Source organism: Emys orbicularis, chromosome 8 (assembly GCF_028017835.1).
Source record: "Emys orbicularis isolate rEmyOrb1 chromosome 8, rEmyOrb1.hap1, whole genome shotgun sequence".
NCBI lineage: Eukaryota > Metazoa > Chordata > Testudines > Emydidae > Emys > Emys orbicularis.
Window position 1 is genome coordinate 5,910,819 of NC_088690.1, and position 72,089 is coordinate 5,982,907.

Genomic DNA, 72,089 nt, shown 5'->3' on the forward strand with positions numbered 1-72,089 from the left:
CAATTTTTAAATCAATATAAATAATTATCTTTAATGGGCCACTCTCAAGTCAAATATCACAGGCTAGATTTTAAGCTGGCATAAAATCAGCATCATTTCATTGCCTTCAGTGGAGCCCTGCTGATTTACAGGAGCCGAGGATGCATCCTCAAATATTTTAACAGACAAATGCGTTTTGTTATATTGCAAGCCACACCTTAGAGAATGTTGCACCTTAAAGAAGCTGTGAAAATTAAATTAGTTTTTTCATGGTTAGTTTCTTTTTGTTTGAGTTATTCTCACTGCCCTGTGCCTCAGTTTCCCCACCTGTAAAATGGCGATAATGATGCTGAGCTCCTTTGTAACGTGGTCTGAGATCTGCAGCTAAGTAAGAGCTAGGTATTAATTTGGTTTATAGCCAGCTTCTAGAGGGATTCACTTTCAAATTCTCATGCCCTAGAAATCCTGTTGAATTTCACTGTACAGAAGTTTTAACGGGCACTTGGGGGGGGGGGCGGGGGGGTCTGTGCTTGGAAGCAAAAGGAAGGTGGGTTTGCTGCAAACCTCAATGTGTCTGTCTGTTCCTCTGCCACACAAAGTGTTGTGGGTGTACAACATGACAACACTAACAAATAAACACAACTCCTTGATTTAGTGGGGTTTGAGAGTATTCAGCACCCGGAAGACTCTGACCCTGAAACTCAGAGGCCTTGCTTCTGCATCGCTTTGCCCCCTGTGTAGTCCAGCACGAAGTGAGTCTAACATCACCTCTCCCATTCAGCTGGGGTTTTCCCCAACTGCTTTGCACAGGTGTAACTAACTACACAACATGCAAGTCAATGGAGAATGAGGCATTCCGGTGGCTGACAGTAAGACAGGACTAGACTGACCCTGGTCCCCAGATCTCATAGAATCATAGAATATCAGGGCTGGAAGGGACCTAAGGAGGTCATCTAGTCCAACCCCCTGCTCAAAGCAGGACCAATCCCCAGACAGATTTTTGCCCCAGATTCCCTAAATGGCTCCCTCAAGGATTGAACTCACAACCCTGGGTTTAGCAGGCCAACGCTCAAACCACTGAGCTATCCCTACCCCATAATTTCTGCACAGGTCCACGTGAAAGCATGAGGCATGGCTGCTGTATCACAGTCTCCAGGAGTGTGTACTCAAAAATGGGGTGCATCTGGTTGCTTGCCAGCATTAAAATGAGGAGGTGAAATCTGGGCAACATGACCCTAGAGCCGTGGAGGTAAACAGACAGGTCAATCCAGGAGAGAAGCAATGCGGCATGGGATAACACTGGGAGGACTGCCAGAGGTGGAAAAGATGATCCAAAATACAGATGCATCCACATGAACCTCTCTCTGGACTAACTCATCCTAAAATAGCCTTAATCCACTTAATCAAAGGAGATTATCCAATTTGCAAGAAGTAGTGAAATAATAACCAAAAAATTGTCTTACATGGGTGCATTCAATCCAAAGAAAACAAAAGTTAATACAAAAAACCCTCCCCCTCTATAGACACTCTCTTTTTCATGCTCACATAGCTAGAGAGAGCTGGAAATAGAAATATCCAGTTTTATATTCCTGTGCTCTAAACCAGTGTGGCCCTCTGTCTTTGGAGAGCCAGCGTTCTTCCTTTCAAACATTACGTCGTTTGCAACAGAGAAAGCTCTTGGGCAAAGCTGTCAAGATGCATCTCTTGCAAGCGCCTCTTTTCACACACATTTTACTCATGAACATTAGGTCAGGTTTTTCGCTCCATTTACTTTCTTCTTCCCCACTTAAGTTAAGAAAACAACATTTTGTTTAGTACCTCCAAAGTTATTCCATGTTGGTTTGCAATCAAATGACTGGAAAGCTGAAAGTTGGCCAATAACTTCCCTCATTATAAATCACAGGTCTCAAGAATTTGAACTACAGTGGATAGGATCAATAATTCATTGGCAGGAAAGGCGAAAGAAAAGAAAACCTCCCTGAAGTAGGTGGTGGTGGGGACTTTGATGCCACTAGAAAAGTCCGGCATCATTCCTTGAAGATACACCATGGAGTTAAATTCACAAAACAAACACATACAAGGCTAAGTGGCTGTGTGTGAACAGACAGAGCCTGCTGTTAATAATTCAGTGCTGGTAGCACTGCGGTCTTTAGATCTGACATTAATGGGCAGAAAACGCCGGGAGGCCAAATCATTCTTAATTCTTGCAACCAAGCCAAGGCTACAGTGAAGTTCTTTGTATTTTCATTGGTTTAAATACATTAACCGGCAGATCCTTTGGGTAATTTAGAATAAGACTTAAAATGTAAGCAATGTTTAAAAAGGATGCAAAAACGTATGGCTGACGCAATATATTGACAGACAGATTGACACAATATATTGACAAACGTATGGCTGACGCAATATATTGACTTTTATGCCAGGGAGTGGGCCTTTACGAAAAATGAAAATGAGGCTGCTCCCACACTGGCTGCACTCAGTGAGAAGCACGTGGGAGAGAGCTGCTCCCTGGCTCTGAGTGTCTCCTGTGTTGTGTACTCACATAGGTCCCGAGCTAGAAAAGCTCTGAACTTAAAAGATGCCCTTAAGGACTTCACTAGATCCGGACTCTGTAGCTGTGCCAAGTGGCTGCAGGACACTAACGGAAAGAATGTGAATTCTGCACCAATGGTGACATTTTATGTCAGCTGTGCACAGGGGTATCCAATTACACAAGGTGCAAGGCGGAGTCAATGCCCTTGTCTCCAAGATGTGCCGATCTGGGCTCTGGTGATAGGCTCTGTTGCACAAGGCGACATCTCTGAGCCTATAACACAGACTCCTGGGAGAGAATGCCTCTAAGATGCAGAGGTGAATGCCTGTCATCGGAGAGCCAACATCTAGTACGCATGGATAACAGGCATTTGCACGGAAAGGCCATGTGCTTTCATACAACTCCCTGGTATCCGTTCTCCATTTGAGGTACTTATGTGGTCCCCATTCCTATTATCTCTGAGCACCTGACCATCTTTAATTCTCACAACCCTCCTGTAAAGATGGGCAGCGCTGTTACCCTATTTTACAGATGGGCAGCTGAGGGACAGAGAGATGAAGTAAATGCCTTGCTGAAGGTCACACAGGAAGGGTTTGGCAGAGCAGGGGATTGAACCTTGGTTTTACCAAGTCCCATGCTAATACCCTAACCACTGGACCCTCCTCCTCCTTTGTAGATAATATAGTCTGACAAAGATTAACTAACCAGGACGTAATTGGACGCTCCTGCTAAGCTATTCTTTTTCCTTGCTTAGAATTCCATGGGGTACCGATGGCGAGGAAAGTTTTGCCTTATTTATATGCAACGGAGGTTTCGTGTTATAAAGGTTATCAAGTGGTTGGTACAGAGTGTGATGGAAACATGGGTAGCTTATAGTCATCTCATCCAATGGCCAGGAAAATGTAAAAGCACAAATCATTGTGCAAATCATTCACTTCATCTAGAAGCAGAAATGAGCCTTAAAAAATAATAATTAAATGAGAGAAAATATCTAGCGAGATCCAAACGGAAAAAAAAAGTCAGTAAGTGATAAACCAACTGCCAAAGAAACTGCAAGAGGAAAAATATGAACAATTAACAATACATTGAGAGTGCCCTACCTTGATACTTGGTTGTAGGGAGCTTTCAGATGACCCCGGAATCCTTCTTCCTTTCTCGCATTCATGTCCTCTCCTTGGGCATTGTTCCTTTGCTATGCTGCTTATTTTTTCCCAAGTTGCATGCTGTCATTATATGAATAATTAAATTGTTCACTGCATAATAACCTGCCAGCCCTGAAATTCTGAGACACATAACCATGGGAATTTGCCTGCGTTTTCCCGACAAGGCTACTCTTCCACTTTTCATTGCTTTTGGCACGGATTTCCTCAGCCTCCAATTGTGGGGAGAATCAGAACCTTTGACAGAATGCAGCTTCCTCTGTATTCTTGCCCGAACCATTAGCAGACTCTGAAGTAACTGCCCCACGTTAGTAGGGGTGATTGATTGAAATTTAAAAAAAATCTAATTAGATTTTCAAAAAACAAATGGGAAAATGTTGGCAGAAAATATTCCCTTTGTTCAGAACATTTGTAGATCTGGTTAAAGTGTTCGGAGTTTCAAAATTTCAACAAAATTTTGAAATTTGGGCGGAGAAAGGAAAAAAATACAAATTTTCCTTCTACCTCAAATATTCTATTTGCTAAATTGTGATTAGTATTTAACGTGTATTGCTGGAACCTGAGTCATGGATAGGGGATCCGTTGTGCTAAATGTTGGGCAAAGACAGTCTCTACCCCTCAAGAACTTAGGTCTGATTGATTAGATAATCAATTGGTATATTTTTATTTCTCTCTCTTCTTTAGCAAAATCCAATTAGAGGTTTGTGTAGCTACTGCATGGTTTCTCCAATGCAGCATTGTCCTTTTAAAGTACATTGGTGAAAGAGCAGGTTTTTTTAGATAGCTTTGCATTAAATGGTGGTATTTTGTTCTTGAAACTTTCCTTTGCTGTGATAGCTACCAAAAAATGGACACCTCTTCAGCTGCTGCTGCTGCACCGAAAAGACTGCCAATCATGCTGACCAATAGTGTTGCATTGTTTCCTTGTATTCCCTCAGCTGTTCGTCTATATCCATCTGTGTGTTGACTTATATTGTAAGCTAGTTGGGGCATGCACCATCTCTTTGTTCTGTGTTTGTACAGCCCCTAGAGCAATGAAGTCCTGATCTGTGACTGGGACTATGGTAAGGAATGGTGTCCCTAGCCTCTGGGTGGCGATGGATGGCAGGAGAGAGATCACTTGATCATTACCTGTTAAGTTCACTCCCTCTGGGGCACCTGGCATTGGCCACTGTCAGTAGACAGGCTACTGGGCTGGATGGATCTGTGGTCTGACCCAGTACGGCCGTTCTTATGTTATGCTCTAATACAAATAAATAATGTTGCAAGACTCCTCATGCTCTTTATAGATATGCTATTTCAGAGGAAAGATGGGCCTGAAAGAGGAACTTCAGCTCCAAACAACTGAATTTGGGGAGTCTTTGGACCCAGGATGCCACATCTATCTTCTGGGCTTCTGTAGCCCTGAAAAAAATCAGTTATCTGCTTCTGAGCTTCAGCAGTGGAAGATACATCACTCTCCCTCCCCTCCCCCACTACCCTCACTCACCATTGGGCTCTTATGGGATGGGGCTTCCATACGCCTTGACCCCCTCTGACTGTTCAGGTGAATGCTGGCTGCTCCCCTTCCGCTACTTCTGGGGGAGTGAGGGGGAGCTTTTCTGATCCAACCCTGGCCCTAATCCACTGGGAGTCTTCCACGGATAGTAGATGATCTGATACACACAAAGGGCAGTAGTCCCTGGTACTTTCTGCTCCCGGTACCGCCCACTACAGCTACAAATCCCAGAATCCCTTGCATGTTTGGCTAGAAGTCTGAACCCTGAGACCTTGAGCATCACTGCTCAGTCTGCTTTTATGTTAAAAAAAAAAAGGGGGGGGGGGGAAATGAGAAGCCTTTTTGCTTACTAAGACTTGAGGCCAGGCACGTGTACCAGAGGGAATTCCTTGAGAGCCCTGACTGAATCATAAAGGGGACGTTAATAATTATTCCAGCTTACATTTTTATAGCACTTTTCATTACCAAGGGCTCCAGCGTGCACAGGAAGGAAAGTACTTACTGAGTGAGCAGCTGTTTAAGTTTCTTTTAATCTATTCGGTATTTCTTTTTGGCCTCATCATTCAATGTGCGGCTCATGCATTAGCCACGGCCCATCATCCTGCACTCAATAGAGAATTATTGATTTCCTTAGAAGTTTTTCGATGATGCTCTTATTGTAGTCTCTCAGTACCTTAAAAACACTAATGAATTTATGTTCACAACACCTACGGGAGGTGAGGTGATATCTTTAGCCTCGTTTTGCGAACGGGGAACTGAGGCACAGAGATTAAAGCCCAAAGGGTCAAAAGTGTCCACTCATTTGAGACATCTAGTTTGAGACACTTAAGCTTTATTTTTCAGAGTGCTTAGATTTTCTATGGTATTTTGTATGTTCAGAGCAGAGCTCCCCTTCACCACAGTCGGTCATGGGGAAAAAAGTCAACCTCTAGAATCATGCTTACCCTTCCCCCCGACATGGGTCATCAGCAAGGCTGAGATCTCTGGTGCCACACACAGTCCTCAGCCACTCGTGCTAGCTAGCTAACTGGTAGCAGTAGAAAGCTTTTATTTTATATGTGGCTCTACCACTAGAGGAGGATGGAAACACTTTACCGGTGGGTTTCACAGCTACCTGCTGACAATGATCTGGATGATGGGATGGATTGCACCCTCAGCAAGTTCACAGATGACACTAAACAGGGGGGAGAGGTAGCTACATTGGAGGGTAGGGATAGGGTCCAGAGTGACCTAGACAAATTGGAGGATTGGGCCAAAAGAAATCTAATGAGGTTCAACAAGGCCAAGTGCAGAGTCCTGCACTTAGGATGGAAGAATCCCATGCACTGCTACAGGCTGGGGACCGACCGGCTAAGTGGCAGTTCTGCAGAGGACCTGGGGATTACAATGGACGAGAAGCTGGATATGAGTCAGCAGTGTGCCCTTGTTGCCAAGAAGGCTAACGGCATATTGGGCTGCATTAGTAGGAGCACTGCCAGCAGATCGAGGGAAGTGATTATTCCCCTCTATTCGGCACTGGTGAGGCCACATCTGGAGTATTGGGTCCAGTTTTGGGCCCCCCACTACAGAAGGGATGTGGACAAATTGGAGAGTCCAGCGGAGGGCAACGAAAATGAGCAGGGGGGTGGGGCACATGACTTACGAGGAGAGGCTGAGGGAACTGGGCTTGTTTAATCTGCAGAAGAGAATATAGTAGAGGACACCCCTGGCTTCAAGGGCTATCACAACACAAATAAATAATGGAGATATGAGTTGACAAAGGGGAATAGGAGACAAACATTTTCCCCAGCAAGCAGCCTGTAGTTGGGAGTCTGAGACTTCACCAAGGACTTTGCTTTTGCTATTTGAGCTGGCTGATAAATTTTCAATGAAAGACTTTTCTGTCAAAACGTTTTGCCAGCTCAAAATTTTAGGTCAAAAATGAGAGAGACAGCCACTCACCAGAACAGCCAAAAGCCTGGTGGTGAAGGCACTCACCTGGGCTGTGGAAGACCCAAATCCAGATTCAGAACAGAGTTGGACATTGGGTCTCCCACATCCCAATTGAGTACCCCAACCACCAGGCTATGCTCGGGTGTGTTTTCATAACAAGTTTCCAAGGTCTTGTTTTCATTCCATATAAATAAATAATATATAAATATATGGAGATATACTTATCTCAGAACTGGAAGGGACCCTGAAAGGTCATTGAATCCAGCCCCCTGCCTTTACTAGCAGGACCAAGTACTGATTTTGCCTCAGATCCCTAAGAGGCCCACCTCAAGGATTGAACTCACAACCCTGGGTTTAGCAGGCCAATGCTCAAACCACTGAGCTATCCCTCCCCCCAGAATTTAATTAAATGCTGTCTATGGGGATGCCTTGCTTATGACTAAATATCAGAAGGGAGCAAAAATTTTGAAGTCTTGAATGGCTTTTTTTCTAAATAGAATGCGTTTTCCAGCCCACACTGCTATTGATCTTATGTGGAAGTTATTCAGATATTACGGTATAAAATTCAGATACATAAGCCAGAAGGGACCAGTCATAGTGCTGGTATTCTGTGCTTCTCTGCTGTGTCTACACCAGGGGTCGGCAACCTTTCAGAAGTGGTGTGCCAAGTCTTCATTTATTCACTCTGATTTAAGGTTTCGCGTGCCAGTAATACATTTTAAGAAAATGTCGCTCTATAAGTCTATATTATGTAACTAAACTATTGTTGTATGTAAAGTAAATAAGGTTTTTAAAATGTTTAAGAAACTTCATTTAAAATTAAATTAAAATGCAGAGCCCCCTGGCCAGGACCCGGGCAGTGAGAGTGCCACTGAAAATCAGCTCGCGTGCCATAGGTTGCCTACTCCTGGTCTACACTTACAAGTGGTGGGTGACATACACACACTGCACATATATCCAGCACGGTCTGAAGAGCAGTGTAAACGGTGAGGCACTGATTAGCTGAATAGAGTAAAAACATGCCAGAACCTTAGGGTACATAGTCTACATATCCAAGCAGTGATTCCCCCGAGTACATTGCTATTTTTAGCAGGGTCGCGTCCCACTGCCAGAGCCTTTCACTGCCGCACGTAGCTATACACTGCATTGTGGATGCAGCCTGCAGCTACGCATACTCTCCCCATCACCGCCAGTGTACACAAGCCCTTAGATGACAAACCAGCTCTTACTCTCAGAGCTCATTACCACCAATTTACAGCAATTTGCACAAAATGTGATTAATAAAGCAGCCCATTATTACTACTCCCATTAAGCCCACTGGCAAATAGTATAGATGAAGAGTTCACTTTATGAAGTAGTCTCCTCCTATTGTCAGAAGAGAGATGTGCTTACTGAGAACATCTCCCTCTAAACTTGCAATAGTTTTGCACAAAACCAAAACAGAATACTGCTGCTTTCAAAACTATTTCTTCCAAGGAAAGTGCACTTCTCTACTGCCCCCATAACTGCAGTTTAAGCAAGTCAACAAACATATTTTGTGGCGAATGAAATCAAGCGGCAAGGGAAACTGGAGCCATGAGTATGTCTTGGTACAATTATATATTTCCTCAGCATTGTCAGGTCTTTTGGTTGCCATGGCAGTGTGTTTCCATGGAAGTCAAACTTAAAGCCTGTTTCTGCCACTGGAACCGTCCAAAGAAAATTATCAGCCTTGGAAATTAACCAAGCTGCTCTTACGTTGAAAACCAGCCCTCCCACAGCTCCTGACATAGGAGTAAGGGGGAAAAACATACACCTAGGAACATTAGCACCCTTTTGTGCAACGCACAATATGGAAAGTAAACCCTTCTAAAAAGCTTTGCCAAGATTGAGCATGAATAAGGTAGTAAGGTCACTTGAATATATATCATGCGCACAGACTGCAAAATCTTGCAAAATGTTCTGTTCTGCAAGATTTAAAAGAATGTAATTCGGTACTTTGAGATTAATGCGGGTTGATTACTGTTCTTTTAACATCAGTAAGGGGTTAATTAAATGCTGTCTATCGGGATGCCTTGCTTATGACTAAATATCAGTTTACTAAAGGAAACAGTAGGTTAGTGAGTGTCCCTAGCCTCTGTTTGCCCGAAACCAGGAGTGGATGATATCACTTGAGGATGGCCTGTTCTCTTCATTCCCTCTGAAGCACCTGGCATTGGCCACTGTCGGAAGACAGGATAGTGGGCTAGATGGACCACGAGCCTGACCTGGTGTGGCTGATCTTAGGCTCTACTTAGATCTTTGATGCTTGCCAACAGCCTCACTGCTTATCCTGACAGTCAGATTTCACCTGCCAAGGCCCACATGTGGGAAACAACATACGACAGAAACCCAAAATGAGGGACCAAATTAATGCAGGAAAGTTTAAATGATATCCGATTCCTCCTTGTAGAGAAATGACTTTCTATAATCTCACCTTCATAATCATGTGAGGTGAAGGGACACCAAGATGTGTGCAGAATGTGTGACTAAAGTGAGACATTCCTTGAAAGAAGGGACAATTGTGTTACAAGAAAAATGGTTATGCTGCTCACCGGCTCAGATAAAAGTCATGGGGATGATTCATCAGGTCCTGAAGGTGAGTGGGGCCTGTGTCACTCTTACCAATCTGTAGAAACACTAATCCTCTTTAGATGGCACCTTGATGTGTTGCAACAGGTCAAGGGAGTTCTCTCAACTGCTAACCTGAGCGATTCCGTGGTGATTCACCCTCTTTTATATTGTCCCACTGGCTCTGATGTGATTCAGCAAAGAAATGGAGACACTTTCCAGTAGGCCACCTTAAAGGCATGGCTTGTGAAGACCAGGGCAAAACCATTGATACTCCAAGGACGCAGCTCAGTCAGTACCTAATCTTTCATTCTCCATCTTCAGGAAGCAAGAAAAGTGAAGAATTTAAGCTGCTGGCAAAGGGGTGAATTTTCCACTTGTATAGAAAAAATGGCAGACACGTACCAAACATACCAAACTCCTTAGAAAACACTAGGACGTAACATATTTGAAATCATTAATTCTAATATGAAGACACAGGAGGTAGGAGGGGGTAAAAGCATTTAGTGGTAACAGAGCTAAAAAGCACTATTACCCCCTGTATGGATATTGTACTATTTGGAGCATAGCTCCTATCTTATTTATCAAGACAAAAAAAAGTGAACCTCCCTCTCCCTTTTGCTGTATTTCCTGCAAGAGAATGTTAAAACAGATGCATCTAATGCACATTTTAATAAAGTACCTGGAACAGGATATGACCAGAGGGCTGACTTTAAAATGAAGGTGATCACCAAGGAGGGACTCAACAAGGCTGATGAATCAGAGATGCTGGCTGTTTGGCTTTGAATTCCGGCCATGTTCAGAGCTCCTTGAGAAGATTTACTGAACACTACAGGATCTTTCATCTGCTTCTTCCAGTTTTTTTAAGATCGAACACTACACCCCTCAGTGTTGCAAGCTGTACTCTGCCTAGTGAATTGCTGTTCTTTTAAAGACAAGACGGCAAATTTGTGAGCATCTATCCCTGTAGGATCTGAACTTGGTTTGTTCATTCATTTTTAAAAACACATTCAAGATGAAGATTTTGGGACAACATTCAAAACCTTAAAGTTCTTAATGGAGTAAAGAAGTTTGCTTAAAGGTTAGTCAAGTTCAGGAGGTTCACTTAGTTTCTAACTTTGTATGGGGGGAATCTACAACCAGTTTCACAAGGTAATTTTTTTCCTCTGAACGCCTAAAAAATAAGAATCAGCTGAAGTTAGGAGGGATGCAGTCATCTGAGCTCTTAAAATTCATCGTCTCCAAATCTTAATATGTTCCAACTAGAACTTGAGACCACAGGACATCAGGTGACGTTCACAATCTTTTCATAAGCTTTGCTTTGACACCAAATATATATTGTTCACCTGCATTTAAGGGCATGGTCTCAAATTTAAAGGGACGGTTGAGAAAGGTCTTCTGGATTCAATGTACCCGAAGGCTAAAATTCTCTTCTATATGCATAGTAGTCTTTACCCATTTACGGTGTACAAATAGCTGTAATGGGCTGCATCGATTGTAAGGGTGCAAATCTTTCCATCAAACAATGTGACATTTTAAAATCAAAATGACAGTATGACCTACATTGACAAGAGCCGGATGCTACGCTAAGAGATACTGAAGCATCTCTCCTCCATCCCTCCCAGCAGGACCTACAGGCAGCAGCAGCTCTATGATTTTCAAACGGGCAATTCCTCATTGTATGGTTCTGTGTAAATACACCTCTACCCTGATATAACGCGACCCGATATAACACGAATTCGGATAGAACGCGGTGAAGCAGTGCTCCGGGGGGGCGGGGCTGCGCAGTCCGGCGGATCAAATCAAGTTCGATATAACACGGTTTCACCTATAACGCAGCCAGATTTTTGGGCTCCCAAGGCCAGCGTTCTATCGAGGTAGAGGTGTATGTGCATGGTATGCTTCATTTCCTACTGTTCCCTACAGAATGAGCAGGGAGAACTGGAACGGGTACAGAGAAGGGCCACTAGGATGATCCGAGGAATGGAAAACCTTTCCTATGAAAGGAGACCGAGGAGCTCGGTTTGTTTAGCCTAACCAAAAGAAGGCTGAGGGGGGATATGATTGCTATCTTTAAATATATCAAAGGGATTAATACCAAGGAGGGAGAGGAATTATTTCAGCTCAGTAGTAATGTGGACACGAGAACGAATGGATATAAACTGGCCGTGGGGAAGTTTAGGCTTGAAATTAGAAGAAGGTTTCTAACCGTCAGAGGGGTGAAATTTTGGAACAGCCTTCCGAGGGAAACGGTGGAGGCGAAAGACCTTTCTGACTTCAAGATTAGGCTTGATAAGTTTATGGAGGGAATGGTTTGAAGGGATAACGTGATTTTAGTCAATTAGGCATTAACGTGCCATCGCGGGTAAAATGAGGATCCGGCTGTAGAATCTTGCCTGTATGCTCGGGGTACTGCTGATCGCCATATTTGGGGTCGGGAAGGAATTTTCCTCCAGGGTAGATTGGCAGAGGCCCTGGAGGTTTTTCGCCTTCCTCCGCAGCATAGGGCAGGGCTCGCAGGCTGGAATATTCTGTTGTGGGTGGGGCAGCTTTTGTGGCCTGCATCATGCGGGAGGTCAGACTAGATGACCATATTGGTCCCTTCTGACCTTAAAGTCTATGAGTCTATGAGAATGGGCCAGTAAGCCAGCAGATCTTCCAAGATCCATGGAGGTGCAATGACCTCTGCCCAACTGGCCTTCCCTCACCTTGACAATGCAGCTTCTTCTACCTCCACTGGACAGTAGCATCTGCAGAGGTACTGGGCTTGACGCAGGAGATCACTAGGTGAGATTTATGACCTGAGTTACTCAGGAGGTCAGACTCGATGATCATAATGGTTCCTTCTGGCCTTAAAAAATCTAGAGATTAGTTTTACCATGAAAGAGATTATTACAACACCAGAGATGGATAAAGAAATAAGACAATATAGAAGGTAAATTCAGTTTAATTTTCAGTACATAAGTTAACAAGAGTGTCACAGAGAGGGGTAAGCAAATTGCTTCCTGAGTTTTCAGTCTCCAAAATCAGACCAAAAATACATAGTCAAGTATGGAATGTATTAAATCTATAACTTAACATATTTTAAAAAACAAGGTTAAGTACAATTCATAATCTTTACCACTGGCACAATATATAAAATAGTTTAAATAAAGTATAACATTTTCTTATTAGTCACCAATACAGCATGTTGTATAAAAATATTTATATATAAAAATACACACACACTTACTTCTCAAAAGGCAAATGTGAAACTCTGACAGACTGGGTGATGAAATCTGCTATAGTTCAGATTTCTCCATTTCCACTGGTTTGCTGGATTGGTTTCCAGTGTTCATTCTCTAGCTGTTTGGGATGATTAATTCAGAAATTTGAAGGCATATTTTTCACCTGCCACGACACATTAGTGTAAATTTTCAAAAATGACTAGCACTTTTGGGTGCCCAGCCTGAGACAACTTAAAGCGGCCAACTTTCGCAGTGTGGGTGCTGAGCGCTTTCTGAAAATTAAGTGCGGTTAAGGTACCTCAAGTTGAATACTTGAAATTGCTAGTGACTTTTGAAAATTTGGGCCAATGCACTTCCATGATAGCTCTTGAACTACCTTGGCTCAGTATGCATAATGTAACAAAACCATTCTGATTTAAACTTCACCCACCTGGTTTGACTGCTGCTAGTGCCTGACCATGCCCCCTCCCCCATCACACACTGTATCTTCCCACTAGCTGGAAAAGCTCAGATTTCTCACCAAAATAATACTTGATTGGAACCTGTGCATTCACCCTCCTACATCAAGAAATACAGTCAGGATAACACAGGAAAAAGTAATTAGGGACATGCTCCTCATGAGGTATAGATTCCCTACATCATTATCCTTAGTGTAACATACATTTGTTTAAAGTTTCTCTGCGAAGACTACTGTATCAGATTCAGATTTAAGAATGTAACTGGCAAGAAATAAAACAATGTTCTGGGTCCACATGCTTGCCTACACCCCCTCCTCAAAAGATGAAAATCTACTCCCCGGCATTTGTGTTCATTTCCAAGGCCCTGAGCCGGTGACATGCTGGAGCATCCTCAGCATCTTGCAGGATGCGCTTAACTCCAACTGAAGCCAATGGGAGTGGAGAGTGCTCATCAAATTGCAGGGTCCAGCCTTAAGCATCCTCTGCACTTCCTGAGTCAGTAGGTGCGAAGGACAAGGGGCACTCACGGCCTTTTGGTGGGTTAAAAGAAAGGTACGGAGTAGGTCATTAGCAGCAGCTCCAGCTGATGAAAGGAGCAGCACCATGGTTTCCTACCCAAGGGTGGTTGAGTTGCGGTTAGAAAGCCTTTGTGCTCGGACATGCAAAGCAAGAGAAGAACTTTTCCAAATGTCCTCAAGTCTACATTTTAAAGTGTGCTCTTTTAAGAGAAAACAAGGAAAGCTTACTGGTTTATCATCTCTGGTAACAAAGCAGCAACCTTGCTTTCTTTAGTTTAAAAAGAATTTCAATTAAATTGCCTTAATCAACCAAATCAGTCAAGCAAAAACATTCCTACAAAATGCATCCATTTAAAGGTACAAGTCCCTTATAAATGAGCTTCCTACTAAGTCATTAAACCTTGATGTCTATTAGACTTTAAAATACATGAAGTAAAGCTGACCAATCCCATTAGAACCTACAGCAGGGTCCGCATGTCAAAGGGCTGCATGAGCGACTGGTTGGAAGTCACCATTTTTGGTGGCTTGGGTCATCGCTCTGCGTTTGGCTAAGCGGGATTTGGATGGGGGAGAAAGCTTCATGGAACAAATGGCCTGAGCAATGTTCTCTTGCTCTTCATCCAGCTCATTCTCATGCTGCGACAGCTGACGGTTAAGGGCAATGGCCTCTGCTGCAAAAAGCGTCAGGTCTTTCGTGCTGCTGTTCCTTCTGCAGGAAAAGGAAAATCAGGTTATACAACGTGTGCACAGAAACCACTGGACCCAACTATGCACCTGCCAAGTCTTCTTAAGGAAACATTTGTTTAGCAAGTAAGACACTTTCAGGTTTTGTTTTCACACTTGTACTTGTTAGTACGACTAGTGATTCACGTTATAATGTGGATCTGGTCCCATGGTTCGGGCACAAGTCTGGGGCTCCAGAAACCTGGGTTCAAGTCCCTTTTCTCTCACTGACTTTGTGATACCTTGGGCGAGTCACATAGTCTCTCTGTACCTCGTTTCTCTTCTGTAAAACGTGGATAATAGTTTCCCCTCTGACAGGGGTATTGTGCAGAGGAATACATTAGAAGATTGTGAAGCGTACTGATACTACAATAATGGGGGTCACAGAAGACAGACTTAGAAAGCACTTCAGAAATAAGTTAACCCTGCTGCTATTATGTATTACGGTAACATCTAGAGACCCCAGCCTCTCTATAACTAGACACTGTACATAAACCTCAGTGAGGTAAGTACAATGCTCTTGTTACAGAGGGGAATGAGCCCCAAGAAGTAAAGTGACTCACCCAAAGAGAGACAGTGATCCAGTGGCAGAGCTAGGAATAGGACCTGGGTGTTCAGACTTGCAAAACCCTTCTGTCACAGGGCCCGTCGCTCAGAATTTTTCACCAAAACTCTGTCTCTGAGGCCTGACCTTACTCCCTCTTGAATTAATGGCACAATTCCCACTGACTTCAATGGGAGAAGGCTCAGACCGTGTGTGTGCAGCAATCATTCACCCATCATTGAAACACAGCTTCCTTAGACAAGGTGCGCCTACACATCTTTCCTCCTGTGCCCCACACCTCCCATCTCGCCCTTCAAATCCCTCCAAGCATCTTAACACAGAGGAATGCCCTTTATTGCCTCTCCCACAACTAATCAAGATTAGATTCATTAGCACAACAAAAAAATTATAGCAACCATATGTGCAAAATAATTGTGCTTTCCTTAAAGGAGCGCTCCCAAGTTGTTACCCTATCGCTCTCCCCCATAATCCAGGTGGTGAGATGACTTTAGTCAGTAAGTGTCATCTCAACTAAATCTCTCTTGCTCTCATGCCTTTTTATTCCATGTGGAACATAGGGCCTCCACCACTGCCTTCCATCTTTGGTGGTCTCCTGCTGCACTCTGGGCTTCTTCCCATGGCATTTGGACAGCTTTCAGTTCTGCTTCTACTGTGCAGGTCCATGTTAGCTTTGTTCTACTTTGTTGCCTCTTGCCCTGAGGGTTCCAGTCCAATGCCTGTCTTATGTTATTCTCAACTAAAGCAACAGATTCTTAACAAGGATGGTTACCTTTGAAGAACTTGTGGCGTGGGTAATCCCCTTTCAGGAGCCTGCTATAAAATTTTAAATTACAAAGTTAGGTAAATTTCCTTACTGTACTTGCATTTGTGCTGCCCAAGATTTTCCAACTGAAATCTAGTCTCTGCCCACCCCCCCCACCCCCATCGTTACAACCAAAACACTTCATACTTAATGACAGATTTTCTATTTTCCAAAGACATTAATAGGACTCAACACATTGCTCAACTTCCCTGTCTTTAAAAGAGATCCCATAGGGATTCAATAATTGCGCAGCTTTAAGGCAGTTTAATAACTGGGAAGCTCTAAATATAGTATGACTACAACAGCAGAACAAGCTATATTTGTATCTAGTACAAACGTGATGTACATGCTCTCCTGAACTGGAAACTAACATACAAGATCATGCAAAATATTAAGGGTCCTCAAAGCCCTCACACCTAGAATTTACCAGGATTCTTAATCACTGTATTAGAGATCATATGTCCCCAAAATAATTTCTCCAGTCCAGTGCCTGGCAGGCACAGGGAAAGCTATTTAAATGCACAGGCCAGTAATGCTGGGGAGCAAAAGGAGTGCCTTACATTAGCACCTAGATAGATTCCTATTAATATCACATATCCATGGTGCATACAGCAACTTGAGGAATAAAACCATTGGATTTTATTTACTTGATTAAACAAGGCACACACTAATACAGATATGGGCAGTGGCCATGTCTGAAGATGGCGGCTTGCTGTCTGACTCAGGAGAAGCCAATCTGCAATGCTTTAAAAGGATACCTACCCCTTGCAGCCATACATGCTGGAGAACCTGAGCAGCACCAAGTCTTGCTTTGGCATCACGAACTAGCAACTTTGAGATGAGATCTTTGGCATCATTGGATATATGAGACCAGTCCTTGTCCGGAAACTCATACTTGCCTTCCTGGATACTCTCAAAGAGCTTATTCTGCCAAAAGAATATTCATTTACACTAAATATTAACTACAAGAGAAAAGGTTTTGTTCCTGCCCTTTACAAAAACACTATACCCTTCGAAACAGCAGGTCCCAACTTCTCACTCTTAGCTGGAGGGCTTTGGTAGTTTATGTTAAACCCAGCTAGTGACAACGTAACCAGAGGCCCAAACTCCGAGATGCAAGTCTCCTAGCCCACGAGAGGAAGAGGGGTTGCCAAGTCTCAGACTTCAAATTTAAGAGGGGCACTCAGTATATTAGCATCCATAACTCACATTTCTACCTCACCCTCCCCACTTATCAGTTAAAGTTTATTCTCTGAGAGGATCACCAGTTGGGTTCTAGGAAAAACCCAGAACGGCTTGCTTTGCAGCCCAATCTCATGTGCCAGCCAGCCCTGTAAAGTTCACACGGTTATATAAAACTCTCCCAAACATCCCAGATTATGCAGTCACCTGACAGACTCTGCAGACTTCTCCCCTGTCCCAGCCGCAGTCTGTGCCACAGTTCCCCACAAAAGGGGGATAGCCACTGAGCATGATATACAAAATCACACCCAGACTCCACAGATCACAGCGCTTGTCGTAGAATGTGGCCTCCTCTGTGAAGACTTCGACCACCTCTGGTGCCATGTATTCCGCGGAACCACACTAGTAAACAGAATTCAAATTCGTTTTCAACGGGAGTGGTGAGGAATGATCAATGCAACCAATACAACATGCAAAAAGGGGACCATGAAACTGGATAAGATTGTCATCTTTGATGAACTACTTAGAGTAATGCCAGGTGATTGTAAGAAGTGGTCTAAAGATGGGACTGGGAGTCAAGGTGTACTGAATTTTAATCATGGCTCCGACCGGGGCATCGTAGCTTTGTTAAGTCAGAACTATTCGGCTTTTGCATCCCTCAAGAATAAAATGGGGCTGCGGAGAGGCTTAATGTTTAGAAAGTTCTCCGACCATGCAAAATGCTACGTGAGATATCCAGCTCTAGCTTTCCTTGGTGTGCAGGGGTAAGAGGAGCACAGAGCACTTGAAAATTTTTGAAAAAAAGCTTGTTTAATGCTTATGGTTTTTCAAAATGCAATGCATATCTAACTAATTGCCTTTATGACAAAAAAAATCTAGCAATACAAGTGGACTGTCTTCTATAAATTTTTTTAAAAATTAACTCCTGCTCCACTGTTAGATTATCCTTTCATTGCACTGCCAAAAATAAACTGTCTGGGTTTATGTAGCAATGTGTGTTACAACTACACAGACAGCGGAAAAGCAGTAATGTAGCTTGAAATTCAGTCTTCTGCACATAATTTAATTGCTCAGTCCTCCGAGGCTCAGCTACCAATTCCAAATATTGGGAAACATACTGACTAATATTGTATAAATACGTACTGAAAATGTGTTTTAAACCCAATCTATACCCATAACATTAAAAGCTACGCAAAAGCCTCCTCATTCCAAAAACAAACGAGGAAGGGGAATTTTAGTAATGACAGATTTCACACCGCTTAGAAGTGACCAACAAAAAAGCAGACAAATAGCTAAATAATCAGCTACTGTACCAGTTGCTAGGCAACAGTCAGAACTACCAGAGAAACAAATACACAACATTTTAAAAGTTCTCAGAGACCGATCTCGGTCAAGATAGAGTGTTAAATACACATACAACAAATATTTTAGAATATACAAGGCAAAAAAAAAAGCTGGTTGGCTTAAGAGGATCACTAGCTTTTAGTTAGATGTTTTGGAGAATCCCCAAAATTATGATTCAAGTTGTCTTCCTGGCTGTGAATCACAAAGTCTCAGACTGTACACAAGCACCAACTAATGCACACAGTATGTTACTGCTATCATTTGCTAACTACACCACTGGCTTTTGGATGGCGCAGCAAGATTCGTGATGGCATTTGAGAAGGATAAATCATGTGAAAAAGCTGCTTGCAGAAACATGTGCAATCAAACAGAATCAAAAGCTGAAACAATTCCTTCACAGTCAGTAGCAGATGGACCACCAGGGCACTTTTTCCATCCTTTTATTTTTGTACTGCATCCCCTCAGGACTGAGGAAACAAACCTTTTACAGACCGAAAACCACCTAAGCTGTTTTTGCAGCTGCCCAAGAAATATCCTTTGCATATGCTAACTATATTTCATCTGTTAAACAATGAAAGACACAGAATGTTCATAGCAGGTTCATCCAGGATGGGTAAGGAATGGTGTCCCTAGCCTCTGTTTGTCAGAGGGTGGAGATGGATGGCAGGAGAGAGATCAATTGATCGTTACCTGTCAGGTTCACTCCCTCTGGGGCACCTGGCATTGGCTACTGTCGGTGGACAGGCTACTGGGCTGGATGGACCTTTGGTCTGACCCAGTATGGCCGTTCTCATGTAATGGGTGTGACTATTGTCCTTTCCCTCCTCAGATGGAAAATCTGAGGTAGTGGATTAGAGATGGACAGTCCTAGCTACTAGACCCGTGCTCAAAGGGTGCATCTTCTACTGTGATGTGTTTCTTTATTCCTTTACTATTTACAGAATGATTATTTTTAAAAGAGAAGCAACAGAGCTAAGTTACGGTGATTTGATTTCCTCCCCAAACAGAACTTCTCTCCAGTTGGAAGTTCATTATAACTGGAATTGCAATGGGCACATTTTAGTGCTTTGAAACACTTTGTGATTTTTGTTCTGCTTTCCTATTTATAATTTGTATTGAGACAGTGCTCAGAGATGTCAGTCAAAATCAGGCATCCGTCATGCAAACTGCTGTACAAACACAAACATGGCTCCTCACCCCCAAAAGTTTACAATTTAATTTCAGACAAGACAACTTGCAAATATAACAAATATCTCTCGTTTGCAAAAGGCTAGCTGTGTGCATAACTGGATGGTTCTCAATCATTTACATAGGAGTTCCCTCCCCTATCCCTTAAATAGAGAAAGCCTGCAATCCACAGTCTCTGCGCCTCTAGACAAGGAATAGGTTTTGTATGATCTCTCCATATTTAGAGTAGTTCCAGTAAGCCTTTTATAACCTTTCCTTTAGCGGTCTCAGTGGTTGCTTTACAGTATAAGTAATGGAGCAGAAAATAGTGGTTTACATACTGGAGTAGTTAATTCAGGAGTAGTTATTGGAGTACATGCACTGTTCAGTTTCACTCCACTACCAAGGTCAAAATCACATATTTTCACTGGTGACACCTGAAAATGGGGGGGGAAAAAAAAAAAAAAAAAGAGTTAAGAGGTTATGGAACCCAGAAACTAACAAAATAATTACATAGGTGTCAGTCCCCGTGGCATGAAAATTTTCACTTTAAAAAGGTATTAAGAAAATAAAAGAGCACCTTTTCTGGAGATTCACACAATATGTTTTCAGGCTTCAGATCCCTATGTGCAATACCTAAAACATATGAGAAGACACTGATAAAATGTGTGTTAGATTCCCTCAAATTTTTATCTCATTCTACCTTTCTTCACTGCAAGGCAGCCTCATAGGGCTATTCTGAGTCTAGGTCTGATATAAAAAGCTATCTAGCCTAAGGTTCTTTAATGACAATAAATAGATGACGAGCAGTGTATATTTGGATGGCACTGTACACGTCCCGCTGTATTTATTTTATGCAATTACATATTTATGAAAGTCAGTAAAGGAAAAAGATCATTTGAAACACTTTGGAATTACTCAGTGCACACCAAAATAATGCACTAAGTGGCTTATTAAAACCAATGAGCTGTAAGAAATATTTACACATACATGCATGGATGACAGTTTAGTGGCCAATCAGAGGGGCTGATGGAATGACCAATCGGGGGCCAGAAGGGCCCTATATAAGACTAGCAGCAGAGCAGAGAAGTTCAGTTGCTGGGTGGAGCTCGAGAAGTGACGATTGGGTGGTGACTGGCTGGCTGAAAGGGCAGCAGCAGTACCGCGGACAGCTCACTGCAGACAGGACTGAAGCCCAGGGAAGGCTGCTGAAGCCCAGGGTGCCTGGCTGGCAGGAAGAGCAGCAGGACCAGCGGAAGTGAGGGCAAGCTGAAGCCCGGGGGACTGAGCACAAAGCCTGGCCAGGCCAGCGAGGTACCCAGATGGGCCCCGCTGGTCTGGTTGAAGACTGAGCCCAGGGAGGCCTGCTGAACCACCACCAGCTGCGGGTACTGAGATGGGCCCCGACTGGGTGGCTGAAGAACGCAGTGCCTCTGGGAAGAAGCCTAAGAGCTACGGCCCCATACCAGGGCCGAAATAAGAACTTGGACTGTATACCTCGGCAGGGGGGATAGTGTATGCAGCTTGGCCGGAGGGCTAAGTCGCTGAAGACCTGCCAAGAGAAACATCAGCCGGGGGAGTGCTTGCGAGAGGCAGGCGCTGCCTGATGCAAGACCAAAGAAGAAAAGCAGGCTCACACCTAATTGAGAGAAAAGGGGCCATCCACGAGAGGTGGGCATCTCCCCTCCCCCCGTGAAAAGAACTGTGTTTGCAGGCACTATCCGCCAGAGAAAAGGGGGCGCCCACGAGAGGTAGGTGCTGACCCCGTAATACCAAAACACAGATAATCGGAGGCATCCAGAAACCCAGAAAAGGGAATAATTTGGAGGTTTGTTTATTTGATTGTTAACTGATCTCTGGAGGGCATCACAGAACAAGTGAGTCTTAAGAAGTCACCTGAAACACCCATCCATACAAACAACATATGAAGGTGGATTTACAGCACTGAAGCATTTCTTCATGCACCTTAAACTTAAGAAGGGCAGTTATAGCAAATGAACCACCAGAAGTAAATCACTGAACAGCACAACTAACTTGTTTGCAGTTTAATGACTGTCTCAGCAACACAATTTTTCAAAAGTTGCTAAGCTTTGGCACACATGCTATTTACTATTTTGGAGTATGAGAAAGTAAGGGTGCTTTATAAATAACCAGGTAGGAGAAGAGTCAAAGCCTATTAGTTTAGGACATTAAGCGATTTCCTGCAGTTTAACTACAAAAATAGTTAAATTTCTAACCAAAAGGATTCCTCAAAGTGTTAATACTGGTGCAACCCACCTTTTTGTGTGGAAGAGTGTTGTGATCAAGATTGTCTTAAGACAACACGTCTGGGATTTCTAGCTAGTCTCCCAATATTTGTTGCTTTATTTGTCCCCAGCTCCTACAATGTATTTCACTGCTGTGTGTTAAGGTTTTGTGGGTTGCAGATTCTCATTTGCATTTTTGGGTCCATTATGTAACAAATTCACTTTGTAATTACTCCACAGTGCCTTGGAAGGAAAGCAGCCGCCTTTTAAATATTCATGCAATGATTTGTTAGCTAGCCATGGGGTTTCTTCCCAAGTGTGCCATGTGAGTCTTCAGGGAAACGATCATTCCCTTAAGTTTTAGAATATCACTAACTGGAAGATTAGTTGTCTTGTTGATAAGGAACATTTGAGTTAAGAAGTCACTAGCAGCATTTGCACCATGACAAAATGATGTGTGATAACACTGCTTTAATTTCCTGTTTACTTTAATGTTGTGTGAGCCACTTACTAATTATTTTAATGCCACACAGTAGAACCATAAAGTAAATGGGAAATCAAAGGAGATATTACTGCAGGTGATTCTGCAGCGATGTTCATGCTGTACTGCTCTTCACCAAATGACAAAATCCAAACCAGGACAAACAAAAAGTTGAGTCACTGTTTATGAAGCCATTTTGCAAAAGCTTCCCTTGTCTTCCCTTTCCAAAGGAAAGCTAATGATTGACAGTAATTACCAGAGCAAGAAATGAGCTGAGTGGGGAACTAAGCCATCTTGGATTTTACTAGTGACATTTCCCAACACTAAGTGCCTCAATATTAAATGCAAACCATTTTTTTTTTTTTTTTTTTTAAATAAATTCATCTACTTTTGCTAGACACGCTCACCTCTCCACGTCTGGGCAAATGTGAAGAAAGCTCAACATGCTGACATCTGTGGTATGTCTTGAACAGGCAACACCACAGACAAGACAGTAACCTATATATAGGTTAACGTATGCTTTTACTATAACCTTAATTTCTGTACTTTCCCTAGATACTCTGCCTGAACTTCCTGTGGCTCAATTTACCCATCACTCTAAGCCATAACTCTCAAACCACGCCACACAAGGGGCAGATCCTCAGCTGCTGTAAACTGTCATCACTCCATTAGAGTCTCTTCCGCAGCATTTACACCTGTAGATCGTTGCCTCACCTTAGTCATCATATAGCCAAGCTATTAAGATTAGCAATACATCTTTCTCCATAAATCAGTTCCATCAGCTGGTTAGCTAGCTTAAGATCTTCTCTGTATTCCACCCCCCAATTTGACTTCTGTATTAAAGTGCATAGAGATATACAATATTCTATATACCTTAAGTCTGCCATTTTATTTGTTCCTCAATTGCTTAACATTACATTAGTAGCCGAAAGCCCACGCTGTTGTACAGGTACAATTTGTAAAGTCACATGTGTATAAACAGCTAAAAATGGCTAAGAACTTATTAACTGGACATCAGACCACAAATCCCACTGATGATTGAACATGATGATATTCTGAACAAAAACTTTCAACCATGCTTGTAGCTGCTTCAAACCCTTCACGCGGACTCAGACATTTTAGGCTTCAGAGTTACAATCTTGGAATTTTATTATATAGATTCTTTACCTTTTATGGGCTTAATCCAGCAAGGTGCTGAGCGCTATGGCCCCACTCCAACAAAAGACTTAAGCACATGAGTAGCTCTGGGACTTAAAGATAAGCACATGCTTAAGTGCTTTGCTGAACTGGGGCCAGAGTGCTCTTCTGTCAAGATATTTCGTAAACCTATAGAGCATTTGCAATCCTGATTTGTAGGGTGGAACAAGGGCAAGGAGTAAATACCTTTATACTGTCCATTGTAGACAGAGAGATTTAATGTCTGGTTACATGCAATCTAATTCAGACACATTGATGGTGCAGTGATGAGAGCAGGTGTCAATAAACAAAGTAACTTAATTCAGATAGGACCACCAAACAGCCAAATGGTAATTGTTTTAATTGTGCCCATTGAGTTCTATGTCACTATATTAAAGCTGTGCAAAGCACATACAACATATTTAAATTTAGAGCTTGAGAATCCACCCCAAATTGTAAAAAGGATAGGGAACAAATTCTGCAGTGAGATTATTTTCCACAAAAAGACGTACACATATTTTTGCTCTTGCACAAAGTTCTACTGAAATCAGTTTGTCTTCAAGCAGGCATGAGGATTCGCTTGCTTGCAGCTACTAGCCTGGTTGGAGCCTTTAGGCTGGAGAAAAGATCTTGCTGTAAAAGTAAGCTGCTGTAACTGAATAGAGCTATTCTCAATAAATATTGTGAAAAGAATCCAGGTAAGACTGAAAGGAGACTGTAAAAAGTAAAAGTAGTTCTGTTCCAATAGCCATCACATGCTGGTTTAAGCACTACACAAAAACAGACCTAACTTTCCATATTAATTCTCCCTGCCTGGTGATTTAAAGCTTCCAACAGGAGATACCCACTTAAACACAACTCTTATTAGAAAATGTTTGGGAAGATAAAGGAAATTTGACATGACTGTAAAGGTTAGCAAAGTTAATGCTTAATTCTGAATATTTATGGATTAAACTTTGTAATTTGTTTGGCATGTAGAACCTCAATTAGGAGCACATCGAAAGGTTGTTTTTTTTTTTTTTTTTTTTACCTTTTGTATGCAGAAAATCCAGAGCAGACGCAATGTCTCTTACCACCCTGCTGGCTTCCCGTTCATTAAAGTGCTTTCGCTTTTGTATGTGGGCTAGGATCGAACCTGTGAAAGTGACAGGCAAACAGAAGAAGAGAAGACTATTTGAAGCAGAGCTACGGAATGCAAATACTGCCAGTATCAAACACCAAAGGCCCTGCGTATATTGGGATTGGAGTTGTGTTAGCTTCAACCTCTTTGTAACTAGCACAGGTCTGATCCCAGTGTGAACAGTGCTAAAATTTAGAAGACTATTCATAATTAGATTAGAATAGGATTTCACGCTTGCTCAATTAACATGTTACATGGGTTTTGTTTCATTTGGTATTAGTTTATATTTTTATGGAAAACATGTCAATGTAACTAGGAACAGAAACTTTAGAATCCTTTATGCCTTTGATTATTCTTTGGATTAGCTTGCTAGTAACTAGCACATTTGGACAAAACTCAGAATGACAGAAAAAGGATTGAAGGCATACTTGATACACAGTCAGGGCCGGCTCCAGCGTTTTTGCCGCCCCAAGTGGCAAAAAAAAAAAAAAAAAAAAGCTGCGATCGGCAGCAGCTCTACCGCCACCGTTTCATTCTTTGGCGGCAATTCAGCGGCAGGTCCTTCCCTCCGAGAGAGACTGAGGGACCTGCCGCCGAAAAGCCGGACGTGCCGTCCCTTTCCGTTGGCCGCCCCAAGCACCTGCTTGCTGTGCCTGGAGCCGGCCCTGTACACAGTTTTGCAAGAGTGAAAATCTAGCATGTTATAATGAACTGAAAGTGCACAAAAGATACCCTGATTTGGTAGGAAGTGGGTATTACTGCAGATATGCAAATAGTCTGTATGTGTAAAATAGCACGGGCCTGGTAGTGAATTTCAAAAACGGATCTAACCATGGCCTAGCATGTGGACTGCTGCTGAATGTTTGCTACAGCTCAGTGGGACTAGACCTGCTGTGGTACAGAATGACCTGGGTGTCATCTAATTTTGTGTAACCTATGCTTGACTGGTGAATACATTTTGGCACTTTTGTCCCTCGGTGCCAAAAACAAAACCCCAACCTCTTCTTTTAGATGTGCATTTAAAACTTCCACTAAAGTCAAGGTGAAATGCTTTAGTGGAAGAATGTCCCACTCTGTGCTAGGTCTTGTTCAGGATTCCATTCAGACACAACACTAGTGAACGTAGATCAACTTTCAGACAATATTACTGTCCCTTTAATATAGGATAAAGACTTTTCCCCAAATAGGTTCAGATTTTCCTCCAACATAAAATCTTTCAAGGTTTACAGTTAATGTTGACCCCTAGGCTCCTACCATACTAAATGGCCCTAAATGCCTTTTCTTTTTTTCCCCCCACGCACTCAGCACGATTGTTATATTTACTAGAAAGGTCAGGTAGTGAGGACCAAGGACAAATTCCTGCCTGTTGATATGAAATCCTTGAGGCAGTGCATGTTTATACACTGAGCTACTTCAGTCCTATTACTTTGAATTGGTAGATGCCCAGGAAGGAAACCTCACACACTGTACTATGTGGAGGGTGATGTTCCCCCATATTTATCCATCAGGCAGCTGCTGCCACTTTTGCATAGTGGCAACCCGTACTAGTGCCAAAACCAGACATAAAATAACCTTTCTACTCCTTTGCGAGATTCCCGTTTATTCATCCCAGGATTGCAATAGCTCTTTTGGCCACAGCGTCACACTGGGAATTTGTGCTCAGCTGATTACAATGACCCCTGAAAAAGATTTGGGGGCTGTGGTGGATAGAGTCCCCCATCCTGTAAGTATGGCCTCCATGTTTTGTTCTTAGATGTATACATTTACATTTAGACGTACTAAAATGCACATCTGTTTGCTTGCGCCCAGTTTACCAAGAGATCCAGGTCGTTCCGTATCAGTGACCTGTCCTCTTCATTTTTATAATTTCCCCATTTTTCTATCATCAGCATCATCGCTGATAAAATTTGTTATGTATACTGTATCATTTGTTCAAAAGGGACTTTTGGGAATGGAGAGAGAAGACCTTTAGGATGCTCTGGAATGAATGATATGTACTTTAAAGTCAATCTTGTTCCACATTCAAGTGGGTTAATCATGTAAATTAAGCAAAAAAAAAGCTAGATTGAAACATAAGCAATTTAGACATTTTGTTTAAAAGCTCTGGGGCAAAGAGATTAGTGATAGTTGGAGAGTGTGTTTAACCAATTACCCGGTTATAGTAAGGCATGACTGCAATGGGAACGTGCAAGTTATGCAACCCTCTGGCTAACTGCACAGCCACATAGCTCGGGCAATGGAGTCCCATACAAATATATTTGCAAAGTGATGTGGGAGCTGAATACAACCTTGCACATAAACCAAATTATAGTCAGAGGTGCCAGACACGCTGCTGAGGACAAAACCAGTATCTGATGGAGTATATGTAGTGTTGCATGTCAGGCACAGGAAATTAGAGCTTCACCCCTAACTCACATTATTTCAAGTGCGTTTCAATGGTACTAGTTTCAATACACAGATATAAAGCTTACACATAGACACCGAGTTCAGATCCCAGCCTCAGCTGGGGAGGTGGGCTGAAGGAGAGAGCCCCTCTTATAATTCATAAGTACACCCACCCACACACACACACCCAACTGATACAGGAGCTATACACACAGCCCCTTTATTACACTCTGATAAAATGGGTTACAAGTTATTTGGGAAGAGCATGGAAGGAGGGAGGCAGACAGAAAGGGGCCTCATGCTTTCAAAGCATGAACTTAATGTAAGACTGTTCCCATCTTCTATTTGAGATAAGCCTTATTTAGTTAAACTCATATGGGAAGACTGCAATTCCTGCAAAAGACAATTCAACATCATGGAGTTTTGGGACATTATCATTCAGCATTTTAAAAGGACAAGAGAAGCAGGTTACTTTTTGAAATATGTCATTACTACTGATGTTTCAAGGGAAAATTTGTATCTAGTGTTTTGCTAAAGAAAAAAACGTGGATGAACACCGATACCCCTAGCACTGTCTGACTAGCAATGGCAGAAAGCCCACTCCCTTGTGAGGTGGTTAAGACACCCTCCTTACTAACCCATTAGTTTCCATGTTGCTGAAAACCAGTGCCCAAGCATGCTTAATTGGACAAGCCCTCAAAAGACTCATAAGCAAGCTGTTACAATTCAGTGTCATAAGCCAGAAGCAAAGTATTATTTGCAACAGCTCCCCATAGCTTTCCAGAAAAATAATAAGTCACTGAATAGCTACATCATATTATTAGGAGGTAAAATGCTGCCAAAGAGAGTGCTGTGACAATGTGACAGCCTGACAATGTGACATCCGGAGGTGTCTGTATCTGCTAAGATCATGCAAAACATTTCTGAAATTTCATCCTATTTTCCCCCTTTCCCTATTGAGACTATTTGACTTGATAATTATACTCCAAATCTTCCAGCCTAACAAAGTTGAACATTTCATTATTTAACTATAAAGCAGAAGATTTATAAATGTATGATCAGCTACATCAATATGCACCTTATCATGCATTTAAAATAAATCCTTCATCCTCTGTTTTGAAGAGATCTCTTTAAAACACTGAAGCAATGACAGATCAAGCTAACTCTTAATAAAAATTCACAAATATGATGTACAATACCTCCTCGCAATTTCTCAAAGACAAGGTAATACCTTGTGTCATCTTCAAAAAATTCTATTAACTCCAAAATGTTCCTTAAAGAGAAAATAAAACAAGCAAACAATGGAAAAAGTGTGTTAAATATTTCTTTATATGCTAAAAATATGAAGTGCTAGAAGTAACCAAAAAATGAAAATACTAATTGGGAAATAGGTTATTTTTGTAGCCTGTGGGATTAAAAAAAATTGTATGTTCACCTTACACAGGTCAGATTCCACTACTTAAATTTGACATAACTGAAAAATAAAGCAGTCTTCTATGCAGGCAGGGTTATCAAAAGAGAACAGCTGAATGGTAACAGAGAAAAATGAGCTGTAATAGTTTGCAGTTAATAATTTGGAACAGCATGTCTGTCCTGAAGGCAAGAACAACAATAATTACTCGCCATTCTTCTCCCCTATAAGTCATTGAGTGGAACTTAACACTGTTTGAAGGAGACAGCAACATCTGTCTGGTAGACTTTGGGCTCAGTGTGATAACCAACAGGTCACAACTAAGTGTTGCTTAGCTAGGTTGTGTTCATTGCGGCAGAAAGTATAAACATCCCTTGTTGCCTTAAGAATTACAACGCAAGGTCAGTCTGCATTTAAGTAAATATGAAATTCATACTTTGCACGTTGTCATTAAAGTTTCATTTTTTAATCACTTACGTATTGGATGCACATGAATTGTTAGGTGCATACCAGAAATGGAGATACAATGATACATCCCTCAAAGAATCTAACAAGTTCTACCGGTTGTTTTAGAAATGGCCTTACAAAAGCAGTTGTAACACCAGGCAGTATGAAAATGATGCTTAATGAGGTGGTCATTCTTTCAATTGCCTTTGGTAACAACATTATCTCCATCCCTACAGTATTTCCATGGTTAAATGTGTTTGTCCAGAGCCTGCCACAGTGGAGTGTAATCCTGCTGCAGAACAAGTAAACAATAAGGAACACTGCAAATATTGAGATAATGGTATCTAAGGTCTTTTCAGACAAATATGGGACTTTTAATAAATAAATTATTGGAATGAAAGCCATTTAACATTCAAGCATATTACCTCCATGCTGATCTGGCTCCCAATAAGTTTTAAAATTTCATTTTTCCCTCCCAATATTTTCTTAAACTTTCAAATAAAATGTAGTAGGCATGTGAGTTACACACCCAAAACATTAAGGCTAAATTAAAATGGATATGAAGGAGAAAAATGCACTTCTGTCCCTTCCTACACCACCAGTTCTGAGAGACACCTGCTAAAGACGAAAGTAAGCAATACTTACTTGTTACCCTGACATTGATACAATGTTTCTACTTCACGAAAAACACGACTCCGACTGTGTCCGGTATTTTTCTCAATTATCTGTTAAAAGAATTGGAATCTATATTTAAACATGGCTCTGTGGCCCGCATATACAGTTCTGGCTTTGGGTTCAGGAGGTCCTGGGTTCAAATCCCAGTCATGCCCTGTCACAGGGAAACATCCATGGCTTGTCTAATTTCACATGTGAAGGCATTCGTCACAGCACTTAATGCAGCACGGGAAGGCATTCAGATACTACAGTAATGAGGGCAATCTAAGAACTGGAAAAGAGGAGAAAAAGGGACATTCAAAACCCAATTACCACATTTTAATTTTAAGTGGCCAGAAAAGGAAATCCTTTTGAGTTTTTACAAGAAAGAGTTTTATGGCATGACTCAAATCTCGCAATCAAAAGAGAGGAATTGGTTATTACAGGAATCTAATGACACAGTTTTGACTTCATTGCAAGATGAGAGTTGGTTAATTAATTCAATAACTTTGCCAAGTGTGATGCGTTCACATGTCTGAGAACCAGACCTGTTCATCAATACCAGGAAGCTGCAATACAATTCTGCACTTCAGGCACTGCTCAGGGGGAAAAACAAAAGGGTGAGGACTGGAAAAGCAAGGGTGTTACAAAAAAGTTGCAATTAAATGATAGATGTGTGGGCTGGAAGCTTGTGAAGTAGCTACAGGTTCTATCACTGGCTATATCCAATATTACAGTTTCTCACTTTCACAAGCACAAAATTCACCCATAAAAAAGGAAAGCTCAGAAGCTAATATTACTGGTGAGGTATGTACCTTAATGTAGTTTATTCATAAAATTGTTAATGCTCTAGTCTCAGTTTTTAACCTCAACAATTCAAATGATAAAGACTTTCAGTATCTACAGGGCCAGATTTTTAAAGAGGCTTCAAAACAGCTTCCATTTTTGTCTCTCCAATATTATGTCACAAGTGATATAGTGTTTAGACAATCAGGTAGTGAGATGTCTAGATATTATCACTTACACTTGCAATTAATCGCTGCCTCAAAACTACAAGCACAAAATGTTTCTTTTTAAAAGCTGGTCGCAAATACTCTATAATTCCAAGGTTGGTGCCATTAAAGAGTTTGTTGCATCATAGCATTTATCTTTACCAAGGTATTTCCTACACGTTGAATGGGAAACAGCAGTAAATGTAACTATAGTGGTTAGTGGTGCACTCTGTACACTGAAGAGTCCTGTGGCATCTTATAGACTAACAGATGTATAGGAGCATGAGCTTTCGTGGGTGAATACCCACTTCTTCGGATGCATCCGAAGAAGTGGGTATTCACCCAAGAAAGCTCATGCTCCTATACGTCTGTTAGTCTATAAGGTGCCACAGGACTCTTTGCTGCTTTTACAGATCCAGACTAACACGGCTACCCCTTTGATTCTGTACACTGAGCTGCTCTGTCAAAAGCTCATAGCTATTTAATAGGCCACCTTGGACTACTTGCCAATCAGAAATATAGAAGCAATGTGGCAGATGACAAGCTATTCAAACAAGTTGAAGAAAAATGCTTCCGATGGACCTTTTGCCTCCACTTTTATAAATTAAAACACCAGCTGTTAGAATTCCATTGAAAATAGGATGGAAAGGAAAAGACAGGGAGGTCTAACCATTATAGGGTATATTATTTTGTGTGAACTCTGTCCACTGCTAAAATACTTCAGTTCGTTCCAGAGGGCATGGTACAGAATGTCTATCAATGCTACTTATCACCAGAACTGACCGTTTTGGGTTTTGGTTGTTTTTTTAAATAAAGAGCCCTCCATATTCCTTACTCAATTATTGCAGGTACTCTATCACTGATTCAGTGTGAGGAATAAGATATGCAGACACAAATGAAAACACTCCCTCCTTGAATTTTATACTTACTTTTACTGCATATTCTTGCCCATTTTGCAGACTAACAGCACCTTGAACCTTGGCATATGCTCCCTCACCAAGGAGCTCAGCAGTCAGCTTGTACAAGTCTGCCAGAAAAATCAGCACAAAGCAAACATTAGCAGAAGTATTTTGGTGAATTGTAAAGACAAGCTACTGTTTTGATGAGCAGCCCTAATACGACGGCAACTATGAGAACTCCCTTGGTAATAAACTGGGGAAGTTGCATTTATGCAGCATTTTCACTTAGATGCATCAGCTTTACTTACACTTCAATTTTTATCTGTTCTGATCACCACCCAAACAACACGGGAATGGATTTCCTTGTAAGAGTGAAACAGCAATCCTATTAATATTAGAAAGTGTTTCTAACTCAATGAATGCTGGAATCTCAACTACTTTCCCTATGTTCTCAGTATCTTACCTAATTAGGGATTCAAAGATTGAAAACCGAGGGCTGATTTTCTAAAGAGGAAAATGTTTCATCATTTCTTAATCAGAAAATGCTCTAGGTTTAGAAATCTATAGAATAAATACCTCCTGAAGTTTAAATATTAAAGCTAAAATGATATTTAGGGTAACTACCTCGAGTTTTTGGTTTTCACTCAGTGCTATTTTCCGCAGGTGTTTTTTTAAATTGACCAGTTCAGTTACATTGAGCTGTTCTAAAATGGTTTACATTTGCAGGTACATGTTACTTAACAGAAACAGTTTGTATGCAAATATTCTAAAAAATAAACACTTGTTTAGATGTTCTGCACCTTGCCTATTCTAAAAACAAATTTACAATGGAAATACAAAGGCAAAGAGCTCACTATAAGGAATAAAGGAACTGAAGAAAACAAGTCATGAAGAAATAAAAGATGAAGCAGTGTTAATTTTCACTGCACTGGCGAACAGCAATTATTTTGCTTAGAAAATTGAAAGGGGCCAAGAGGACACAGACATTATAAATCAGAGACACTGCAAATTGACACCAACCTTCAAACTTCCCTGGGAGATGGTCTGTGGCTCTGGTCCTCCTTTTTTTCTTTTTCTTTTTGCCGTTATCTACTATGGTGAGAGGCTGACTGCTGACCATCTCTGTGTGGCAGAACAAAGGCAGCTTAAACAAACCTACCCTAAGTTAGGAGGAAATCAACAGGGGTTGCATGTGTGCTCTTAAACTATCCTAAATGTTCACTGCTTTTCTTCATCATTATAGGCGGACATCTCTCCACCAAAATCAGAAGAAAGCAAAAAAGAATTTGGATGCTAATTAAACATGCACACGAAGTAGTGCTGGTTTGATAAGTAGGACAGAAATACAAGGCAGAAATACAAGCAATTATCATGCATCTACTGTGAAAGTAGCTCCTATTCCTGCTACCACGGTGTATACTAAGTCAGCCCTGCGAGCAGCACTGCTCAGACTGCTGCAAGAGCCACCTGCATGCTACCATCACCTAACAAAGATCCCGGGGGTTAGCAGAATTCAGTGCAAGTACACAGGTGTTGGCAGAGAGCTACAACGTTTTTTATACTTTTTCCAAGTCCTTTTGTTTAAAAAGAAAAGGGGTTCCCATAGCAGCAATTGGGAGAGTCGAGGAACAGGAAGGCACAGAGTCTCAGACTGGTGGGGAAAATGGAGGAACGTAGACTAGACTTGTAAACAAGACCATTAGCATACCAAATCTGACTACTGTTCCATTTCAGCTCATTCCCCAGCTCTGAGTGTGGACATGCTTCACAGACATGTGCAAGCCATAACAAACAATTACACAATAACCTGTCCATAGGGGATGTTTCTTTCTAAACACAGATCAGTGGTTTGCTTATGCCCTGAAACACAAGTGTTCATACCCTTTATATATTTTGTTCTCATGTTATGTAACTGTGGATTTTATCCCTATCAGTGTCTAGTCCTCATTACCTTCTTATTATGCCCTTGTTTGGACTCAATAACCTCACTCACTCTCTGCCATTAATTTGCATTGTGTACAAAAAAACCCCACATCCTCTTGTTCTTGTACTATAGGAATGGGTAACTAGGAGCATCAGATTTCCCTTTTGTATCATGACCCTTTTATTAGTCTCCTCTCTAAACAGGCCTAATCTTTTCAATATCTCTGCATGTGTAAGCTTTTCCACGCCTCTAATCATGACTATCCATGCTGACAGATACCATGCTAGCTAAAATCAGTGTTCAAACAGTTAAGCACTGTTTTGCCATAACCTTGTCAACCATTTTCCAGAATTCTTGTAGGTAGGATTCCTAAAGAATGAAATGCAAATAATTCACTGTTTTACTTTTTTTTTTTTTTTTTTTTTTAAAACATAACATACTGCTGTGTTGTGCCACAGAAAACAGAAATCCCTGTAGCAGGTAACATTCTGAGCATACTGGCAAAAGGAAGCAGAGTAGATGTTAAGGGGATCTTATCAACTTAAATCTTTTTTTTCTTAATTAACCAATTTTTAAAAAGGCTCCAGTTTCTAATGAAGCACCCACTAAATAATACATCTTTTGAATTATTATTGATTTTAAAATAAGGGTTTTTCTGCTCTCCAGTGATGTTTGTAAAGGTCTTTTCAGAATAAGAAGCTATGCAAGTTAAGAGTAAGACAGATTACACAAAGTGCTGTCAAAGGCACAAAATAAGATGGAATACAGAGAAAAGCATTTTTCCTGCCAACACCTTTCAGTGATAGTAATTATGGGAGTCACTTATAACTGCCATATGTTGTGTACAAAATTTTCAGACTAGAGTGATTTGGAAATTGGTGAAAAATCTGTGTCCCTTTAATGTCACTCATTGAAATACTTAATGCATCACTCAAAGCCACAATCATCTTTCAAGCATCAGAGGGGTAGCCGTGTTAGTCTGGATCTGTAAAAAGCGACAGAGTGTCCTGTGGCACCTTATAGACTAACAGAAGTATTGGAGCATAAGCTTTCGTGGGTGAATACCCACTTCGTCAGACGCATGTGGTGGAAATGTCCAGAGGCAGGTATAAATATGCAGGCAAGAATCAGTCTAGAGATAACGAGGTTAGTTCAATCAGGGAGGATGAGGCCCTCTTCTAGCAGTTGAGGTGTGAACACCTAGGGAGGAGAAACTGCTTTTGTAGTTGGCTAGCCATTCAGTCTTTGTTTAATCTTGAGCTGATGGTATCAGATTTGCAGATGAACTGAAGCTCAGCAGTTTCTCTTTGAAGTCTGGTCCTGAAGGTTTTTTTTGCTGCAGGATGGCTACCTTTAAATCTGCTATTGTGTGTCCAGGGAGGTTGAAGTGTTCTCCTACAGGTTTTTGTATATTGCCATTCCTAATATCTGACTTTCATCTTTCAGTCTCATCTTCTGATCAATGTTACTTTAGATACACCGCAATGAGACTAAAACCTAAGCTTCAAAGAGATGGTTCCTCACACCAGAAAGTAAACTAGTCATTTAAATGCAAGTTGAATTAGTGAAAAGTTGACATTTCCAACTTGCGTTCTGTACTAAATTTGTGCACAAACAGGGACGCAAGATTTGTTAATTAGCTTTTTGTTCTGCCTGTGATCTGATCAGGATACCTCTGTATGATGACACCTAGTTTCCTTTTCTGTTGAAACTTTAAGCAAGGAGGAAGCTCATTGCAGTTTTGTTCTCATTAGTCACTCTGTTTTGATAAACCACTTCTATGCTTAGGCCCCAGTAGCAACTTGAATGACATGAGAAAACTCCTTTATCCCAGCAACTTCTTTGGAGTAAGTGTTAACAAGAACAAGCCTTTACACTAGTAAAACTGGATAGTTTAATGGGAACAGTCAACTCTGTCACCCAATTAATGGTAATTTTATATTACGGTTTCAGAGGTTTAACCTTCTCCCACAGACATGACTCCCCCATCTTCCCAGCAGTTGATCCTGGGCCTGGTATTGGAGGTTCTAGAACAGCGGTTCTCAAACAGTGGGTTGCAACCCCATTTTAATGGGGTCGCCAAGGCTGGTGTGGGCCCTGGGCCCTAGCAAATCTGAAGCCCAAGCTCCACTGCCCAGGGCTAAGGTTACATGCCCCCTGTCCAGGGCTTCATCAGCTTTGGCCCCTCCCCCGCCCAGGGCGGTGGGGCTCAGTCTTCGGTGCCCCCTCCTGGGGTAGTGTAGTAATTTTTGTTGTCAGAAGGGGGTCATGGTGCAAGGAAGTTTGAGAACCGCTGGTCTAGAACACGAATGCTAAGTTAATACAGTGAGTGTATTCATTCACTCGTTTTTTTAAACTGTCATTTTTAGCAGAATATTTGACCTCTTGATAGAGTAATGGGTGAGTAAAAATAACCAGCCATTTTCCAGTCAAGTACACAAAAAATTGCCTATTGGGAGTTTGCCTAGATTGTTTATAGACTGGTTAAGAAATGAAAAACAGAAGAAATTAGTTTTCATCACAGCAAGAAGTTAACCTCAGGGTGCCAAAAAAAAGTTCTATACTAGGCCTGGTGTTTACTATATAAATTAATGATTTGGCAACTGTGAATTTTGTCACTTCAGTGCTTCACCACTAACAAAACCCAGACTAGTCAACATCAGATGAATGAGGCACTTCAGAGGGACCTAACCAAGCTAGATGAGAGGACAACATAATGGGAGATGAAATTCACTGTTGATAAATGCAAAGTTATATGCCTTGGAGGGAATAATTTACACTGAGTTAGTAGTTAATTTAGAAAGAACTCTGGGCATCACTGCAGATAGCTCAATAAAGACCCAGTCTGCTTAATGTGCAGCAGTAGTCAAAAAAAAAACAAATAAACCCAAAATGTTAGGATGCAAATGGAATGGGATAGAAAATAATAAGTCAAAGGTATGCCCTCCTCCGCATTACGGTGTTCTCTTCTTGCAGACTCATCTCAAAAAGGATACAGCAGAACTACAGAGAGGGTTCAGAGATTGTTGACAAGAATGATAAGGAGCATGGACAAATGTATATAAAGAGAGATTGAAAAAAGAGTGGGATTGTTTACCTTAGAAAGTAGACAAATAATAAGTATATAAAAAATAGCAGAATAGATAGTGTGAACACAAGTTCCGGATTTACTTTCTCTCATAATATGAGGCGACATTCAGAGAAAAAGTCAAAACTGATAAAAGCAAACACTTTTCCATACAACACACAATTAGCCTGTGGATTTAGCAGGATTAAAAAAGGATTTAGCATTTATGTGGATAAATTTTGTAAGACATACAGACACATGCTTCAGAGCATATGTCAGCCTCTATCAAGGTTAAAAGGAAACTTCTGGGGGCAGGATATCCCACAGCTGCCTACTGGAGGGTTCCAATGAAGTAGCTGGTATTGGCCACAGTCAATGCCAGGATGCTGAACTAGCTGGACCACTGGTATGACATACTGGCCACTCCTACATACAGGTTAGACTTGAAACACCTACACAACACTTAGCCACAAAGGCTAGAATTTATTTAGTTTCAGCAGAAGCTAACAACTTTCAACCAAAAAAATTTCTTACTCACCAGTAAGAGGACTTTTTAAACCCCGTCTACAGTATAGACTAGTTCCTGCTTCCACTGAAATCAATGGGAATTCTTCCACTGACTTCAGCTGGAGCACTCTCAGGCCTTCTGTCAACAGTGAAAACAAAGACATACTATGCCCACTGCTGACAAGAGATGACAGAATCTGAGAGAAGCTATGGTTCAAACTCTCATTTTCCCTTCTGTTGGGTCTAGGCATTGCAGCTCTCATTGGAGCCAAAGAGGTGAAGCTCTCCTCCTTAGGTGTAATATCAAGGGACAATGGAGCAAGCTAAGGGGAGAATACATTTTGTAGCAGCAATTCTGCCTGAGCCTCAAGTACTGCTGCTCTAGTAAGTGCTAGGGTTGGCAGGCCAGCCGGCTGGCCCGGGGTTAACGGTTAAGGTGTGTTAACCGATAAGACTGATGCTTACTGGTTAACCTTTTACATCCCTAGTAAGTGTCTACACACAGGTAAGCTTACTTAGTATTAGAGCCAATGTTAAATACATACAATATTTAAAGTCCTCCATGGGATAGGTCCTGGATACATGAGAAAAGCCTTCTCCTTCCACAACTATGGCCTCCTACAACACTTACGTTCCACTGGATCAAGGAATCCATTGACAAGAACAGCACTCATGGGTGCCGAAGACAGAATTTCAGAGAGGTGGGAACAAGAACACAGAACACACTACCAGAAAAGGTAAAAATGACCATAGTTGTGCATTAAGTTCTGGACGCAGTGAAACCTAACTGTTGACATAGTTTCCCCACAAGTAAGTACTCCTCTCTCACACATGCAAAAAACCCAAACCAAAAAAGCCTTAATTCTAATCACCGGGGTTGGAAAGACAGGGATATATAATTATCTCTTTTAAATCCGGGGGGGGGAGGGGGGGAGGGGGGAGGTAATTGGGTACTACAGCAATGGACACCAGCATAAGAACTTGAGAGATAAAAAGTGGATACCTGGTCTGTGTTGGATTGACTTCACTGGAAGAAGGGAGTTTGGGTAGACAGGCTGATTACCATTTGATTCAAAAACAGGACTTGCTGAAGTAGGATTATTTTGTAACTAAAAAGAAAAAAAAAAAGCATATTCAGAGTCACAAATCATTTACCTTTGTTATTTATATTACAATAGTGCCTAAAGGCTCCAGAGATCGGGGTCCTGTTACTCTAGGTTCTGTACAGACACACAGCAGGAGGAGACCCTGCAATCCAAAAATAAGCAAGGCAGAAAGAGACTGTATTCCCAGTTTACAGATGGGGAGCTAATGCACAGTGAGCTTAAATGAACTGCACATGAAATCAGTGACCGACCCAGGGAACTGAACACAGATCTCCCGAGTCTTCGGCCAATCCTCAAGCACAAAGCCAACTTCCCCCAAGGAAATTTACTATCTTGTTTAGATTAGGAGTACAACTTCTCACTCTCCATAGACATGTACAAATGAGAAAGCCAAGAGTCAGAAAGACAACCTTCGCATACTCTGGGGCAGCGCCTCAGCTGACACAAAACTGCCATAGCTCCATTATCTTCAATGGAGCTACAACCATTTATACCAGTTGAGGATCAGTCCTGCACTCTCGGCACATTCCTTACATTACTGATAAAACAATTAAGTGGAGTCCTAACGTTATATTCCAATTGCCATAGCATCAAGGGATAATTATTAATGAGAATCACACACTCCACCTCCCATTTGAAAATGCCCTGGTGACAGGCACAAGAGTCTCCAAAATAACCATATAAAGACATACATTGCAACCAATCTGGAAGGCTCTGACAGACCATGAGAGTGAAGCTAGGGATCTTCTAGTGAAAAGCAGAGCCACCAATGTGCAACAATTTATCCCTAGCAACCAACAGTAAAATAGTCCCAGATAACAACTGTCATGGCAAGGCATTGAGAGAAAGAGAGGAATACAAATAGTAATCTGGAGCCAGACTCTTTGGAGTTTCATAGATTATAACCAATGTTCTGAATTTCACCTGGAAATAAATCAAAAGCCAATTCAGAGAACAAATAGCTGGCACAACACACTCAGCCCACTGAGGTAAGTAGTTAAAAAAGCACGACAATACATTGGACAATAGAATTTCACTATAGTCACAGGTAACCAGTGGAAACAAGTGAGAAGACTCCCTTCCAGAACTGCAACTCACTAAGATCCTTAAGACTTTTTCTAGCCAGGGCTTAAAAATTCATATCCTGTTTCTGCTGGCTAATAAGCACCAAGCAGGTGGCCCTCCCTAGTAGAGTAGTCCAAGCATTCTAAATATAATAAAAACTTTTCTTCTTGGGATTTTGGTTTGTTTACAGAGGCCAAACATTTTCAAGCCAGTTTGCATACAGCTAGACTAAAATCCAAAACTAGGCACCTGAATAGAAGTGGCCTGATTTTCAACAAGATGCTAAACAACTTGCAACTCCCACAGAATTCCACCGCTGTTATTTGGGCTCAGCACTTTTGAAAGTCAAGCCATATTTTGACACTGAGGAGCCTAACTTTGGGCATCCAGAATTAAATCTCTCAGAAATTTTCAGCCAAGACCCTGACTTCCCAGAAACTTACCTACATAAGCCACAATTGCAAGTGTCAGCCAAATAGGACTTGCTTAGCAGGTGTTGATCTTGCTGGAACACGCTAACCGGGTGAAGTCACAGAAGAACAATGCTACTTTGTTACAAACACTTGTGAAAACGCTTAAGCACAGTGCATTACAGGCTGCCAAATGTAGAGAGAGGAACTGGTTCAGAGTGAAAAACATATTATTCATTACAGCACTGTGTTAAATCATGTCTCTTTCTCCAATCAAGTCAATTGTTGCAACATAGGGTAGGATTCAAAAATACACAGAAGGAGGGAAGATACGCGTTTCAAATTCTGTCAAAGAAAAGGCATGGCTACTGTTCACTTATCTATATTAATAATTTGACAAATCACTCTAGTAATTAAAATTGCCTGTGGGTGGTGTAGGGAGTGCCTCCGCTATCATAGTTAGTGTTGGACACTGGTGACCTAAACAGCACGATGAAAAATGAGCCAGAAAAAGATCCCATACCACATACATTCCTGACAAAATGTAAGACTAATATATTTGGGGATGAAATTCTGAAAATCTACATGAAGTCTGACTAATCTGGCTCCGTGAAAAGATAAATGTGATAAAATCTACCATGGCCAGCTGCAATCCAGCGCAGCCATGGCCGTTAATGAAGTCTAGTGACCCCGGCTGCAGGGGGGTTTGAGCTACAGCAACTCCTCACTTAAAGTCGTCCCGGTTAACGGTGTTCGTTGTTACGTTGCTGATCAATTAGGGAACAGGCTCGTTTAAAGTTGTGTAATGCTCCCTTATAACATTGTTTGGCAGCCGCCTGCTTTGTCCACTGCTTGCAGGAAGAGCAGCCCATTGCAGCTAGTTGGTGGGGGCTTGGAACCAGGGTGGACTGGCAGCCCCCCCATCAGCTCCCCGCTCCCTTAAGATCCCTGTGCATCAGCTGCCCAACAGGCGATCAATTGCCGGCAGTTCAGCTGTCCCTCCCCCCACTGCCATGTGCTGCTCCTGCCCTCTGCCTTGGAACTGCTCCCCGAAGCCTCCTTCTTGCTATGCAAGGGAAGGGGAAAGAGGGGGGCTAATTTCAGGGCGTTCCCCTTACCCCTACTCCTCCCCCGCTTACCCCTTCTCCATGTAGAGCAGGGGGGAGACACAACAGGGCACTGGACAGAGAGAGCTGGCCGCAGCTGCTGTCTCAACTTCCTGATCTTTTTAAAGGCAATGTACTTAGAGTGTGATGTCAGCATACTTAAAGGGGCAATGCACATCTCTACCTCTCCCCCACACACAGGGTGTGTGTCTCTGTCTGCCATGCTGTCTCCCCTCCCTCCATTCATGCTCCTTGTAGAGTGTGAGGCTACAATAACAATAATGGGTTAACCCTTGAGGGCTCAGCTGAGTGCTAGTTCATCATTTAGCAGTAAGGCATTCCCTGGGAAATATCCCACCCTCTTCCACCCTCTGACTTCGCCACCTCAACCAAGCTTCACAATCACCATTGCTGTGTACAGTATTAAATTGTTTGTTTAAAACTTATATTGTGTATACATATATATAATATAGTTTTTTGTCTGGTGAAAAAAAATTCCCTGGAACCTAACCCCCCCGCATTTACATTAATTCTTATGGGGAAACTGGATTCGCTTAACATCGTTTCACTTAAAGTCACATTTTTCAGGAACATAACTACAACATTAAGCGAGGAGTTACTGTACTTAATCAGCATAAGAATGAGTCCAGTGGCCTGCCCTCTACACTTCCTCTGCAATGGCCTCCACACTGCCTTTGATCGCCCATCTTCCAAGTGTACACTGAATGGAGAGGCCAACCCTATCGCTGCTCAGCTACCCACCTCTCTTGCAAGGTAACCATGGGGTTTCTGTGGCATGGAGAGTCAAGTCCTCTCACAATGGGTCAATCTCACACTTTTCAGGCTAGCACAGATTGATTTTTTAAATGGATTCCTCCCATCTCAGATCTGTTGTTACTTCTCCATGATAACTATTGGAACGCTGTTAGAGAACACAGTGGAATATAGGACAAAATATTTGCCGCTTTTAAAATTTAAATTTCCTCTTGGGAGAAGGTCATGTACTTTTACCACAAAATTTATCGCCACTGATTTTTCTGTAGCGGAAATATATCTATATTAACATAGGCATTTATACAGCTTTTTAAAAGTGTTCAGAATACCAGCCAGGTAGGCAAGGGTAATTATTTCTATTGGCCAGGTAAAGAGGCAAACAAAGTAAGGTTAAGTGACTTGCACAAGATAATACAATAAGTCAGTTAGCAAGGGCAACAAGCAAGACTTGAGGCAACTTAAAAAGAACACTGAAAACTATTAAGTTTGTTTATTGGGGGGGAGGGGGGGAGGGGAGGGGAGGGGAAAACCAGTGACCTGGCTGCACTCAACTGCAAATCAATATTAAGGATGAGAAAGGCATAACAGCAGCCAGTGTTTCATTCAGCAGAAAATAAATATGAGAGGGTCAGTTTCATGCAAGGGTTCCCTGGCATATCAATTGCTTAATACATTGAGGATCATCTCCTTTCCAGTTTCCTTCAGAGAAGTAAATACGTTGGCCTAACAAGAAAGGCTGCTTAATGCTACTGATCAAGGGAAATAAGGACTCATTGATAAGCAGTCTTCATCATGTTTCAGTAAGAATTAAGTTATAAAGTTATTTTGGAACTCAAGAGGAGTTATTTCAAAAAGACAAGACAACAGTAATAATACTTAATTTGACTTAAGCAAGTCAATTTCTCTGATTCTCAAATCAGAAAGTTGTTGAACTGTTTTAAATTACAGAAAAAATATACAGGATAAGTCAGTTTTGACAGCCACTTATGAAAGACTAGCATTATGATGTTTTTCTCCATTTGATTGCTTAGGGAACGCTCTTCATGATCTCAGAATGAATCATCAAACTCTAATTTGGTCAGCTAATTTCCTATTACTCAAATATAACCAGAGATGGAAGCTTTCTAGGAAGTGGACTTTTTGGTTGCTTTTTAAAATTTCATGCACCTACAAGTAGTTTATTTCCTGCTCTTAAGAGACTCCCTCAAATCATATATGATGATATCTCTTACTGGAAGTTAAGCTATACAACATACTTCCTTACTTAGGGCATGTCTATACTAGCGAGCTTACAGCGGCACAGCTGTACCAATGCAGCTGCACCGCTGTGAGATTGCACGTGTAGCTTATCTATGCCGACAGGAGAGAGCTCTCCCATCGACATAATAAAACCACCTCCACGAGTGGTGGTGGCTATGGGAGAAGCTCTCCTGCCTACGTGGCATCATCCACACCAGTGCCGTTTGTCGATGTAACCTGTGTCGCACAGAGGGGTGTTTTTTTCACAACACAGAGTGACATAAATTACATCGACAAAAGTGGTAGTGTAGACAGCCCTACCTATAGTTAAAATATTTATTGGTTGTAAATTACTAAGTGCTAGAAGATAGAAAGTGATTTTTCCTTGCATTACCTTTCTGTACTTTTAATTCTGATTCTTTAGAAAGAGTGAACCATGTTAAACTCCATCTTGAATGCTTTAGGGTATGCTGCCTCGATCGAGCAGTAATGATCTTTTCTATGGTGTAAAGGAATTCTCCCTTACCATAATTAGACTCCTCTTCTAAAAACAAATTCTATCATTTGTATATTCCAATAGTTTTACATTATGAAAGTTCAATGTTCTTTACAAAAAATAAGAGGTTTAGTTTAGCAGTAAGTAGTGACAAATATTCACTGACAGAGTTTAGACTTGCTATAGATGGAACAATTTCAGATTAGCATAGTGACAAGAAATTACACAGGTTCCTGAAAGTAACACGCTAATAGAATTACCATTATTTTCAGTAGAGTAACTCTGAAACAATATGTAATGTCCCTCTCTGACAATCCTCGAGTTTAAAATATTGTAGTTTTCAAAATACTGGATATTTTAGGTAAAAGCCACTACTAGCTTTGTTTTGCTTGTATATAAACTAGTAACGATAGATAGTAATACTTGCATTGAAATGAAATACCAATACCAAATAGCCATTTACATTTGACAATTTGTAACCAAGCTAACACCACTTTACCTTTGTCATAACTAATTTTCAGCTATGGAGTCATAATGGCTGATCAATAATCTAGTTAATATTTAAAACTGAGTATTAATTTAGTATCTGAGCTGAAAATTTTCAGGTTAAGGCCAACCAGCAAGATTTCATATATTTTGTTCCAATCATTTGCAATTTAGTCACCAAAATTTTTTTTAAAAGCCCCCAAAGCTGGAACTGGGAGAAAGTCAAAATGGTACTGAAATGTATTTTTTTTTAAATTAAGTCTAAATTTACTAACAAGCCAGCTCAAACTTTGCAATGCTGATACTAATGATGCCTTTTCTGCAATTTGTATTTTTCAAAGTCTTTACTCAGTTAGAGTTAATCCGAGCTGTAGCCCACATCACGTGTACAAACACACTTGCTACCTTTGAGCCAGTTCTCATATTACAACAACTTGTTTTCATTTACAGAATTCTTTCCACAGAATCAGAACTACAGCAATGCCAAAAATATTTTTCCAGTAAGGCACAGGCTCTGGCTATGTCTACACTTAAACCATTACAGTGGCACTGCTGTGAGCTGCTGTAGCATTTCGGAATAGCCACTCACTACAGTGACAAGACGGGCTCACCGTAGTTAATCCATCTCCCCCAGAGGCGGTAGCTAGGTTGACAGAAGAATTCTTAAGGCTGCTTTTAAAGTTAGCTAAAATATTTCTTTTAAAATTAAGAGTTCTAAAACTGTCTGCATACTGGAACAAGCTTTCCCCCAAAACTGAGAATGTACAACTTCAGAATGCATGCAAGTGTGAAGACACATGGATCAAACATAATGGGAAACTTGTCAGCAGTAAGAGTGACGTTAATACTCTATATGCTTTACCTTAGAAGAACAGAGGAAGTTCTTCAGTTCCGCAATTTTATTTTGCCTCACAATATCTGGCATCTAGAAGGAATAAAGAAGAACTTATTTTTGAAGAATGTCAAAGTGCACTCCTTACTTCCTCAGTCATCAGAACATACACTGAAAAACTCAGATGAGCTTCTACATGTAATCTCTTTATTTGAAAAAAGCTTTTAAGGCCATTTAATTGAGCAGAAATATAAAAATATTTTAATCACTATTGTTTTAAATTACATGTACAAGAGCTCCTAGCATCAGAGTAGATAGGGCTAAGTTTTGGCTACTGAACAGCCTTTTGAGATAGTATCATACTTCCATGCAGGAGTTGTTAACAGTATACTGTTTCCGTCATGCATTTGCTGTGATTCGTCTTATACTGCTTTAAAAGAACACAAAAGATAGTATTTGGTAAAAATTCTAAGAGATACCTGCATTGAAACTAAACAGCCGTTCAACATGTTTCAGAGGGTTTGCAATTCTTAATTTTAAGATAGAAGAAAAATATAGTAAATACTGAACTCCAAGTAGCAAGGATTAAAATTAGGGCTGTCGATTAATCGCAGTTAACTTGTACGATTAATTAAAAAAACTGAATTGCAATTAATTGCAGTTTTAATCACACTGTTAAATAATAATAGAATACAAACTGAAATTTATTATAAATATTTTGGATGTTTTTCTACATTTTCAAATATATTGATTTCAATTATAACAGAATATAAAGTATACAGGGTTCACTTTATATTATTTTTTATTACAAATATTTGCACTGTAAAAACAACAATAGAAATAGTATTTTTCAATTCACCTCATACAAGTACTGTAGTGCAATCTCTATTGTGAAAGTGCAATTTACAAATGTAGATTTTTTTTTGTTATGTAACTGCACTCAAAAACAAAACAATGTAAAACTTTAGCACCCGCAAGTCCACTCAGTCCTCCTCCTTGTTCAGCCAATCGCTAAGACAAAACAGTTTGTTTCCATATATGGGAGACAATGCTGCCCACTTCTTATTTATAATGTCATCTGAAAGTGAGAACAGGCATTCGCATGGCACTTTTGTAACCAGCATTGCAAGATATTTACGTGCCAGATATGCTAAACATTCATATGCCCCTTCATGCTTCGGCCACCATTCCAGAGGACCCGCTTCTGTGCTGATGACGCTCGTTAAAAAAATAATGCATTAATTAAATTTGTGACTGAACTCCTTGGGGGAGAATTGTATGTCTCCTGCTCTGTTTTATACCCGCATTCTGCCACATATTTCATGTTATCGCACATGGTCGTTTTAAGAACACTTTCAGTGCAGATCTGACAAAACGCAAAGAAGGTACCAATGTGAGATTTCTAAAGATAACTATAACACTCGACCCAAGGTTTAAGAATCTGAAGTGCCTTCCAAAATCTGAGAGGGACGAGGTGTGGAGCATGCTTTCAGAAGTCTTAAAAGAGCCACATTCCAATGCAGAAACTACAGAACCCGAACCACCAAAAAAGAAAATCAACCTTCTGCTGGTGGCATCTGACTCAGATGAAAATGAATGTGCATCGGACTGCACTGCATTGGCTTGTTACCAAGCAGAACCCGTCATCAGCATAGACGCATGTCCTCTGGAATGGTGGTTGAAGCATAAACGGACATATGAATCTTTAGAATATCTGGCACGTAAATATCTTGCGACACCAGTTACAACAGTGCCATGTGAACGCCTGTTTTCACTTTCAGGTGACTTTCTAAACAAGAAACGGGCAGCATTAGCTCCTGCAAATATAAACCAACTTGTTTGTCTGAGGGACTCGCTGAACAAGAAGTAGGACTGAGTGGACTTGTAGGCTCTAAAGTTTTACATTGTTATATTTTTGAATGCAGTTATTTTTTTGTACATACTTCTACATTTGTAAGTTCAACTTTCATGATAAACAGATTGCACTACAGTACTGTATTAGGTGAATTGAAAAATACTGTTTCTTTTGTTCTTTACAGTGCAAATATTTGTAATAAAAAATACATATAAAGTGAGCACTGTACACTTTGTATTCTGTGTTGTAATTGAAATCAATATGGGGGTGGAGGATAAGGGGTGGGGGAAGGGACCCCGGGGTCCATGGGGGATAAGGGGCGGGGGTGGAGGATAAGGGGTGGAGGAAGGGACCCGGGGTCCATGGGGTATAAGGGGTGGGAGTGGAGGATAAGGGGTGGGGGTGGAGGATAAGGGGTCCATGGGGGATAAGGGGTGGGGGAAGGGACCCGGGGGCCATGGGGGATAAGGGGCGGGGGTGGAGGATAAGGGGCGGGAGAAGGGACCCGGGGGCCATGGGGGATAAGGGGCGGGGGTGGAGGATAAGGGGCGGGGGAAGGGACCCGGGGGCCATGGGGGATAAGGGGCGGGGGAAGAGACCCGGGGGCCATGGGGGATAAGGGGTGGGGGTGGAGGATAAGGGGCGGGGGAAGGGACCCGGGGGCCATGGAGGATAAGGGGCGGGGGTGGAGGATAAGGGGCGGGGGAAGGGACCCGGGGTCCATGGGGTATAAGGGGTGGGGGTGGAGGATAAGGGGTGGGGGTGGAGGATAAGGGGTCCATGGTGGATAAGGGGTGGGGGAAGGGACCCGGGGGCCATGGGGGATAAGGGGCGGGGGTGGAGGATAAGGGGCGGCGGAAGGGACCCGGGGGCCATGGGGGATAAGGGGCGGGGGTGGAGGAAGGGACCCGGGGGCCATGGGGGATAAGGGGTGGAGGAAGGGACCCGGGGGCCATGGGGGATAAGGGGCGGGGGTGGAGGATAAGGGGCGGGGGAAGGGACCCGGGGGCCATGGGGGATAAGGGCTGGGGGTGGAGGATAAGGGGCGGGGGAAGGGACCCGGGGGCCATGGGGGATAAGGGGCGGAGGAAGGGACCCGGGGGCCATGGGGGATAAGGGGCGGAGGAAGGGACCCGGGGGCCATGGGGGATAAGGGGCGGGGGTGGAGGATAAGGGCTGGGGGAAGGGACCGGGGTCCATTGGGGATAAGGGGCGGGGGTGGAGGATAAGGGGCGGGGGAAGGGACCCGGGGGCCATGGGGGATAAGGGGTGGGGGTGGAGGATAAGGGGTCCATGGGGGATAAGGGGCGGGGGAAGGGACCCGGGGTCCATGGGGGATAAGGAGCGGGGGTGGAGGATAAGGGGCGGGGGAAGGGACCCGGGGTCCATGGGGGATAAGGGGCGGGGGTGGAGGATAAGGGGTGGAGGAAGGGACCCGGGGGCCATGGGGGATAAGGTGCGGGGGTGGAGGATAAGGGGCAGGGGAAGGGACCCGGGGGCCATGGGGGATAAGGTGCGGGGGTGGAGGATAAGGGCTGGGGGAAGGGACCCGGGGTCCATTGGGGATAAGGGGCGGGGGTGGAGGATAAGGGGCGGGGGAAGGGACCCGGGGGCCATGGGGGATAAGGGGCGGGGGTGGAGGAAGGGACCCGGGGGCCATGGGGGATAAGGGGCGGGGGTGGAGGATAAGGGGCGGGGGAAGGGACCGGGGTCCATTGGGGATAAGGGGCGGGGGTGGAGGATAAGGGGCGGGGGAAGGGACCGGGGGCCATGGGGGATAAGGGGCGGGGGTGGAGGAAGGGACCCGGGGGCCATGGGGGATAAGGGGCGGGGGTGGAGGAAGGGACCCGGGGGCCATGGGGGATAAGGGGCGGGGGTGGAGGATAAGGGCTGGGGGAAGGGACCCGGGGTCCATTGGGGATAAGGGGCGGGGGTGGAGGATAAGGGGCGGGGGAAGGGACCCGGGGGCCATGGGGGATAAGGGGCGGGGGTGGAGGATAAGGGCTGGGGGAAGGGACCGGGGGTCCATGGGGGATAAGGGTCGGGGGCCCCAGGCTTTGAGGGGCTCCGGAGCGCCCCCCCCCCACTTACCTCCATCGCTGCCGGAGCACGTCCCGCTCAGTCACCTCGCCGGGGTGAGGGGCGCCGCAGAGGGGGATGGGAGGAAGCAGCTTAGCGCAGGCGCATGGCGGACCGGAGACCACTGGCGGAAGTCGGGGAAGGGGGGGGAGATGTGCGCAAGCGCACCGCGGACAGGCGGGGAAATCGTGCGCAGACGCAATCGTTGGCGGCGGCGCGTGGTGGGGGGGGAATTGCTCAAGTCAAGGCGCTCTGACGGAGAGCGGGGGGAGGGGAGTGCGGAAGCTGCGCGCAAGCGCAGTGGTTCCGGGAGGGAAAGAGCCTGGGGGCGGAGCCAATCGAAGCCACGCCCCCCAGGCCGTGGGGCCTAGTGGGGTGACAGGGGTTCGGGCACTGCTCAGGCCCCACTACCCTGGGCTGGCAGATGAGGGACAGTCGGGGGGGCATCCCGGCACAGAGCCGTGGTGGGGGGGTCGCTCCCCACGGGGCCCCAAGGCTGCACGACGCCTCTGCCCCGCGTGGGTCGCGTCCTTTAACCAGTCGCTGGGCAGCTCCGCAGGGCCCTGTCCTCTCACCCTAAGCCACTGGTGAGCGCGCCCTGCGCTGCGTGGCCATGGGGTCAGGCCGTGATTGTGGATGGGGGGGGGCTCAGGGGTAGCTGGGTGGGGCTGTGGATAGTGGGCGGGGGGGCTAGTTCTGCTAGGGAGTACGTAACAGCCGTACGGGGTCAGGCCAACGGCCCATCTAGCCCTGTATCCTGTCTGCCAACAGTGGCCACTGCCAGGTGCCCCAGAGGGAATGAACAGAACCGGCCAGTTATCGAGTCATCCATCCTCTGTCGTCCAGTCCCAGCTTCTGGCACTCAGAGGTTTAGAGACACCTACAGCATGGACTTGCAGCCAGGGCCGTCCCTACCTATTCTGGGGCCCTATGCAGTCCGCCCGTGGGGCACAAGGCCTCTGCACAGGGGGGGTATAGCCCCAGGCCTCCGTGGGGGGAGGAGCTGGCTCAGGGGGGAACCAGCCCCCAGCACTCACCAGCGGCGCAACTGGGGCCAGGTTCCTACACTTCCTGTCACCGGTGCGTGCAGGCCCGGCCTTGCTGCAGTAGTGTAGCTAGCAGGGTGCAGGGGAAGCAGCCGCTTCCCCCACCTTTCCAAAAGTGGCTGGAGGAGTGGGGGGGGGGGGGGCGCGGCATGCGGTCTGCAGCGCGGCCCGGCAGCCGTGGCCGGAGGAGCGAGGAGGGGGCGCAGGCTGGCAGCCCGCAGCGCAGCCGGAGGAGCGAGGGGGGGGGGCGCAGGCTGTCGGCCCGCAGCGCGGCCGGCTGCCATGGGGGGGGCGGCTGGCGCGGCCGGAGGAGCGGGGGGGCGCAGCATGGCGGCCGGCAGCTGCGGCCGGAGGGGGGGGGCAACGGGGGTGGCACGGCAGGGCCGGAGGAGCCATGGGGGGGGAGGGGCGGTGCGGCCGGAGGAGGAGCCAAGGGGGGGCGCGGAGCGGCCGGAGGAGGAGCCAAGGGGGCATGGCCAGAGGAGGAGCCAAGGGGGGGCACCTTTTTTATGTTTGCTCCCCCTCCTCTTAGAAGCTGGCTACGCCACTGCCCTGCTGCAGTCTTCAGGGGTGGGAAGAGGCGGGGCTGGGGCAGAGCAGGGCTGGGGCTGGGGTGGGAAGAGGCGGAGCAGGGCAGGGGTTTTGGGGAAGGGGTGGAGTGGGGGCAGGGCTGGGGCAAAGCAGGGGTGGGAAGAGGCGGAGCAGGGCAGGGGTTTTGGGGAAGGGGTAGAGTGGGGGCAGGGCTGGGGCAAAGCAGGGGTGGGAAGAGGCGGAGCAGGGCAGGGGTTTTGGGGAAGGGGTGGAGTGGGGGCAGGGCTGGGGCAAAGCAGGAGTGGGAAGAGGCGGGGCAGGGGCGGGGAGCCTGGGGAAGAGGTGGGGCAGGGGCTAGAGCAGTATGCAGCTGCGCAGGGCACCAGAAAATTTGGTGCCCCAAATTTCCTGGTGCCCTACGCGGCTGCGTACGGGTAAGGACAGCCCTGCTTGCAGCCCTGACCATCTTGACTAATAGCTATTGAGGGACCTATTCTCCATGACCTCATCTAGTTCTTTTTTGAACCCAGTTAGACTTTTAGCCTTCACAGCATCCCCTGGCACCAATAGGTAGGAAGTGCTGAAGCTCTCTTTTGGAGGGGGGGAAGAATTTCTGGGGCTTCTAGCAACAGGTAGCTCCTGGAGGAGTCTGTAGTGGATGCTGGGGGTAAGGGGCTCTTAGCCTATCATTTTGACTTATGTCTCCCCCCCCCCTTGACCTCACCATTGGCTCCCTTTTCTGTATCACATCAAACATAAGCTACTTGTCTTCACTCCCCGCCTTACGTATGCTTTCCTACTTAGTATCCAGAGGTCAGTTTGGCCAATGATGCAAGCCTCCATGGCCCACTGGTTACATTTTGAAAGAAGCACCTTTGTGCTTTCTCCCATACTGCTCTTCGTGCTTGTCAAGAGTGCCCCGTAAGCATCCACAAAACCAACTCATTATTCGCCTTCAAAACCCTACTTAAAACTCTTCTTTGTGGTGAAGCCCACAAAAAACTTGTCAATGGTGAGGCTGCTGCCATGCAGAGACCCCTGCCTGTCATCTTGATCATATAGTTTCTTTGTTTCCTTGTACTCCCTTGTCAGTGTTTGTATCCACCCATTGTCTCTTGTCTTATACTTAGATTGTAAACTCCTAAGGGCAGGAATTGTCTTTTGGTTCTATGTTTGTACAGAACCTAGCACAATGGGGTGCTGGACTGTGACTGGGGCTTCTAAGGGCTCGGACAGTACAAATAAATAATGAGGCAGCCTGTTGCAGCTCAGAAGTGAGGAAACCTGAGACCAGTATTGAACCTGATACCTTGACCCAGATCCTCAAAGATATTTAGGCTCCTAAATTCCAGCACTGGTGCTGCTGTCCCCAGATCCTTCTCCAGCCACCGTCACTGACTCCAGGGCTCTGGTTCCAGCTCTGGGGAGGGAGATGAGGGCTCTAGTCATCTGCATGGCAGGCACTAGTTTGGCTTCTAGTGGCCAAAAGGCTCATCTGCAGACAAATGCCTGCAACCTTCCCATAGTTCAATTGGATTCATGAGAATCCTGCTGAGATACTGGAATGTCTGATTGGGCTTCCAAACGCATGACCATCATGTGAGATGCATGACACTTGACAGTCCTGAACGTGTACTGAGGGAAGAGCCCAATACAGAGCTTTGGCATCAGTGATGCTATTTCCCCTACAAAGGGAAAACCAACCAGCTAAAAAGATCTTGTAAACTGCAGAGGATCAGAAAACCTCCTAAATGGGGAGCTGGGAGCCTGGAGACCTTGGTTCTATTCCTGGCCCTGTTACTGGCCTTCTGTGGGACTGTGATCAAGTCACTTTCCCTTTTGGGGCCTCTGTTTTCTCCTCCCTCTCTTTGTTTGTCTTTTTTTTTTTATTTAGATTGTAAAGTTGCTGGATCAGTCTCTTTCTGTTCCTACTGCGACCTGCACAATGGGCCCCAAGCTTGATTGGGGCCTCTGGATGCTAACTGTAATGCAAATAATAGTTATAAATATTTGTAAATAAATGTAATGAACAAGAAAACAAAATTCAGGATATGCTGCCTAAAGTGTCAGAAAATGTCCAGTCAGGTTCTGAAAATGCAAGCATCACTTTAACTTTTCATACTATAGTGAATGTTTATTCTGGTTACACAATAGAGCATAACAAGGACATTTATCTCATGGAAATCTTTTATTCAAGAACATCGATTTGGCTCAAGTATTTTCACAGAAAGTTAATACTGTGTTATATTTATACCTGTGGCATCCCCTACACATCACACAGCTGATATTTTGAAACGTATCTCCTTTATCTGTTTTCTCTCATTTCACATACTCCCAGCTGGCGTGCTACATAAACCACAGGTTTCTTAGCGATTTCCAGTTTAGCCTCAGGATCCAGGAAGGTGCTTGCATATGTCAGCAGTCTGTCCGATAACACAAAGCACAAGTCTTCCACATCTTTGCCTTCACAGCTGTATGGCTAAAGTCAGTGGGAGTTGTGTTATGTCTCCAGAAATCGTGTAGACCAAATATCCCTCCAAGTAGATCAGATTAAGAACAAGAAGAAAAATAAAGTAACATTCAAAATAAAATTAGTACAGTGTATCCTCATTTGCAAGCTACAGCCGTCCTTGGGTTCAGTCTAAAACTATGAGGCCAGCTGCAATTGTGGCCAACTGACAAATCGTTTGTGTTTTGTCACAAGCTCTCCATCTTTTGTGTTCTGCATCTGATCGCTACCGTTGTTAAATCTCCATACACTACATAGTGCATCTAAGTGTCTGAAAGCAGAGTAACTTCTCTGATGAGAACAAGACCACTCTAGTCCCCCAGTTTCTTGGTGCAATGCCATCTCCACCAATGGTGACGAGAATGCTTTTGTTCTAGATTTACTGCTAGTGGACCAAATTCTACCCCTTCCTTTGCCTCCTGTCCCTTCCTATGGCATGTAGGACCTTGACTGCAATGCAACCAGAGCAGCAACACTGCATGGGAATGGGGGCAAGATGTCAACATCTGCACCCCTTGCATACCATAGAGGTGCACTTTTCTAGGCCTCTCATCTCAGCATGAAGAGGGGATTGAGCAGGGGTAGATCCAGGGGAACCGAGACACACAGAGATGAGTGAAATCTCATTCTGGGCCAGAATCTCAGAAGGACATTTCAGTGCTGTAGGTAACAAATTGAAAATCTGCACCTTCTGCTGCCTCATGGGCAGGAATGGTGTCCCTAGCCTCTGTTTGCCAGAAGTTGTGAATGGGCAACAGGGGATGATTACCTGTTCTGTTCATTCTCTCTGGGGCACCTGGTACCTGGCCACTGTCAGAAGACAGGATACTGGGCTAGATGGACCCTTGGTCTGACCCAGTAGGGCCATTCTTATGTTCTCAAGCCTGAACAGTAGCCAATGACTAATCAGCGACCAAACCTCATCTTCTTAACCTCTAATCACAGACATTTTATTAGACAGAGTTTTCCTATTTTACACTCTTCTGATTTGCCAAACTTCTTAGTTTCCCGAAGATCCCTCCTCATCTCCCCAGAATGGCTTCGGTCCCCCCTCCTGGCGTCCTTTTTGCCATTCACGGATCAAGATGCACTCTTTGTTTGTGATCATTGCAGCCACAGGACATGAGAATCACAACGGCCGTGAGCCAAGGCAGAAGAAATTAAGCAAACTGCTTTTGAATTTATTGTATAAATACTGTGGGATAAGGACTTTGTTGTGATGACTTTACCTTTTAAAATAATAAAAGAAGGATCAAGGCCATATTGTGTTAGGTGATCTACAAATGAATTTAGTTTACATTTCTCCATTGAAATTCTACCTGCCTGGTGGGGATCTTCTACATTACAGGGTGAATTCCATTGAACGACAGGGAATTCCTGACAAATGAAAAAGATGTTATTTTCCTGCAGAACAGATGGAATATGAAGGCTCCACACAGGAGCATCATTAAATGATAAAAACCAGCATCAAATATCAGGGGGTAGCCATGTTAGTCTGTATCCACAAAAACAACAAGGGGTCCAGTGGCACCTTAAAGACTAACAGATATAAGTATCAAATATATATCACAAGCATCAGAAGAGGACATACTGTGTTTATGCAGCCAGTAAGCAAGTCCTGTTTCAATGCAGTTGAGCTCTGCAGTGACCCAGTTCTAAATTAAGAAGCTCCAGTCCACCTCTCTGCAGTTAAAAAGGCCTGAGGGAAGACGGTTATCCATGGTGAGAAGTTCCCGATATAGGAACGATCAGGGGAGTTGGATGACTTGTGGACAAATAGCACTGGAGCTAAAGAGCTCTGCTACTATTCACTCAGGTTGACATTTACAAAGGTCATCAGTTTCAGCGACATTACAAAATCTGCCGTTTGGAGGGGTAAAGCAACTAAACACAAACTTTGTAGCGCTAACGTCCATATGAAATGAAAAGAAACATAAAAGTAGATTAAAGTAAGGAGCAACAAGAAGCAACTGACAAGTAACACTACTTGGCTGCCTTAAAACACCCACCATCCAATGATTTCAAGAACATTAATACATTAAGCCGCTCAACACTCTTGTACATAGGCGCCGACTTCCCCGCTTTCCCCTGGATGCTCGAGCCCCACTCCACCCCTTCCATGCGGCCCTGCCCCTGCCCTGCCTCTTCCCACTCCTGCCCCACACCTATTCCAACCCCTTCCCCAAAGGCCCTACCCCCCTCCCTGCCCCTATTCCAACTCCTTCCCCAAATCCCCACTCTGGCCCCACCTCTTCCCCACCTCCTCCCCTGAGCGTGCCACGTTCCTGCTCCTCCCACCCCCCCGCCCCCGGAATGTACAAACAGCTGCTTGGCGGTGGCCAGGGGAAGCGCTGGGAGGTAGGCGGAGGAGCGGGGACGCGGCACGCTCGGGGGTGGGGAATATAAGGGGGGTGGGGAGGAGGCGGGCCGGGGGGTGAGGGGAGTTTGGTTGCCAGTGGGTGCAGAGCACCCACAAATTTTTCCCCGTGGGTGCTCCAGCCCCGAAGCACCCATGGAGTCAGCGCCTATGCGCTTGTAAGGAGGAAAACATTCCCATTTGACAGAGGTTAAGTGACAATCACACAGGAAAACTGTGGTCAGGCGTTCCACATAGCATTCCACAGACATTATACAGGTTTCAGAGTGGTAGCTGTATTAATCTGTATAAGCAAAAGGAATGAGGAGTACGTGTGGCACCTTAGAGACTAACAAATTTATTTGAACATAAGCTTCCGTGGGCTTCATCGGATGCATGGAGTGGAAAATACAGTAGGAAGATATATATACACAGAGGACATGAAAAAAATGGGTGTTGCCATACCAACTATAACGAGGGTAATCAGTTAAGGTGGGCTATTAGCAGCAGGAGAAAAAAGTAGTGTAGTGATAATCAGAATGGCCCATTTCCAACCGTTGACAAGAAGGTGTGAGTAAATGTACGGGGGGGGGGGGGGGAATTAGCATGATTACCCTTGTTATAGTGGGTATGGCAACACCCATTTTTTCATGTCCTCTGTGTATATATATCTTCCTACTGTATTTTCCACTGCATGCATCCGATGAAGTGGGTTTCAGCCCATGAAAGCTTATGCTCAAATGAATTTGTTAGTCTCTAAGGTGCCACAAGTACTCCTCGTTCTTTTTGCAGCCATTATACAGGCACCACTCCAGATATCCTGTCACCTGAATGGGAATCAGAGTGAAATTCACCCTATGCTGCAGGTTCAAGAGTTGAAGCTTAAACAATGCATAGGCTTTGTGGTGCCCTTTGCACAGGAATCAATTAGGACTTAAATGGCTCTTCGGGGGTGCATGGGGTTTGTGCTGGCCCCTCTTTATTGGGTGGATTGTGCCCCATTATTTTGAAGGATTAGCAGGAGAAAATAGTACATCCCTTCCAGGTATATATAGTAGTTTTCTTGTTTATTTACCCCCCCTCCTTTAAATAGTTTGTGCCAGGTTGTTACACCACCTAAGGGGGCCATACAAGAGAGCAAAACCCCACACCACTGTCCTGTGTAGCTACCCTGTCACTCGCCCCTTTGCAGCTCAGACACATGGTGTGAGCCGGGGCTGCACACCAGTTATTCCTCTGGCTCCCCTAGGTATGTGGATGGTGGAGTGGGTGGAGACATTTAACACCCCCCCCCCATGCCAATGAGCATCATGGAGCTGGCACAAGGGCGAAGTAAGCTACACCCTGGTCATAGAGGTTAAGGCCAGAAGGGACCATTAGATCATCTAATCTGAGCTCCTGTGTAGATAACCCAGGCCAGAGAATTTCAGCTGGTTACCACGGCACTGAGCCCCAAAATGTGGCTCAAGCATACTTCCAACAAGGTATCCAGTCTTGATCCAAAAACCTCAAGAGAATCCACCAGTTCCCTGGGTACTTTGTACATCTCTGTTAAATAGCGGTGCCTTATTTCTCTTTGAATTTGTCTGGCTTTAACTCCCAGCCATGGGTTCTAGTTCTGCCTTTCTCCATTAGATTAAAGAGCCTGTTAGTGGCCAGTATTTTCTCCCTGTGAAGGTACTTATACACTGCAATCAATATAAAGGGACCCCAGTAAGTTACTTCAGCCCAGATCTTCAAGGGTAGTTCGGCTCCTAGCTTCCACTGAAGTCAGTAGGACTTAGGAACCAAAATACATTTGAAGAGGTGAGCCTTCCTTTTCCAGAAGCAAGGAGGGAATTGTCACTCAGGCACAATTCCTTCCCAGAGCGTCTTCTGGCATGACCCGCTGCACATCCACCCCTTACACAAGGCTAAATTAGTCTCAGGCCTGGTCTACGCTTAAAATTTTGATCGACCTAGCCACGTTGCTCAGGGGTGTAAGAAATTCAGTGTAGAGGCAGATAGGTCGATGGTAGAATTTGGACCTAGCTACTGCCATTCGGGGAGGTGGATTACCTGCATCAAAAGGGAAAATCCCATCCATCGCTGTAGGACGTGTCTACCCTCCGGCACTTCAGCAGCATGGCTACAACACTGCAGCACCTGTAGTGTAGACATGGCATCAGTCTAACCCAGCAGTTCTCAAACTGTGGGTCGGGACCCCAAAGTGGGCCGGGACCCTGTTTTAATGGGGTTGGCTTAGACTTGCTGGGGCCCAGGGCCCAAGCCCAAGCCCAAGGGCTTCAGCCCTGGGCAGCAGGGCTCAGGTTACAGGCCCCCTGGCCTGGGGAGGTGGGGCTTTGGCTTTCCTCTCCCACACCCGGGATGGCGGGGCGTGGGCAGGCTCAGGCTTCGGTGGTGGGGTCCTGTAGTAATTTTTGTTGTCAGAAGGGGGTCGCGGTGCAATGACGTTTGAGAACCCCTGGTCTAACCCTTTCTAACAAATAAAAGAAAGGAACTGTTCTTTAGTGTCTCCTTTGGGCTTTATTTTTTGCTTTCAGTAGCTTTTCAAAGCACGCTCCCACCTAAAAAGGGGATTCTGCTTCCAGGAAATCATTATGCTGATATTCCCGGAATTAATCTTCTAAAATGGCAGCAGAAAGAACAATTATGGTTATTTGCTAAGGTGCCATCTACCGAGCACACTAAAATAACTAATTTTTCCCAGGGCCATTCCTTTTTATTTACTCTGTTAATGGCTTTGCAGGTAGCTGTTGGCTTTTAAACTGTGCCGTGGACAGCAGCAGAAAGAACCAGACCCTCCATGCGAGGAACCACTGGCTTCTAAACAAAGACGAGAACATTAGTAAAATTAGATTTGGATTGTACTCGCATTTCAGCAGTTTGATTGCATCACAGCACCTTGGCCAGTCTATTATGATTAGAATGAATACAAAAAAATTGATGGACAGAATTTTCAAACCGCTGCTGCCTAAAACCAGGCACTTACATCCATAATAAGGCACCCAGATAGGTTTGGCCTGGTTTTCAAGAGCACTGACTCTATGGAGCTCGAAAAATTAGGCCATTTGTTTAGGAGACTAAATATGGATTTAAGTTTAAATAGTTTGAGCTCTTTAGTTCTGGAGGCAATGAGGACCATGCTCATTCTTCTCTCATGGGAGAGTTTCACCATCTAGATCCATCTGTGAAAGTTCTGTTGCCTGCATTCTAAAGCCTTACGCTATGGGTCTACCGTTTCATTTTCCCAGTGGACCACAAGCTCCGTATGCACTCACTTGTGCAGCTGGTATTGAAGCCTGCATGGTGGCATCCTTCCTTATATTTTTAACAAGTTAGCTAGAGTACAGCTCGCACAGGTATGTCTATATGAGCTGCCATTCACAAACCCAGCTACAGTATAGACATATTCTCAACTATCGCCAAGCTGTCCTACGGTGGCTTAAGAGCCTGAGTACCAACCTCAGGTCAGACTGTTAAGAAGCAGGGCACAAACCCCAAACTGGTTGTGCAGTCCATACTCCGAGTTCCCCCAACCGATCATCAGGTGTGAACTCCTCAAGTTCTGTAACAGCCTTAACATGGAGTCCCAGGCAGCCCCCTTTGGTACTCCAGTCTATCTTGCCACCTAAATCACAACAATGTTCAGGTTACTCTCAATCCCCAATGACCAATCACTTACCCCAGGTCAATTGCACTTCAGATCTTACACCCCAAAAAAACGCTTGTAGCCAATCCTAAATTAATAAACCTTTAGTTAATTTATTAAAGGAAAAGAAATAAGAGTTATTTACAAGGTTATAGCAAAAAAACCTACACAAACAAATGAGTTACAGTCCTAAGTTTCAAAAGGTAGTAGAGACTTCTATAATAAGCAAGCTCTATATGTCTCACAGGGCAAAGCCAGGCCAAGAACTGGGGATCTTTTACTTATGGTTAGTAATCTTTGCCCCTCATGCCAGGTCCACACTACAGACCTATATCGGTATAACGATGTCGTTCAGGGGTGTGGACATAGGAGTATCTTCATGTTAGCACTACAAGGAGCAGCTGTGCTGATGCAGCATTTTAAGTGTAGATCTGCCCTCAGACTCCAAGCAGCATAAGAGATGGAGTTGCTTCTTGTCGGGGATTTTTATTCCCTTCCCCCAGCGTTCATGGGGTAAATCCATGTGAAAATCTCCTCTTCGTGGGTCTTGAGGGGCAGCAATCGAAGTTTTTTGTCTTCTGATGCTCCACCATGGTTTGCCTGGTGCCTTCTTCTGTTAGCCAGGCGATAACGCCTCCTGTGGCAAACTAATATTTTTCCCACTTGGTAATGCTTCTCTCCCAACTGGTGATTTATAGTTACAGAGCAAACATTTCAATACACCTCTACCCCGATATAACGCGACCCGATATAACACGAATTCGGATATAACGTGGTAAAGAAGCGCTCCAGGGGGGCGGGGCTGCACGCTCCGGTGAATCAAAGCAAGTTCGATATAACGTGGTTTCACCTATAACGCTGTAAGATTTTTTGGCTCCCGAGGACAGAGTTATATCGGGGTAGAGGTGTATTACCTTGTAACATGGGATACCGATATAAGTGAGCGACGCATGGAGCAATCAACAAGCATTTCATAAAGTCTAAATACATTTTTATAAATCTAGTCCCTGTTTTAACATTATTAACACACTGAGCCAGACTGGTTTCCAGCTATGTGTTGGTCCGTGTTCAGATAAGGCCTGGAAGCCTTGGTCTGAGCTGACACCTGATCTGCCAGCATCAGACACATAAGCCACCAAACACCTACTAGATGATGGAAACTTGCAATCACCACTGATCTGGATTTGAACGGGCAAATTACAGATGAACAATTCATCCCAGACTCTTGAGCCGTTCAGCCCTTCATTGCACCCACATTTTAACAAGCCTTTAGCAGGAAGAAAGCCCCAATGTATTAAGAGGGCATGCAATATTTAGAGGGTAGGAGATACGCCTTGTCTTTCTAAAGGGAATGACAAAGAATTCTTGTCAATTCACCATCTCTCCTGCTTCATGGAGTAGGCAGCTTCTTCAGAGCTAAATTTATGATTGATTGCCTAGCATATGTCAGCTCTGTACTGCTAGACTTGACATGAGCTTGTTCTGTGCTAATCATGTATAATTTTTCTTTGCTTTCTCCCTATTTATGGAGCTTTATCTCACATTCCAAATACAACTCACATTCATACCATTAGTATGTTCCACAGCAAAGTTTGATCTTAGATTTGCTGGGAAGCATTCAACAACTTGAGATTCTGGCTGTGTAATGGGTTTCAATCCTTTTGGCCCTGAAATTTCTTTGCAGGTTTACTTCTCCTTACACATGCTCATGGTGAACTAAAAAAAAAATCAAGCACGTCTCCAGCAGTTTGTACCTTTTTTTTTTTAAATATGGCTTGAATGCTGGAATTCACTATATTCTTAAGAGGAACCACGGAGGTTTTTCCAGAAACTCTTTGAAGCTGAAGTGAAGTTACCTGTTCAGCTGCAAAAAAAGAAATCTCTCATTCAGCAATGGGGACAGTCTCCCCAGAGTGCAATCCAGCTCTGTTGCTACGGGATGTTGTACTTTACATATTATACAGCTTCCAACCTTGTAATTGCCAGCTACCTGTATTTCCACTGAACTAGCCTTCAGTCCCCATCACCATTCCACTCTATAAACCTCCTCTGCAGGTGCTAATAAAAGTTAACTCTTGGATACGTCTATACTTACCCGCTGGTTCGGCGGCAAGCAATCGAACTTCTGGGTTTGATTTATCGCGTCTTGTCTGGATGCGATAAATCGAACCCAGAAGTGCTCGCCATCGACTCCGGTACTCCTGCTCGGCAAGAGGAGTACGCGGAGTCGACGGGGGAGCCTGCCTGCCGCGTCTGGACCGCGGTAAGTTCGAACTAAGGTACATCGGCTTCCGCAGCATAGGGCAGGGGTCGCAGGCTGGAAGATTCTGTTGTGGGTGGGTCAGCTTTTGTGGCCTGCATCATGCGGGAGGTCAGACTAGATGACCATATTGGTCCCTTCTGACCTTAAAGTCTATGAGTCTATGAGAAGTTGCGTATCTTAGTTCGAATTGGGGGGTTAGTGTAGACCAGGCCTGAGAAACAAGGAAGGCCTCTCGCTTTCATCACGGCCCAGATGCAGTTCACGTCTAGTATACATACCCCAGTGCACACCTTTCCATCAAAGAAGAGTCTAGTGGTCAAATAATGAGAGAAGTGTTCTTAATTTACAGCACTGTCAACTGAAGCAAGCATTCTGGAAAGGAAAAAAAGAAATGCAGGGTTTCATCCCCTCTGGACCCCTCTCAAGGGGAAAAGCCCTCAGAAGGTGAGCTGTTTCCCTTAGAAGCAAGCTTCCTTACTGGTTCGCAGTGAGCAACTTTGATCTGGCAATCGAGTGACTCATTATCACTGATTAGAGCTGGGTGAATTTTGTTTAGCAAATAGTACATTTGCCAAAAAATGCCTATTTCCGGGCACTGAAACTATTTGCAAATTTGGGTTGAATTCAGTGAATAGTTTCAGTAAAAAAACAACAACCTGGAAATGTCAAAATGTTCCAATGTTTTGGCATTTCATTTTGAAATGGTGTTTCGTTTTGGAATTTACCTAATTAAAAAACAACACACACACACACACACATTGAAAAACACCCCGAAAAAAATCTGAAATAAAAAAAAAAAAATGTTGGTTTTGGCAAGAAAGACTTAAAAAAAAAAAGTTTCTGTTCAAACTGAATCAAATACATTTTCATATTTTTCAGTACAGCCCTCAGTGAAAAATCCATTACTTGATCAGCTCTATCACTGCTCATGACTGAAAGGTATACGAACACCAAGAAGGGAGAACAACTGTATATGGTTATGGAACGTGGTCTAGCGAGGAGTAATGAGATGATATGGAAGAACAGACGTTTTAGGTTGAATCTCAAGAGAACCAAGTTTCCTGATGGTGAGTTTTATTAAGTTATGTAATAGTCTCCCCCATGGGAACTGGTGGAAGACCTTGGGCTTTGGATATTTAAAACTAGACTGGGCACTAGAAAAAATATTGCAGGCAACAATCCTGCAATAGCAGCGAGATGGATTAGATGGTTCAAAAGGTCTTTAGAGAGACAAGGTGGATGAGGTGATATCATCTCACCCACCTTGTCTCTCTAATGTCCTGGGACTGACACACCTACAACAACACTGCATACAAGAGGCCTTTATTAATCTAATCATTCCTATGATTTCTAAGACAGGGGAGAGTCAGTTATTCATGGATAACAAAAGGGGCTGAGAGTTTAAACATACGGCTGATTACATTAAAAATAGCCACAAATTCAGAGAAATTCACACTCCCTCCCAGAGTAAGAGCCTGGCCAGATGGAACAGGAGGGTACACAGCCAATTTGTAAGGAAATGATAAATGCACAATGACTTACTCCCCACTCCACACTGGCATTGCTAGGAGAAGCTAGACACGCAGAAAACAAATTGGTTTTCCTTGGTGGCTTCTCCATACTCAGCAGTGCTGCCTTGAATATCTGAATTCCCAGGGCCCAAGCCGGGCTCTGCTGAAGTCAATGAAAAAAATCTACATTGACTTCAACAGGGCCAGGATTTCACTCCCACTGCATAACAGGACTGTGTCCCTGGGGGCTGCCGCGGCTCCCCAGCTCCACACATGTGCTGTCATTCCCAGCTTCAGTCAAGGAGGTTCATTCTTTTATAATGGTTAATGAACAGAACGCAGTCTTAACTCAATACCTGGTCCCCAGGCTTCCGGGCCACCCAGCTCCTCACCTCTGCTCCCCTCCCTGGAGCTGCAGCCAGGGGCTTGCTTCCTTGAGCCCCTGCCCCCGTTACCCACCACAGGAGTCAGCTCCACTCCACCATGACTGTGCTCCCTTGGGCTCAGTTATCTCAGTCCTTCCTCTCAGCTACCTACGAGCAGCCCTTTATAGGCCCAGGTGTAGCGTGGCCCTCTTTAATTAGCTGGATTCGGCTCACCTGCTCCAGGCCAGGGTTGCCCGGCTCAATCTCGCCACAGAGACCCACTTCTCTGGGACAGACTGGCCATTAGGGTCTAATCCTGCTAACCTTACTCCAATGACCAAATCTTCTTCATATGAATGCTGCCTTTGCTTGAATGGCATTATTTGCAAAAAATAGAGCGTACTCATAGGAGAGCTAGGATTAAACAATGGATTGGACATTGGTATGGCTAACAAGAATATAGATTCATAAATTCATCCCTACCGTTCAGGGCCAGAACAGACCATAAAATCTTCTAGTCTGATGTTCTGCATATCACAGGTCATTACATTTCACCCAGTTGCCCCTGTATGGAGCCTCGTAACTGAAGTTTGGCTGAAGCATCTCCTCCAGAAAGGCACCTGAAGACATCAAGAGATAGAGAGTCCACAACTTCCCTTGGCTCTAGTGGTCAGTCGCCCTCATTGATAAGAGATAACATCAGGGGTTTTAATAGCAAATATTTAACAAATTAAACAAGAGCTTTGGAAGGACTATTAACCCTTCTGCTCCCCTTCTGCTCCAGGACATGAGTCGACATCAAATGGGGGTCAGGAGAAACCTTCCTCAGAGCTGTTTATCTCCTAACTGCCTACCACATGATTTCTTGCATCTTTCCCGGAAGCAGCCTGTACTTGTCAGCTGGTGACACAATACTGGGCTAGAGGGACCACAGCAATTCCCATGTTTGTGGTAAAGATTGCAGGATTGGAACCCGAGACACTGAAAGCAGTTTCTGGGCTTGTCTGCATGTCATGTTACTACCGGGTACAGCAGGGTGAGAATCTACAGTGCTGCTCGTAACGTACTGTTTGTCATTGCTTCAGTGCAGTGAAAGTTATGGAGTTTCCAGTGTAATAAACCAGGCTGCACTCTGGGACTCTCAGAGTGTTCTAGCAGGGTCTACACAAGACGTTACTGCACAGCAAGCTGGTGTGCTGTAGATTCACACCCTGACTTGCTGCGTGGTAACTTGCCGTGTAGACAAGGACCTAGAAACATACTAACTCACATGTCCCATTCGTTTTTCCTCCTTCCCACTCTCTGCCAGGTCCTTAGACGTTCCCCCATGAGCTGACACACAGTTAACACATACCTCCATGATTCCCTTCACTCCCCACTGTCCATCTCCACGCACTGCATCCTAGATATTCCACCTGAACAACCTACAGTCCTGATCCTGATCCTACAATTCTGTATTCCCAGGAATAGTCCATGGCCACTGGCTTCAAAGGGTCTGCTCTAGTCCAACGAATCCGGGCTATACGAGCAAGGATATATGTATGACTGCTCATTGTCCCCCTGGTGGTTCCTATAGAAATATTTTGTTTTTCTCCACAAGAGGAATCTCTAGGTCATTTCTTTTTGTTGCTCTCTAAATATTGAGAGGAAGAGAATGAGATGTAAAATGCTGAGATCTTATCTGCTTGGCATGAATAGTAGAGCTGAGATTGTCAAAGCTGTGTAAGGGATTTGGACATTCCATTTCCATTAAAATGAATTGGGAAGAGAGTGTCCAACTACCTTAGGTTCCCTGTGACATTTTCCATAAGAGCAGTGGTTTGCCCTAATATCCTTGGCCAACATTTTTCCACTCTCTCACTTTGTGCACTGTATGTTCCTCCCCAATGAGCTACCACCTCCATCCCAGAGGTGGCTGCATTTCAGAGGTGCTGGATGTATATATTAGTTTGAAATTCTGGTCCTCTTGACTTGGCAAAACCGTACTTTAATTCAATAGAGTCTGAAATTCATCACTAGTTTGTGAAATGGACCCCTTGACATGAGAGGTGCTATATACATGTAATATATCATTATTCCTGAGGATATGCAACAAGCATGCTTCTTTGCATGGTTGGAGTGAAGTGGATTGCTTGTAATGCTCTATAGACTCCCTTTTGGGTGTTGGAAAGAGACAGCATTATGCTGAGGGTGATGGTTTTAATGAATTTGGGAGCTCAAAGGACAGGAGCCATGTCACAGAAAGACGTTTACAGTAATTGCTTAGAACAGAAGTGGGAGGCTAATTTTTAAGTGGTGACACCTTTAAATGCAGAGCCTGGTTACGCTAAGTTCCTTTTTTTATTTACTCAATTATTTGTTAAATCTAACACAGTTATAGTGCACATAAATTGAGGAGGTCAGGCAAGAGCTAGCTGAGAGAGAAGCTGGAACAGCTGCTACTTCTACAGAACAGTGATCAGCACATGTCCCAGCCAGGGCATTTTACCTTACTTACAGGTCACGAGAAGAATACTGGGACTGCACTGAAAGTGGCCTTTAAGAAATAAGTACACAACCGTTAAGAGGTCAAATGAAAAGTCACAGCATCAGAAACCCAGAAACTTCTCCACAAAAGCCTCTCCGTTCTTACCCAGCCATCCTGAATAGTCATACAACAGGGAAGGTGGTTCCGTACTATGTTTGCCCAATAACCAAGAGAAAAGAAAGTAGGGAACCTATATGCCTGGCCACTAGATTGTTGGGACGCAGTCCCAAACAGTGTATGTAGGGCCAAATTTGTCTGGTGGACAGAGGATACTGGAGAAGATGGACCATGGATCTGATCCAGTATAGCAGTTTTATGTCCTTATATAAGCCGGTAGAAGTTCATTGAAGTTAATGGCCCGTGGTGAATTTGATCCATCGTGTATCATTGTAGCCCCCTCCTCTAATGAGCAGTAGGGGGAGGATACATGAAAAAAAACAAACTATTAGATCCATCCCTCTGCAAGGGTGGGTATATAGTCTCCTGAGAGAGAAAATATCAGGTAATTCAATTGATATAACAAATAGGCGTAGATGGGTACGTAGGAACTGCCATACTGGACCAGACCAGTGGGCATTCAATGACTAGGACCAAGTGCTTCAGAGGAAGGTGAAAGAACCCCCTAGTGGAAAATGATGGAAAAACCTTCCCACAGGGGAAACCCGAATTTCATATCCCTTCCCAACTGTTGAATTGTGTGGGTTGGGTCCTTTTTTCCTTTCTCCTAAATCCCATCTTAAATAACCATAGATGTTCCCATTGGTTTAACTCTGTGAGAGGCTAAGGCCTCACTGAAGGTAATGGGAATTAAGGTCTTTCACAGCTTCATAGATTCGAAGGCCACCAGGAACCATTGTGATCAGCTAGTCTGACCTCCTGTACAACACAGGCCCGAGAACTTCCAAGAGCAGATCTTTTAGAAAAACATCCGATCTTGATTGAAAAAAATTGTCAGGTGATGGAGAATCCACCATGACCCTGGGTAAATTGTTCCAATGGTTAATTACCATTGGGGGGAGGGATAGCTCAGTGGTTTGAGCATTGGCCTGCTAAACCCAGTGTTGTGAGTTCAATCCTTGAGGGGGCCACTTAGGGATCTGGGGCAAAATCAGTACTTGGTCCTGCTAGTGAAGGCAGGGGGCTGGACTCGATGACCTTTCAAGGTCCCTTCCAGTTCTAGGAGATGGGATATCTCCATTAATTATTATTATTATTAATTATATATTATTATACTCTCACTGTTAAAAATGTACACCCGATTTCGAGTCTGAATTTGTCTAGCTTCAGCTTCCAGCCACTGGATCATGTTATATTTCTCTGATAGAAGGAAGAGCTAGAAATGGACACGAGATTCCTGCAGCTGTTGCACTCGTGCCAAATACAAAGGTAAAATAACCTCTCTGCTCCTACTCAAGACTCCTCGGTTTATGCATCCCAGGATCTCATTAGCTCTTTTGGCCACAGTGTCATACGGGGAGCTCATGTTCAGCTGGAGCAGGGACTGTCTTTTTGTTCTGTGTTTGTACAGCACCTAACACAATGGGGTCGTGGTCCATGACTGGGGCTCCTAGGAGCGATAGCAATACAAATAATAAAATAATCATAAATAATAAGTATTCAGCGCTTTGCAGAATCAGGCTCAGAAAAGTCATCTATCAGCTTGAAATGGAGAGAATAATTAATGCACACTCTAATGTAGCCTTTAAATAAAAACTTTGATAAGAGTTGGAGGAAGGAAACAAAGGAATAATAAAGATGGGGCCAAATTACTGTCATTTAAATTAAAAAACAAAGATAGTTTTCTTCAGCGGTTACAAAAAACATCAGAACTTTCCACTTTCTCAAAGAGAAGCTCATTTCTCACATTAATGTGTCACCGTCTTCAGCGAACACGCCTACCAAAAGAGCAGCATATGTAACCGTTCTGTGATAGATGTCGCAGGTGGAAAATAGGCACAGATCTCTCCACAAGTGAAATTAGCTTGTCAGCTGCAAGAGTTTCAGTTGAAGGGGAAAGTAGCTTTGGGAATGAAAATTAAAAGGTCAGCCTTGAATAGATGATAATTTTTTCAGTAGTCCTTGTAATACAGGGACTTTTCTGCAAAAAGAGGGTGTATTTGCCCCAAGGCTTTGTTTAGTAGGGATTTTTTAAAACCTGTTCTTACACCAGTTAGATTTATTTATATTTTTGGTTCTATTCTGTAGTGGAACATCACCAGGTCTGGTTCTCCTCTCATTCCCATGGATCAGAACTACCTCCATTGAAACCAGCAGCGTCACTGTAATGCACACATTCTCAACCTGGAGGCTGCAACTTCTTCTGCATATTTCTAAATGGGAGGAAAGTCCCGGAATGGAAGAGTTTGAGAAGCCCTACCTTAGTGCAACCTTCTCTTATCTATTTGCTGTCAGGGAATTTTATATGACTAGGTAGTCTGGACAAACAGTACCTGTCAAGTACACCACCAGTCAATGATAATCCAAGGAAAGCTCATTAGTGCTAAAGTTCGGGGGCAGATGCAGGTAGCCCTTGTGAGAATGGATGTTAGCTCACCCAGCCCACCATGCCTCAGCCTCCCCTTCTGTACTGTGTTGGAAATAGTTTTGTCCTGTCTTCACTAGCAGTTACATTGGTTTCCTTGCCACATAAGACGGAACCTTTGCTACCACTCAGCAGCAGCAACGGGGCTCTTTGCTAGTGTGGATGGACCCCAGATCTTTCTCTGCTGTCATAGAATCATAGAAGATTAGGGTTGGAAGAGACCTCAGGAGGTCATCTAGTCCAACCCTCTGCTCGAGGCAGGACCAACACCAACTAAATCATCCCAGCCAGGACTTTGTCAAGCGGGCCTTAAAAACCTCTACGGATGGAGATTCCACCGCCTCTCTAGGTAACCCATTCCAGCGCTTCATCACCCTCCTAGTGAAATAGTGTTTCCTAATATCCAACCTAGACCTACCCCACTGCAGCTTGAGACCATTGTTCCTTGTTCTGTCATCTGCCACCACTGAGAACAGCCTAGCAACGTCCTCTTTGGAACCCCCCTTCAAGTAGTTGGAGACTGCTATCAAATCCCCCTTCACTCTTCGCTTCTACAGACTAAATAAACCCAGTTCCCTCAGCCTCTCCTCATAAGTCATGTGCCCCAGTCCCCTAATCATTTTTGTTGCCCTCTGCTGGACTCTCTCCAATTTGTCCACATCCTTTCTGTAGTGGGGGGCCCAAAACTCCATGCAATAGTCCAGATGTGGCCTCACCAGTGCTGAATAGAGGGGAATAATCACTTCCCTTGATCTGCTGGCAATGCTCCTACTAATACAACCCAATATGCCGTTAGCCTTCTTGGCAACAAGGGCACACTGCTGACTCATATCCAGCTTCTCATCCACTGTAATCCCCAGGTCCTTTTCGGCAGAACTGTCGTTCCTATGTGACCCCAAAGAGAAGCTAGAGCTCATGCATGGAAGGGGGAAGCACTCCCATCCCAATCCAGATTTGGTTTATTAATAATAGTTTAGATAGACAGCACCTTCCATCCAAACAGCTCTATGCATTTTGCAAGCATAAATTAGATTAGTCTCTCAACACCCTGAGGTATGGACATATTCTCATTTTATATATGAGAAAGTTCAAGCAGAGAGAGGTTAAGGCCTGGATCTACAAAACAGCATTGCCATGCCAAACTTATAAACACTAGAAAAATCACAGGAACCACACTGCAGTCTACAAAGCCTGTTAGGTGCCCGGGCTCTCTATACAATGCATGGAGAAAGACAGGCCCTTAGACCGCAATCCACAAAAGCATGCTGGCTAGGCAGGGAACCACCTAAACTAGCCAGTGGGAGATGCCACGTCTCTCCCCTTTCACAGAGTTCAAGCCTTAAGTCCAGGCTGCAGGGAGGCGCCTATCTCTGCTAGGGATCCATGAATGGGAACCAGCCCCCTGGAGTCCAAGTGGAGCAGTGGGGGCAAAAAACCTAACTGGCTTCAAGACTGAGCTGGATATGTTTATGGAGGGGATGGGATGATGAGACTGCCTACAATGGCATGGAGCCGATCTGCAACTGCTAGCAGCAAATATGTCCAGCGGCCGATGATGGGACACTAGATGGGGAGGGCGCTGAGTTATTGCAGAGAATTCTTTCCTGGGTGTCTGGCTGCTGGGCCTTGCCCACATGCTCAGAGTCTAACTGATCACTGGTGATATTTGGGGTCAGGGAGGAATTTTCCCTTGGATCAGATTGGCAGAGACCCTGGGGGGGGGGGGGGTTGCCTTCCTCTACAGCATGGGGTCACTTGCAGGGGTGAAAGTAACTGAGGACACTTACTGGTACGGGCTGGGGGCGGGGTTGCTCTGGCCCCCAGAAGGGGCGGGGCCTCGGGCGGAAGGGGCAGGGCTGGGGGTCAGCCTCCCCCAGCCAGCCCTTGGATCGCGACACCCAGGGCTCCCATGTTGATTTAAAGGGCCCAGAGCGCCGGACGCTGCTGCTGCGGTAGGGGCAGCGGCATCCGGAGCCCCGGGCCCTTTTAAACCGCCGGCCCCAGGGCAGCTGTTCCCTTTGCCGCTCCCCCTCCCCCCGCCTGTCAGCAGCCAGGGGGGCAAAACGGGCAGGGTCCTTTGCCGCGGCAGCGCTTTAATGTTGCTGCGCCCCCCGTCCCCCTGTCGGCGGCCCCGCCAACGGGGGAGGCGCAGCAACATTAACGCGCTGCCACGGCAAAGGACCATCCTTAAAGCGCTGCCGCTGCGCTTTAATGTCCCTGCCCCTTTTGCCTCCCCTGTCAGGGCCGCCAACAGGGGGTGGGGGGTGGGTGTGTTTGGGAGAAGCGCTTTAAGGACCGTCCTTTACCGGCTCACTTTCACCCCTGGGCATGTGTCACTTGCTGGTTTAAACTAGTGTAAATGGTGAATTCTCTGTAACCTGAAGTCTTTAAACCATGATTGGAGGACTTCAGGACCTCAGCCAGAGGTTAGGGGTCTATTACAGGAATGGGTGGGCGAGGTTCTATGGCCTGCGAGGTGCAGAAGGTCAGACTAGATGATCATGATGGCCCCTTCTGGCCGGAAAGCCTGGGAGTCAGGTAGCTTAGACGCCTACGCTGGTTTTTACAAGAATGAGTTAGGCGCCTACCTCCCACCGCACAAAATGGTGGTGGAAGCAGGTGCCCACCGTGTAGCTTTTAGCCCTATGGCTAGAGCACTCAGCTGGGCTATGGGAGACCAGATTTAATTCCCCACTGCCTGATGGGGAGACAGGACTTGAACAGGGGTCTCCCGCCACTCAGGTGCATTCTCTCATGACTGACCTGCGGGATATTCTGATGGGGAGGGCGGGGGGCTCTCAGTCTCTCTGGTTGAAGCTGTCCCACTCTGGATAAATAATTAAATAGCCATGGGAGCAGGGGGATTCTCGCGCATAGGTGGCGAGCTCTAACCACTAGGCTACAGCATCATTCTCGGTGTGTCTGTCTGGCCTAATGACTCATGATTTACCCACAGCGGAACAGCTTCAACAAGAGAGACACAGAGCCCCACGTTCAGAATGTCCCACAGCTCAGTGGTTGGACCACCCACCTGAGAGTTGGGAGACCCCTGCTCAAAGTTTTTCTCCCCACTTGATAGAGGGGGATTGAAGCTGGTCCTCCCACAGCCCAGGTGAGCGCTCTAACCACTGGGCTAGAAGCACCACCACCACCACCATGTCCTCCTCCTCCCAGATTCGGAATGGGACCCAATCCCGTCGGCAGCCTTTGAGCACGCCTACCAGATTGGATCCCGGACATGGTTCGTGGACTGCTCAGCGGCTGAAATGGCAGACAGGAATCCGGCCTAGAGGTAAGCCGCAGTGCCCAGGTCCAGAGGTCGAAACGTAGGCACTGAGGGAATGTTACCCTGAACACTTAGGCACTGAGTGCATTTAGGCATCTCCAGGGTTCGACGGGAGTTTTTCGGATCACAGTGGAGCCAAAACTGGGATGGAGGCATCTAAACTCCAGCCTTTGGTGCCTAAATCTGGGGTTCAGGTGCCTAAGTACTTTGGTGAATCCCGCTCTAAGTCACACGCCCGCGGTGACACAGGCAGCCGGTGACAGAGCCATAACTCAAACCCAGGGCTCCTGAGTCCCCAGTGGCTGTTGAAGCCACTAGACCGTCTTTCCTCTCTTTTCACAGGGTCGCCATCTTGCATTAGCAGCTGGCCTTCTGCAAAGATCTGTGCAGCCACGTACCCACTGCCCCCATACATCTCCTCACATTAGGAAAGCCAGCTTCCTTTCCAGTTTGCTCTGACTACACAATGGAGCGTGCTTTGCGGTTGTGTCTATGGCCCTGCCTGACCCAAACATGTCTGTTCAGTCATGGTGACCTTCCTGGAACACGCTGACATTACTGATTAAGTCAATCCTATCAGAGCTTCTGCAAACACACACTAATTAGGCATTTGACATCAGGCCAAATCCCCAGTTTGACAGCAAGAACACAGATGAGTCACAACATCACCGGATCAGCCCTTCCAAAAGCTTCTTTATTGTTCTTAGATTGGGACTGGGCATCAAATGATCTTATTTCCCTTATGCAAAATGACATGCATCCTTCACGCCTGAATGTTAAAGATGGGGGGAGTAAACCATGTAACGGTTTTGAACCATCTTGGCAAGTGTTCTTGTGCTTGCTGTGCTCTCTGTCTCAGCGTACGAGCTGGAAAAGCACGAGCAACAGTTTGCCTAGGGTTTCAGATTTCACACTTTTCCTTCTCGCATGCAGCACTAAAAAGTTTGTTTGGAGAAGCCGCGCAGTCTGTTTACAGGGGAGGAAATATTGTCTCGTAATCAGAGCAGAGGAACGAGGTGTCAGGGACAACTAGGTTTTTTTATTCACAGCTCTGCTACTGACTTGCT

The 72,089-nt window shown here is 44.4% G+C and overlaps 1 protein-coding gene across 1 annotated transcript; it reads right to left on the reverse strand.

The window, feature by feature from the left end:
* Nucleotides 1–12,622: 12,622 nt before the first annotated feature.
* MKNK1 (MAPK interacting serine/threonine kinase 1) lies at nucleotides 12,623–48,568 on the reverse strand. The gene is made up of 14 exons (XM_065409205.1): nucleotides 48,447–48,568; nucleotides 44,531–44,593; nucleotides 37,990–38,095; nucleotides 32,509–32,610; nucleotides 31,519–31,616; nucleotides 29,589–29,668; nucleotides 28,285–28,358; nucleotides 24,611–24,715; nucleotides 20,258–20,313; nucleotides 20,019–20,114; nucleotides 17,374–17,568; nucleotides 16,747–16,911; nucleotides 15,952–15,995; nucleotides 12,623–14,603 (listed from the first exon to the last, which is right to left on the reverse strand). The coding sequence occupies exons 1-14, from the start codon at nucleotides 48,450–48,452 to the stop codon at nucleotides 14,372–14,374; spliced, it is 1,422 nt and encodes a 473-aa protein (XP_065265277.1). The 5' UTR covers nucleotides 48,453–48,568; the 3' UTR covers nucleotides 12,623–14,371.
* Between the last annotated feature and the right edge of the window lie 23,521 nt (nucleotides 48,569–72,089).

Coding starts and splice junctions, on each gene's coding strand:
- MKNK1 (XM_065409205.1), bottom strand. Junction 20,314..24,610: donor GGATTTTCTGCATACAAAAG/GTAAAAAAAAAA, acceptor CATATGTTTTAG/GTATTGCACATAGGGATCTG. Junction 16,912..17,373: donor AAGTCTGCAGAGTCTGTCAG/GTGACTGCATAA, acceptor TTCTTTTGGCAG/AATAAGCTCTTTGAGAGTAT.